The sequence below is a fragment of the Talpa occidentalis genome, unplaced genomic scaffold, assembly GCF_014898055.3.
Source record: "Talpa occidentalis isolate TD23 unplaced genomic scaffold, MPIMG_talOcc4v2.1 talOcc4.10, whole genome shotgun sequence".
Classification (NCBI taxonomy): domain Eukaryota; kingdom Metazoa; phylum Chordata; class Mammalia; order Eulipotyphla; family Talpidae; genus Talpa; species Talpa occidentalis.
The window spans coordinates 25,060,057-25,132,145 of NW_023600993.1; the positions used below are offsets into that span (position 1 = coordinate 25,060,057).

At 40.9% G+C, this 72,089-nt stretch overlaps 1 long non-coding RNA gene across 1 annotated transcript; it reads left to right on the top strand.

Moving 5' to 3' along the window:
- Window positions 1-14,714: 14,714 nt before the first annotated feature.
- Window positions 14,715-44,172, top strand: LOC119252630 (uncharacterized). The gene is made up of 4 exons (XR_005126871.2): window positions 14,715-14,800; window positions 25,829-25,928; window positions 29,274-29,425; window positions 44,147-44,172. It is a non-coding gene; the product is annotated as an uncharacterized LOC119252630 (long non-coding RNA).
- The last annotated feature ends 27,917 nt before the right edge of the window (window positions 44,173-72,089 follow it).

A 72,089-nucleotide genomic window follows, 5' to 3' on the forward strand; every position in this document is an offset into this window, starting at 1 on the left:
ATAGATTGCACCTAAAACCAAAATATATTGTAGGAAAGTTTGTCCTTCAGTGTCTGAGAGATTTGAATTCTGGTCCTTTTATTTGCCTTTCAGGGGTTTCTACATCTGATAGGGAAACATGGTATTTAGCTGTTAAGGCTGTTGTGAGATTTAAATGGATCTATTTGGTGCAGTGTCTGCCTGTAGCCTGTGCTCTAAGTTTTAGTTCACTTCTTTCTTTTCAGGGGAAGAAATGTCTTTGGTGGTGAGTCCCCATCTTGGACAACCTTGGACAACCCATCAAGGACAGAGCTTGCTTTCACTTACTTCCACCTGTCTCCAGTATTTAATGTACCTCTGGGAAATCACTTTCTTTGCCACCTCTTCCCATTTCATTAAGCATTGGTTCTCAAAGTGTGGTCACTGGACCACGATTATCAGTATGACAGGGGAAATTAGAGATGCAATTTCTTGGGCCTCGCTCAGACATATTGAGTCAGAATCTCTGGGGTTAGGGCCCAGCAATCTGTGTTTGAATAAGTCCTCCAGGTGATCCTGAGGCTGACTCAAATTTGAACACCAATGGTCTCAGGACTCTGGGCTTTCATTAATAGCACCTACTTTCACATATGGCCTGCTGTCTGGACATGACCCACCTGTCTTGAGATTGAGAAATAAGCTGACATCTCTACCCGAATCTCCAACAGATGCCCACCCAGTAGTGGAGCCTTTATCTTGTCCCAGTGATAGTGTTTTCTCCTCACCTGTGCTGGCCAGGGCACACCTGCCGTGCTCAGCACTTGGCAATGCCTCAGCCTGCAGAGGAGGAGAGCGCCCAGCTCTCCTGCAGTTCTGCATCTGGATTATGAGGCATAAACTTTATTGTAGTTTTCCCTTTCCTTTGTATTTTACATCCTGTCAGTACTTGAAACAATTGTGTTTTGCCAAATGGAGAGGAAAAAAAAAAAAGCTTCAAATGTTGCTGAACACTTTAATAGTCTTGAGTGTTTTCCCTGATCAGGGGTTCAGAGCATATGCCAGATTTTCTCTCATTTTCAAGCTCCAAAATTCTGTCACCTCTTTAGTAATTTGGGAGAAATTCTCACCATGTCAAGCAAGGCACCAAAATCTGTAGCTGTAATCTTTAAATTTGGGATCCTGAATATTAGCTCCCAATCCTTATTTCTACAGTCCCTCTGTGTCCAGCACAGGTTAAGTATGCTGAGGGCTACTCAATAAACATCGTTTTAACAGGCATGCTCAGTGCCTATCAGTCTCTACAGGTCTGGCTTGATCAGCTGCCAGCATATTTTGAATGCTATTGAATTAAGACTTCCTTGAGTAGGCTTGTGTTTATCTTGCAAGGAGGTTTGCCAAGATAAAATTAAATTTTATAAGGTCCTGGATGATTGGGGGAAAGCATAGCAGGGCTTTAATATTTCAGAGAAAAATTAGGTTGGACTTGAAATCAAGATCATGAAAATATACAACATATTTGTGCAATATTTTGTTGGAGATTATAAGGCACAATGGTGAGAGGCCTCAGAAATTATTCTGATTTTAAAAATTGTTTTGGGGCTGGCCAGAATTGGAAATGACTTGGTGGTCACAGCAGAAATTGCTGTAAGAAATTGCTGTAAGGAGGTCTGCTTTCCAAACTTAGAAATTTTGAGCTCAATTTACCCTCTGTCCTGGTGTGCTTGCTGAGAACCTCCCAGGGCCTGTTTTGTCATAGCATTTGTTAAGAGGCTGAATAGTGCAGTCGTTGAGAGCACAGGCTGTGGGGTCCCAATGGATTAGAACACAGCAGCCAAGACTTTGTCTACCTCAGCATGCAGCCAAGACTTTGTCTACCTCAGTTTCTTCATCAGTAAAATGGAGATAATAGTACAAAATACCCAGAGTTATTGAGAGGATTAAAATAATTCATATGTGTCAAGTGCTTTGGATATTTCTTGGCACAAATTAAACTCTCCATCATTGTTAATGATTTTATTATATTTCAGGTTCAAATCCAAAATTACCCATGCCAAGAGGCCTCTCCTGACCACTTACTCCAAAACAGTAGCCCCTAACACAATTTAATCTTCATCACTACCATTTACCAGTCTTCATGACATTTAGCATAATCTGGCATTATCTGATAGGAGCACTTGTTCATTTGTTTATTTTATGTGTCTTGCCAACCCCAGAACATAAGCTCCCTGATATCAGCAATTATGTCTTGGTGACTTCTGAATCCTCAGCTCCTGGATTACTGCCACCACCAATGAAAGTTTGATGAAGGGATCACACTTTTCAGAGCTGGTTTTCTTCTAACCAAACTTAGAGCTGTTGTTCTCCAACACTCTGGAGAAGCAGGGCATGATCTAGGGATCATGATCTGGGGATCTCCCAGATCCCACTGAGACTAGCTTTTCTCTTGTATTTCTTGAAAGCTTGCACTGCTGTTTTGGGGTTTTTGAATTCTGGTTCATTCCAACACCTTCTAAAGCTCAAGAGGAATGTGCAAGTGGTCTGCAGAAGCACAGTGAAGGTGGGTGTTTGGAGCCCTCCAAAGATTAAAACAATTTGGTCTTTCTAACCCTTTAGGAGTTTACATTTATATTGAGGCTTGGCTGTCTCATGCAGGCTCAAGGAGATGGATGCAAATTGGCCATATCACATACCCTTTCTATTCCAGCAGATGACTGATTGCTCCTGCTGTGAGGTATTGCTAGTTTATGTCCCAGCACATATCACATTGATCCCTCATCTGAGAAAAATCTCATTTTTTCTCTGCCAAGCTTGACCAAGTTTGCATTTTTGGATGCCAAGATTTGTATCTTTCAGTGCTAGGATTCTTATTTTACACACAGGTACATTTGCTAGGACACAAGCTGGTCTGGAAGCCTCTGATCCAGACCTGGTTGGAGTCAAACACCGTGGTACTCAAAGCAGTGCTTGTCCACACATGCTGTAGGTGGTCTCTGTTCCAGACCTGTAGTAGTTGGATGGGATAGACTATGCTGCTGGAACAAACACCACCCACATCTCAGTGACTAATGCAAGGAAAACTTATTATTGAAAAGTCTAGGTGGTTCTTCATGGTGGCTGTCCTTCTGGGGCTTACTCCATGAATCTGGCTGCCTTTAATATAAGGCCGCCTTCTGAATCACCAGAGAAGAGGCGGGAGACTTGCTAATTGTGTTCAAACTTCATCCATTTCAGCTCTGAAATAACCTCCTTCTCTTCTGTTCCCCTTTCATTAGACAGAACTATCCAGACAGCCAAACTACCTACAAGAGCCTGCAAAGCATGATCTTTACACACTCAAGAATGAAGGAAATGTGGGTATCAGTGAATACTGATGATGTTTGCGCACCCCACAGAGGAACATGACTCTGTTTCAAAGAGAAACTGAGACTATTCATTTTGTACATACTTTTCAAAGGGACATTTCTCTAATAATTAATATTTGCTTTAATTATTAGATACTTGCTTTCTGTGTCAATATTGTAGCATAACTTGATTCTTCTCTGTCCGAAGAATAAAAATAAATGTACATATTTAATATTTAGTGAGGGCTTTCTCCTGGTAGGAGTACTGCTAGACTATGACCCAGTAATGCACAGGATTTGGATAGAAGAAAAAAGTAATGTTTCAAAGCCTTGGGACATGTAAGCAATGGTTTAGAGACAGCAATGATTATGAATAGTACCATTAATATGAAATTAGAAAACCACTCAGATATGAGAATCTTTGAGAGAAATCCTAACCACCCAGAAGATGTATTCCCTAATTTCTCAGGATTGGTGATAAGACAGAGAGATGAAATATTCAGACCCTTGGATGGAGTTGCATAAGCATTTCATTTGCTCATTTCTTCAAGGAAGGTCAGTCAGTGCCTACTATATATTAGGCATTAAACTTGAAGGGGATTTGGGGGTGAGAACTTTGCAAGTGCTGGGGACACTAAAGGCACAGAGCTTTTATAATACTGAGGAATGTGTGCAGTGGAGAATAAATATATAAATAAGTATGATTGGAGGCCACAGTGGGGTGGGTGGGGTAATGAGACGTTGCTGGAGTGGTAGCAGCGTGTGGTCTTGTTTGCCATGTTTAGGAGTTTGCATGCTTTACTGAGGTCACTTAGAATCCCTTTGAAGAGCTTTGAGCAGTGGCCAGCACTAATTACTTAGCTTTCTTTGGTAGTTGGGTTAGGGATCACAAGACTGGAAGCTGGGAGACTGGTGATATAACTGATGAATCATCTTAGGTGAGCAGTGATGGGTTCTATGCTAGGGAAGCCTGGGGAAATTAAGGCAAGACCTGCTGAGTCTGGCTTAGGTGTCATAGAGACATAGGAATGGTTGCTGATTCTGCTTGAGATCGGGGTACAGGAGAGGACATTGGGAAGGTAGGATCCATCAAAAGCCATATGAACTCTCAACCTCCAGGTTTGCCGAATGCAGCCGATTCTGTTTGTGCCTTGTCCACTTTACATTTACCAGCAGGGATGCCCACCTCCAGCTGCTGGGAGTGTAGCTGCTGAAGGGTCACAACTGGCTGCTTCTCTGAGTGAATTCTATTCATTTGAGGAGCTGTCCGGCCCTGGTAGTTACACATGCCCCATCGTGGGAAAACCCTAAGTCAGTGGTACTGGGGCACTAAAGGTTGACCCCTAAGGTGGGCCCAAGTCTGCGTGATAGTTGATCTCCAGAGTCCCCTGTGGTCAAGGACAGACTTGCCTGAGACCCCACCCTTGCTTGGCTCTTCCTTCCACCTTATCTGTTTCCTTCCATCTGTTTCTCCTGAAAGCTCTCTCTTCATATTGCATGTGCACCAGAATGCTTGTCCCAGGCTCTGTGTCAAGGAAAGCTAGCTTGAGATACCAGGAAATAGTGGGGATAGAATTAAGTGAGAGATTGGGGAAGGGCCGGATATCCAAATAGTTACCCGTATGAGAAATGGGAATCAGGAAACATAGTCTGAGAGTATGATATTTGGAGACAGATGATGCATTGGAGCTGCGGGGCGATAGCCTCATCCTTCTGCTAAACTTAAAAAGAATCTGGTTCTTTAAAGTGCACATGTACAGGCTGCCTCCGGGGAGAGGGGACACAGCTGTCTCCAGAGGCCCCCACGGATGGCGGGACTGAGCTCCAGTCCTTTGATGAAATTCCAAGGGGCCAGAGGCACTGCTCCTGTGTCTGCAGAGCAGATGTGGGCGGCGTCAGGAAGCAGAAGGAGGGTCTGAGGTGTGCCATTCTCGTGTTTCAGGAGGGACAAAAGAGGAAATCAACCTGCAGTTGCTGGACCTCAGTTCCTTCATCTGAAAAGAGAAGGGTGAGACAAACACTCTCTTCTCCAGACCTTGATTCAGTTCTATCTTGTGCAATGGAATTGCAAATGTTAATACCATCCCTCTCTTGTTTTTGCCTGGGTGATTCCTAAAGCTGTGGGCTGCAGAAATAGATAAAATTTGTCCCTGGTGCTCTCCTCCCCCTTCAATAAGCTACCTTTAGAAAGCCTTTGGCTCCCTCTAACACTGCTCATGTGGGTAGAAGTCATTTTTAGCCTCTGCGTCTGGGTCGGAGGCTCCAGGCCCAGTTTCGCCATTGTTGTGCTGTCTCCTGCTCTAAGCGCCCTCACCCTGCCCAGGGGGGTGTTGGCCAGGAGGAAGCCTGGGCCAGCGCCCAGGGTGGCACTGGCAGTTACTCTCCTCCCACATGAAAGAGCATCAAGTTGCTGGCATACAGAACAATGCGAAGAGGGGCTGGCTAGGAGTTTTATTTTCTACTTCCCTTTCCCAAAAGCTTTGCTTCATTTTGGCACAGAGACAAATTGCAACTACCCCCTTCAGCAAACACTATAAAACCCTCTCCAGACAAAACCTCCCTGGTGCTTTCATCAGGCAGCTGTAAGGTACCAGGTCCAGGTTGCTGCTGGGGGATTATGGGCAAGGATGAGGTGCTCCAGGTCGGCTTAGTCCCTGTGGGTTGTTGTGAGTTGTCATCCTAGCTCTTGGTCTGGTGGATGAACTGGGGAGGGAGTAGGGGAGCAGTGGTGGGGGGAGTGTGGTCAAAGAGAGAGAAGGGGAAAAACAGGAAGGGAGACACAGTTGGGAGATAAGATAGAAATGGGGGGGACTGAGAGAGAGAGAGAGAGAGAGAGAGAGAGAGAGAGAGAGGAGAAAAAGAAGGAAAAGCTAGGAGGCAAAGGGAAAAGAAGTGGAGAATTAGAGAGGTGGGGGTGGGAGGGGGAACTGGAGATATTGATGGATTCAGAAACCGTGGCGGGGAAATGTGGCTCATAGCAGAGTTTTGGAAAAGGGGAACCGGGGCTTGAGCACATCTGTTTTGAGTAAGGGCGGTTATGGGTAAATCAAACTAGTAAAATGCCTTTGCTGTTTTGGCAGGGTTGGAAGAAATGAGGGCTGTCAATGGCTCAGCTGGGTTTTAGATCAGGGCTCACTGCTTCCCTAGCCCACGGCCTTCTCCGCTTGACTCCCCCTGCTCACGTGCTGACTGTTACTCTAGGAGGAGCACGGCTTAGGATCTTCACCTTCTTCCTGATGTTCTGCTGAGTGTAACAGGAAAGGGGGTTCTTTAGGGGGTATCTGTAGACACTTAGGACACAGAGTTCTGTTCCTTCCAGCTCTGCAGCTTTGGCAATTGCCCAGGCTCTCAGAGCCTCAGTCCCCTCATGCATGAAAATGGGGAAAGTAGGTTGGGCCTCCCTGGTGGTGCAGGGGGTTAAGATACAACCTATGGAGCAATCTGCAGCCTCTGCAGTATGAGTTCGATCCCCAGCCAGGGAGCTACCCAAGTGGCACAGCAGACCTCTCATGTCTTGCTTGCTGCTCCCTTCAGCAGTGTATTTCAGTCAGTCTGCCTGTTCTGTTCCCCACTCTGTCTCTGGTGAATCTTCTCACCCCCCACACCTCTGGACTGTACCCCAGTTCTTATATGCATAAATAAATAAATCTTTAAAAAATGGGGGAGGTATGGCTGCTGACTGGGCAGTGTTGATACTTAGTGTAGTAGGATTCCTAGAGCATTACTTTCTCCTTAATTCCATAAAATTTCCCAATGAGTTCTTTGAGTGATTGTGGGTCTTTGGTTTCTTCCCTGCACAGCCTGATCCCCTAGACTCCCGAGAGTAAGGTCTCCCTGCAGCACTGGTCCGACTCTCCCCCCGGTCCCTGAGGTACCACCTCCTTGGTGAGTGTGAAGTCTTAGTCAATCTTGGTTTAGCTACTGTGAGGGGACTGAGAATTATGATGGGGTATTGTGCCCTGAAAATAATGCCATGGACGAGGGTGTGGAGAAAAAGGAACTCTTCTGCACTGTTGGTGGGAGTGCATACTGGTCCAACCACTGTGGAGAGCTGTGTGGAGATTTCTGGACCTACTAAACATAGAGCTTCCATATGATCCAGCAATTCCACTCCTAGGTATTTACCCAAAGGACACAGAAACATCAATTCCAAAGAGCACCTGCACCCCTATGTTTACAGCAGCACTGTTTACAATAGCTAAGCTTTGGAAACAACCCAAATGCCCAAAAGTAGATAACTGGATCAAGAAGATGTGGTACATATACACCATGGAATATTACTCAGCATTCAAAAAAGATAAACACATGCAATTTGCAGCAACATGGATGGTGCTGGAAGGGATCATGCTCAGCGAAATAAGCCAGAAAGAAAAAGAAAAATACCGGATGGTCTCACTCATAGCAGGAATCTAGAAAACTTAAATAAGGGACCAGGAAAATGAATAACTATAAGAAAGTGAAAATCAAAATCAACAAAAAACTATGAACCAGAGACATTTTTAGGGGGGCGGGGGCGGGAGAGGAGAGATTGGGGTCAGAATGGGGGGGGGCTGCAATTGTATGGGGAATATAAAAATAAAATTTATTATTTAAAAAAAAAAAAGAAAAAAAAAAAGAAAATAATGCCATGGAGAGGCAAAGGACCCTGTGCATATGTGGTAGCACCCCAAAGGGGTGGGGTCAGTCCTCCTGACTCTGGGGCCTGCAGATAAAAAAGTAGGGCTCCTTCATAATTGTCGTTATTACCATGGTAGTGTTGATGGATACTTAATTGAGACATATGCCAAAAAGGAGGGTTAGATTGAGATAACTTCAGTCATAGGACCCTAGAAATTTAGTTTTAGTTATTGCTCTTAGAAATTTAAGAAAGAAATAGACCAGCTTTTCTTTCCTTTGTAGAGATGCCTCCCGTCACGCACACACACACATACACATACACGCAAGCACACACATGCTGGTATGCACAAGCACATGTACACATGTATCACCACCTGGCACTTCAGAGAGAGTCAGATTGCACTGAGGGGATAGCTGGAGAGAGGCCTCTCCCTAACCTCAGCAGGGGTCCAGGGGGTAGGCCCTGCCTGGGCATTGTAGCTCAGGTATCACAAGGAAGGAATAAGGGCACATTTCTATAAGAGGATGCTATATTTTCTTGCCTTTTCCCTGTTGGGGCTGCTAGATCTCTGCCAGGGCTGGAGAGATTAAGGGAAAATTATGTCCTTGTGTTCCCTAGGGCTACATTATGTGCCCAGGCGTTTGGCTCCAGGCTCTCTACAACACTAATCAGTTTGCATTACAAGGATTTGTTTCCAAGGCTGTCTTCACTACTGCACTGTCAACTCCCACCCAGCCACAAGCCAAAGCTGATCATTGTTCTCTGAGCACAGAACCTGCTGGTGGAGAGGCTAGAAAGAAGGCTCTGTGGCCAGAGTTAAAAGATGGCATTACTCAGACACCCTCACCACAGGTCCAGCTCCAACCCTTTATCTGTGAGTTGCAGAAATCCAAGCCGACCCGGCAAGCAGAATTCCCAAGACACTAGGGAACTGGGTTAGAAAATAAAAAATTAGTTTTGCAACAGCAAACTGACTCTTTTATCTCCAGAGTTTTGGAATAGGTCAGATCAGGACATTATATTCTTGTGAATAATGTTCTGGATACTTAGGCATTGGTTTTCAAACTTGATAGCACATCAGAATCACCCAAGTGCTGGTTAAAACACAGCAGGCCAGGCCCCACTCCTGCGTTTCCCTTCCAGTTCACTAGGTCTCAGGCAGGGTCTGAGAATTTACATTTCCAATAGGTTCCCAGATGATGCTGATGCTGTGACTTCAGGGACAGGGACCCCCTGTTTGAAAGCCACTGCCCTAGGCCAACCTGAGGCTGACCCATGGAGAGAATCATAGCTTCAGTGGTCCCCAAATGCTGGGGATCTGCAGGTGTGCCGGGGCAGTTGACCAGGGTCACTTTAAACCACGCTGCTTCTACTCTCCTTTCATTTGTCTCCTTCTAAAAATAACCAAACCAAAAGAAAGCAAATTCACAAGAACAAAGATGATCTTAAATAATGATAACAACCAACATAAAGAAAGGAAAGACAAAAAATATGTTTCCTCGGTGGAAATGGTAAAAAGTTTTGTACAGTGTCCCTAGTTGGAAGCAGCCCCAGATGCAGAGCACTGAGGACCCTGGCATGGTCTAGGCAGACCGGAGTTTACCAGCAAGGTCCCCAGCCCAAGGCAGGAGGTGGATCATGTATGGGCGCTGCTGGCAGCAGAAGAGACAGAACGCTGGTGTGAGGAGCAACCGCAGTCCCCACCTGTTCTCTCCTCGGCACAGCTGTCTCCTAAGTCACGGACGCCTCACCATCTGTGTCTTTAGCGTGTGAAACGCATTTTAAAATATACTATTTAATTAAAAAATGCTATTTGTCAGCTCTCTGCTGTGCCAACTGCCTTCCCATAGCCAGAGTGCTGCTATAGCAGAACCAGGGAGGCAGGCCCAGGGGAGGGTCAGCTTTGCCGGGAGCAGAACTTGGGCAGCCACCGGGCATGTTCAAGGCAAAGCCTCGGAGCCTTTTCAGGCAGCAGCCACACCCCCTCATGTTGTCCCTGGAGATCTGAGATGCTCCAGAGGTCCAGGGCTGTGCAGGTATTTCTGAAAGGGATGGGCACCTTGCAAGCCCTCCATGAATCTTTCCCCACCCTGTAGCACAGACCCTTTGGGTAAATATTAATCAACCAGCACGTCTACAGAAACCCCCCTAGTAATCCACAAGCCACGCCTCCCTGCCTGGGAGCTGTCTGGGTACTCTCGGACTCAGAGCTGAAATGTACCTTCTTCTCTCAACGTCCAAATTATTCCTCTGTTCAGCTGATTTGCTTCTCTCCATCGTGGAAATTCAGAAGGCTTTTCACAGCCTGGGGATGACAGACTTGTCCCTGCTGTGCTAAGAATTCATGTCTGCTCAGCCGGCACCACCTTCCCATGAGGAGGTGTCTAGGGGTGTCATCTAGCCTTTTAGCTCTGTTGTCAGCTTTGAAACAAATTCTATCACAATTTGTGGCAAAAGGGAGAACGGGCGGAGGGAGAGAAAGAGAAAGTGTGTGGGATGGTGGAGAGAAGGACCCTCATCCTGATTCTAGACAGATAGTGTTCTAATCAGTTTCTAGAAAAATCTTCTCTGTTAATTGTGTGCCCCAAACCTAGGGCTATAAATGGATTTCCTGTAATTTTTCATAGCTCTCATTCTAGCTTGTGGTTTGAAAGCAGGACCACTAGGTGGGGCTGAAGAGAGGCTGGTTTTGGATGAGGCAATAGCTGCCTGGATTATTGAGAAAAAAAAAATCAGTCATGGAAAAGAGTTTACTTTTCATATCTTAAAATGAAAGTTAAGATCTAGCAAGTTTTTGCAGTTTCTGTTTCTTCTACAGAAATCGTCCATGCTTTTAGAAGCGCTAAGCTCTGTCCCTTCAACATCAAACTAACTCCCTGCAACTTCTTCCTTCTCTCTCTCTCCCTCCCTCTCTCTACCACTCTCCCTTTTTCCTTAATTCCTTTCCTTTCTTCTTCCTTCTTTCCTTCCTATCTCCCTCATTGCTTCCTTCCTACTTCTCTCTTCTGAGTTAATGATTCATTCATTTATCTGTTGGGACAATCTAATTTGCTTCCTCTCCATAAAATTCTATTTCAGGGAGCAGCTATGAATAACAGCTCTGCAGACAGATGCCAACAGAAAGGACAGAGTAGCTCAGTCCCTCATGTCACTGCACATCGCTCTAGACTGATTAGCATTATTAATTTGGAGAAATTCCTTCAGGAGTCTTCCAACTGAATATCTGAGTAGCATTTTCCAGGGAGACACTAACAGTTCTCAGAATAATCCCACAGAGAGTCATCTTGCTGACATACTTGTGATCTGTCCTTCTCTGCAAATTATTTGAACTTTTTTCCCACTTTAAAACATCACAGAATAATTTCAGCAGTCATACTTTTAAATGCCAATATTTTCAAGTTCAGGCTGCAGAGATAAAAAAATAATCTGTTTAATTTTTAGTTTAATTGGTAATTAATTTTTGCAAAGAGTTTTGGAGAGAAAAGTGTTGCATGCCATTATGTCAAATTAGCATTGATTACAGAGATTTTGAAGTTGAACACCGGGTAGAACGTTGGCTTTTTCAGACCTCTTATATTGTGTTTCAGAACAAAAGGGCACTTCCTTGGAATATTACATCAATCATTGGCTCTATGAGAGAGAGGATCAGTGCCCTCGATAAACGTAGCAACCAGTCTGAAAGCAGACACGCATGTACACACACAAACTCATGCAGGACCTATAGTAATTTTGCCTATCGGGAAAGGCATTTTGCATCACATCACAGGCAGACTGGAGTAGGGAAAAATATGATGAAAAGATGGCCCTTGTGCCAGCCAGCACGTGAGCCTGTTCTCAGTTTCGTATTAAATAAGATAATGAAATTGGGTGAAATTGTTGATTCCGTCCTCAAAGGTCAAGAAAGCCAAGCAAGATATCTAGGAGGGCAAAGAGACCTCAGGAATGTGCCTCGTGTAGTGGCAGTGGATGCTGCACACAGCCCAGGACACCTTGTGGGGATGGTGTAGGCTGTGGGCTCCCCTTAGTGTGGAATCATATTTACCCAGCTGGATACTGGTTTGACAACATTGTGATTCCAAGCCCATGCTATTCTGATGCACCCCAGAAGGTACCAACAAGCATTGCGGGGTGTAAAGGAAGGAGAGAGAAGCAGAGCATGAGTTCATGAGTAGAGAGATTATTCCTCAAATAAGGAGAGTGAGATCATCACCTCCCTTGTTCTGGGGGTTAAAGAGCTTACACATACACACACACACACCCCATCCCCCCCAACCCCCCCTTACCAATTGCCTTCCTATAATCCATTTAAAAAAGGAAGATGCTATTTCCAAAGGCTAATCTTTTTTTTTTGTGAAACAAAAGAGGAAAGTCTGATTTAGAGTCTGGTGGGATAAGGAAAGACTTGCTGTGTTTGTTCCAGACGTGTGAAAGTGGCATGCCAGTTTGGGTATTAAGGTACTGCAAATGTTATTCCCCCTCCCCGCCCCCTGCAGCTTTACACTAATGCCTTTTTACACATTCCTTCCTTCCTTCTCTGCTTATGAAATGATGTTGGTGAATGCAGAGGAGAGGACTTTTATTTTGTTAAAAGATATTTTATTTGAGACAAGTTTCCATAACGACAGACTTTTTATATATAGAAACAACATTACCTGCTTAAAGAAAAAATCTGGAATCAAAGTCTGACTTATTTTATAGCTGGTAAATTCCTAAGGTACTCTGAGGTTAGACAAAAGGGATCCACAAACAACTTTAAATCAGTGGGCTCCTGGGCATTTGTGCTCCAGATTGCTCCAGCAGTTCTCTTTGTGGATTCGGTCCCTGATGGAGGTCTGCGCAGCAGTCTATACGGGGACAGCCGACCCGAGAATGTTGCCAGATTCCTAGGTCAAATAACACTTTCTTCTCCCATCACCTCCTTATTCTCTCTTCTCTCTTTTTCTTTCCTCACTTTCGTTTTCTTTCTTCTCACTTAGCCAGTTAATAACACACTGGGATCTTCTCTATAAATAGATTTCAAACTTTGCCACATGATCTGGTCACTGGGGTGATCTGATTAAAACCATAGATTCTGGGATCTCATCCCAGGTATCCTGATTTAGGTCAGAGAACCTGCATTTCCAAAATTCTCTCCAGGTGCTTCTGAGCCACAGCCTGGCCTGAGTGCTGCTGAAGGTTTGAAGAACAAGATTAGATCATAGAGAGACTTGTTTGTGTTTGAACACTCTTGATCCTTGCAATCACCAGGTGCAGAAGTTGAGGCTCAGGCAGTTTAAGTAATCTTTTCAAGGTCAAGTATTTATTCACTCATTCATTCATTGAATCATTGAGTGATTTCATGATGTTTTAGGGCCTAGACCTAAGATAAGAAGGGAAATCCATAGAAGGCTGAAGCACCTCAGCTCCCTCAGTAGATACAGTGAATGGCACGGGTCACTGTAACTGGAACCAGGACTTAAATTTCGTATTCAGATTCCAGATTGTGTGATTTAGAGTTTAAAAAAATTACAGATTCACAAGAAGCTGTAAAAATAGTACAGAGAGTTCCTGTATATCTGTCACCAAGCTTTTTCTAATATCTTAGAAAAACTTTGGTGCATTAACAAAACCAAGAAAGTGATGTTGGCATAATTGAAGTAAGTAGACCACAGAACCATACTCACATTTTGTCAGTCTTAGTCTCAGACTCTTTTTGCTATAGCATGAAGATACCAGTGGACTTCCTTGCTTGGCCTTGATGTTAGTTCATGGCCAAAGTGGTTTCTGACTTTTGGGATAATAGTTGCTGATCAAAAATTCTAGGCATAAGCTATATCCTGATTTTCACAAATTGAAAGCATTTGCAATATCTAGTGACAACTCTAGGTGCTGTAATTAGATCCCCCATATTCAATCAGCATCCACCTCCCGACTTCTGTTAGTATTGGCTATTACTAACCTGCATTTCCTCTTCTCTGGACAGTTGGCCCTCAGTCAAGCAAGAGCTGCTTCCTGCCTCACCTTCTGCAAACCACAGCAGCTAGTGACAGACTGATGTGGAGGCAGACCTGACTGATGTGGTCCTCAGGCCTCAAAGGAGGGGCAACTTGATGACACAAGTCCTGGTCCAAAGCTCCCAGTACAGTCAGACTGAAGCTACTTGAGAGCACTTTTTCAGTCAGACTGAAACTCCCATTTAAGAGCACTTTCTTGCTTAGCTTCTTCCCTGTCCCATTATGACCCCCTTATTCTCTTTCTCCCAAGAGCATCCCCTTCATAAATCACATGCATATGAACTCCATGCCAGGCTCTGCTTCTAGGGAACTTGAGCCAAATGTTTATTTCATTTTTTACTTTTTCATTTTAGAGAAGAACAATTCCAGGCTCAAAAGAGATGGTCTTGTAAAAGATTGAATCACCCCATATAGCCCACTGCCATTCATAACCACCCAGCTACACACCTACTTACTTATGCACCCTCATTACCACCAACTCTATCTCATACACAGATAAACCAAAGCAGAACGGGATGGGACAATCCCGAGAGTCCATTTTTGATCCTCTGCTGTATACATAAACAAATCACGAATGGAAATCCTGATCAATGGTTATGAATTTCATGTCAGATTGGGTCTCATTAGTTGTGGATATTACTTTGAGATAATCAATACAGTGTGATTAGAATGCAATTTTAAATGTAGCATAACATCTTAGATAGAAATCCAAATTACTGTCTCCTGCCTCCCCATTTACACAACGTCAACTTTAAATTAGACTGATTGAACCAAACTGATGATTTGTTTTTCCTTCAGCAGAGAATAGGATCAATAAGACTGCGTCTTAGTCTGCCTGAATGATTGTGGCCAGTATAAAATCCTGAGGAATGTCTACAGTTTTTCAAAAGGTACATCTGGGTACATAAATGGGATTTGGGAATTTAGAATGCTTCCCCAGCCTGCTGTGAAATCCTGGGAGTCTTCCTTCAAAAATCTTTGCCTTATTTCCCCATGAATAGTGTTAGTATGCCCTTCCCTGTCTGCCCGAGGAAACAAAGACAGAATACTTAAATGAAGATTTATAAGTTCATGAAATAATGAAGAGAAGTAGATATCACTTTCAAGGCCTTGAATATTCCTTTCTGCTCTTCTTAAACTTCCTCTTTCTTACTACCTTTCTCCCCAAAACAAGTGCTCAGTATCCTTTTATTTCCCCAGCAAAGCCTCAAAATTTTTTCCTATGACTTCTTTGAGGGACTCTAAGTCAGAATTCTTTTTCCTTATGACTCAAAGAAGATGTGAATGTAATTTAATAATGTTCTGATGGGGTTGGAATTTTATGAATACTTTAATCACTTCAGATGCCTGAAATCTATATTAAAAAACAGAAAACAAAATAAGTCCAGTTTTTTGACTTTGGCTAGTTCTGCAATAGGATTGTGTGTTATTGCAACCAAGATATTGAACAAGACCTGCTTTTCTGCAAACTGCCCCCCAAATGCTTAACATTTCTTTTATGGCATGTTTGGAACTGAAGAATGACTCTTCTTCAAATTGTCCTTCAGTTTGCTGAAGTCACACAGCAGCTGAAGAATTGGCAAGGAAGGGGCTAAGGAGCATGTGTGATGGGGTCAGAACATCTGGGTTTGGAGATTATTTCCTCTGAGTTCAGTTTTCACTTTTCTTCCTTCTGGAAATATACTCAATTCCTCCTTCTCACTTGAAATCAGATATTAACATCCTCTCCAAAGACTGCCTCCATATGGGGTGCAAACAGCATCAAAATATAACAGTCCAGATTTTGTACGCTATAAAAATATAACATTTATTGACATGAAGTTAATTATTTTGGAGTATACCAGAGGAAATAAAAAGATTAAACTTCTATCTAAGAGACTTCATTTCTCAAAATTCATGCAAGTTATCATAAAACTTGTTCAGGAGACATCATCTAAATAGTTTAGTTAGCCCAAGCAGCAATTCTAAGTCTGAACCTTTCAGAAGTTATTGATGCCTGTTTCCTGTGCCCATATGGGGAAGTCTATAGAGAGTCCTGGTCATTCATCAGCAAGACTGACCTTGGAAATGTGCAGACTATTTCCCTGGGTTCAAACTGAACTTTTCAGCTTTTGGAATGTTTTAGCTATGACTGGGAATGTTTTGATGCATCAAAATGTCATCTCTTTATGACAACAAAGCAACATCAATAATGGCAGCTAACATATTGTTGGTTAGGTACCGACTCAGCCATGGCATGGCCGTTTGGATCCTTGAAGTCTTGTCTTCTTGCAGTTCTCCACGCCTTTCTCCAGTCCATTCTTCTCACCTCCACTGAGCGACCTGTGAAAATGCATATGTGGTTTTGGGTTTCAGATGGCAGACTGATAGGTCTCATCTTTCCTTCTCCCAAAAGTTCACTGAAAGGATAAAGAGATATATTTTTTTAAAGAACAGTAATTGGTGCTGGAAGATAAGGACAGAAACCAATGAGAAAAAAGAAGGTTTAAGGAAATCCTGGATGATAGAAGACAGATATAATGAGTTTGAGAAAGAACAGAATTGGAGAAACTGCAGTCTGAAACACCTGAAATGGGAGGATTCTTCTCCAAGGGGGAACAGAAAAGGCTTGCAATCAAGCCCAACAAAGAAAAAGTGCAGGTCATAGGGTGAGCTATAATCAGCTAGCAATCAGAAAACCAAAACACAAACAACTGAGTCTCCTAGTGGTGTTTATTTTTCTCCCAATTCCCTTCATATATAAAGCATGTGATAATGGCATGAAATCCAAGAAATGTTTCTGAAGAAATGTGTGACCCTCCAGGGAAGGTATCCTCCCATCGTTTTGGTCATCTGGAGAAAAGCTGAGCTGATTAGAAATGAAACACAGTAGAAATTACATTAGAAAGAGAGAAATCAGAGTGATAAGAACAAGGCAGCTCCATCCAAGAACACATCCCACTGTGAATCCGGAGTCCTGTTTACATGGCAGTTGTGGGGGACCGTACCTGCAGACTGCTTCCTATCCTGCAACCCATAGGAAAGTTTGCAGTTGACCAGTCCCTAACTCCTGCATGGAACCCACCTTCAGCCATCCCATTTGTGGAGAATCCTGTTAGAGAAACAGACCTACTCAGTTGTAGAGGAAATTTCACTTTTTGCTCATAAATGGGGAGTTGATAAATGTGAATTCACTCAACAGGAGTCACCAGATATTGCAGAAAAACTGGTAGCAGAAAGGGAATGATCAAGATGAAAAAAATTAGCCAAAAAAACAAAATAGAGCAAAGTTCTGTGGAAGAGAAAAAATAATTAATTGGGAAATGAAAATGAAATTGAAAATTCCAATTAATATACTTAAAAAGAGAGGAGGTGGATGTTGTCTAGTTTATCTATTTTAAAGAACAAAGCCACCCCCCCCCCCACACAAGCAGTTAACAAAAAATAAGAAATAGAACAGTCAGGATTAAAGACCAAAGCTGGAAGATAAATCAAGGAAACATATGAAAAACAAAAATCTGAGAGGCCATCCTCTCAACAGTGAAATGGACATAAATAGGATATACTTATGTGAAAAAGTCTTCAGAGAATGCTTTTCAGAAGCAACATGAATGAGCACAGAGCATTGCCCCATGCCAGGGTGATGCCTCTCATGAGGCATCGCAAGGAGTACATGCTGTCTTGCATGTTGCATCATCCTGTATGCATGGAGAGTTCAGAACAGGAAATGCTGCTTTATAAAAGTGGTGTGACAAGAGGAGGCTTGAGGGGACTTTGGATATTGGTAACATTCTTCCTCTTGATCCAGGTTTTGGCTACACAGGTTGTTCAGTCTGTGAAAATTCATCACTTTGTGCACTTGTGTGCACTTTTCTCAGTTTATATTATACTTTCATAAATTTTATAAGATTGAAAAAAGAACAAAACAAATATAGAACTTTATGCATTCAAATTTATCAATTTATCCTAAGGCCTCTGGATTTTGTATCATTTTCTGAAAACCCTTCCCTGGTCTGAGATGACAAGTTTTTTTTCCTGATGCTTTCTTCCATTATACTTGTGATTTAACTTTTTGTTGTTGATCGCATGCCCATGAGGATTTCATTTTACAAATCATCGTTTTAAAAACTACTTCATGCCTCACCAATAAATTTGCAATGTTATATTTAATTATTCCCTAATATTAGAAATAGAGGTTGCACACAGTTCTCATTAATTAGAAAATAATAAAATGCAGACACGTGAACAATAAGGAGTTAAATATGCATCCACTACATTCCAGAAAGAGGGCAGAGATAATGGAGTGGAAGAAACAAATGGAAACTAATAGAGGTAAGGGCCTTGGAGGTGAAGGAAGAAAAGTTTGCAGAGTGGAAGGTCTAACCTGCATTGAATACGCTGTTGAGAAAAAATATTTGTAATTAGAGGCAGTAAAGTTATAGTAAAAGATCACAGGGATTGAATAAACAAGAAAAGCTACCTGAGATGAGAAATTACCTTGACCTAAAACTTCTTGTGAGCAAGACTGAAGAAATACTTTTGGGGAAGAAAATGGCAATCTTATAATTCTGAACCTGACCCCACTAAACTTTCAGTTTTTGGAGAAGTACTCAAATATGTCCCACCCATGTAGCCATTTTGAACATAATTACTCAAAGAGATTTCTCAAGACATAAAAAGTAGTATGAGAAAATAGCTTGAATATATTAAATAGTAATGACTGAGCATGTTAGAGTGAATGAAGAAGTGAAAGGAATGAAATGGGCCCATGATATGCTGGAAACCTTGAAACATCTGCAGGTGTTTGGTGACACTGGTAGTGGTTTGCACACACACATGCAAACAGTGCACACACACACTCAATCATACACACTGTTTTACCAGATACATGACTGCAAGGTACCTTCTTTACTTCACTGTAAGTGACCTAATGTGAATAATAAGCATCCTGTCCTCCCTTCCCATCCATCACTAAAGCTACAAATAGTTGTCATATGTCCCTTCCAACCTGTTTTAAAACAATATATTGGAGGGAATTGTCAAGTAAACGATTATCTTTGATCAAGACAGAGCACTTCAGTCAGGGTTACTTCATTTAGGGTTACTCTGTTGCATTGTTGTAGTCGCGGAAACTTCAACTCAAAATCGTGATTGACTGATTAGTAGTGAACGCTTTGAGTACTGTTTTGGGAAGGATTTTCGGGCTGTATCCAGGATGAGGGGGAATAATTCTGTCTGTACTTAGAACTGGAGATCTAAGCAATAACAGTGATGCACCATATTTTGTATTCATGACTTCAAAATAAGGTATGCCTTATGTGGAACTATTAAAGATCTCAAATAGCCATGGTAATCTCGAAAAAGAATGAAGTAGGAGGTATTATACTTCTTTAAAAAAAAAACATTTATTTGTTTATTCAAGCACTGGGTACAGTCAGAAGCGCAGGAGGGTGAGAGAATTCACCAGAGCCAGAGCGGGGAACAGAACAGTCAGGCCGATGAAATACACTGCTGAGGGGAGCAGCAGGAGTGGTAGGGGAGGTCTGTGCACCATGTGGGACCCTTGCCAGTGGCCGGGGATAGAACCAGGGATCGAACATCGCAGCCTAGCACTCAACTGCCGCCAGGGGAGGCCTGGTATTATACTTCTTGATTTCAAACCATATTACAAACCTGTAATAATCAACGGCATGGTAGTACCATAACCAGGAACATAGACCAATGAAATAGAATAGAGAAAACCCCAGGTATGTATGGTCAGCTAAGCTTTAATTAAGACTCTAAGACCACATCTTCTTGATCCAGTCATCTATTTTTGGGCATTTGGGTTGTTTCCAAAGCTTAGCTATTGATAAACACATGCAATTTGCAGCAACATGGATGGCGCTGGAAGGGATCATGCTCAGCGAAATAAACCAGAAAGAAAAAGGAAAATACCGGATGGTCTCACTCATAGCAGGAATCTAGAAAACTTAAATAAGGGACCAGGAAAAAGAATAACTATAAGAAAGAAAATATCAAAATCAACAAACAACTATGAACAAGAGACACTCTATGGGGGGTGGAGGGTGGGGAGGGGAGGGATTGGGGTCAAAATAAGGGGGTCACAATTGTGTGGGGAATATAAAAATAAAATTTATAATAAAAAAGACTCTAAGACCATAAAAGAAAGAATACTTTTTCTTTGCCTCCCACCTGCTCCCCTTCTCTGTATTGCTCTGTAGGGATGGTCTTCATCGACTGTCTCAGAGGGTGGAAATGGGTCAAATCCTCTAATCCTCTAATACTTGGTGCTTCATGCTCAGGACCAGATAATATTGCTTAAATCTACCTTACTAATTCGGGATCTCTGGTGATCCAGAGGGTGGATGAATCATGGTGCGTAAGGACGAGATTATAGAATGATCTTGGGAACTTCCCCTCTCCATCTTCTTCCTCCTTCCAAGGCTGTCTGAACAATGCTCTGCAGGCATACCAGTCCCCTTTTAAGACCCTCTATCTTTGTTATATTCCTTGCTTTCCTTTTAAATCACATTAAGCATTATTTTCTCTTTTTCCCCTTAGTTTTTGAGATATGTATTTTCGGCATTTTTACCTGGGAAGCAGGAGACATTGTCTTAGTTGTTGCTGTGTTATTGTGGGGACATTTATTCTCCTTTAGGCCTCTGGTTCACCTCAATTCAAAATGACTGAGTAGGATGAGATGATTTCCTGCCCCTCTGTCATGGATGCCATGCAAGGACACTCTGCTTTGAAGCTGAGGCAGGACTGACATGCAGGAGTGTCTGCCTGTGATTGGTGGCTATCAGCATCCAACTTGGGGTGCTTTAATGGGATATGTGGACTCACACTGGGAGCAAAACTGTCTGGAAGGAGCACAGACAAATGCACAGGCGGGAGTCACCCTCCACATCACGCTGCTTAGTAGCCTTCAGTTGTTGATTAATGAAAGGAAGAGAGCTCAGAAAATTGAAGCCCACAGATGATTTTCAAACTTCATCTTCAGCAATAATTTTGACCTCATCTCTGATTCCATTGAACTTTTATTTTTTTCCTCCTTTGAGACCAGGGTTGCTAACAAGGAAACAATAGAGTGATTTAAATTTTATCTTTTTTAATTTTCTCAGTGCAGGCTGAGATAGAGCTGCTAATGAGCAGTGGAAAGACAACAAGGGTTCACTAGAGGGAACCCTCGGGAAGAGGGGCTAGAGAGGTCAAAGCATCTGCCTAAGTACTGAAATTACATATGAAGGTCTGCATTAGGATATGCCAGGTGCTGTAACGCATGACCCCCAGATGTCCTTGTCTTAACACGCTATAGTTTTATCCTCATCCAGCCATAGACCAATGTATACAGTGGAGGGTAATGCTCCACTTCATGGAGTCATTTAGGAACTAGGAATGCTTCCATTCTTTGGGTGATCAGAAACCTCCACCGATTTTCTGCATCTGACATGGAGAATGTTGAGAAGTCCTGAGAGCAGGTCTGAAGATTGCATATATAATGTCTGTCCACATGGCCCCATTTTGCTAGAGAGGAAGCTGGGAATTGTAGTCTAGCTGCTTCTTTAGAAGAAAAGAAACAGGGTGGTGAACTTCGTTTCTGCCACCAGCTCCTCTGCTATGGTGGTTAAGTTCTCTCAGGAAGCTCAGGACTCAAATGGGGAAAGAACTTTTTTTTTATAATATATTTTTTTTAAGATTTATTTATCTATTTGATACAAGCACTGGGTACAGTCAGAAGCGCGGGAGGGTGAGAGAATTCACCAGAGTCAGAGCGGAGAGTAGAGCAGGCAGACTGATGAAGTACACTGCTGAGGGGAGCAGCGGGCAGCAGGAGAGGTCTGCGCGCCATGAGGGACCCTCCTCTGGTGGCCGGGGAGCAGCCGGGGATCGAACCGGTGCCACAGAGGCCGCGGGCAGCTTCGCAACCCAGTGCTCAACTGCTGCACCACCGGGGAGGCCCCGGGGAAAGAACTTTTTTCAGCGGTACCTGATGTGCCCATCCATAGTCTCACTCAAGGTTCTGGCTTCATTTCTTTCTTGTATTAATGCAGACAATTCTTAGCACCCTTATCACAGATTTTCCAGGTCAGAAAAACTCTTTCTGTTGGAGGGAAGAGGACAAAAAGAACTTCCATTTTCTTATAGTCTAGTTAAGGGCTCAACTTTTAGCCTTAAGATCTGATGCGAATTCTTTTTTGTGTCATTCACCTTTCTAAGCTGGAGTTGTCCCAATTGTGAAAGTAAGAAAAAAAGTGCTTCATCTAAAAGTAGACTTTAAAAAAACCCACCTTATTTCATAAGGCAATTACAGTGTTGAGGGTAGTGTGTATGTTAACATAAAGATCTACTGCATTTACTTGTAACTTTCAGTAGACCTATAAAGGAAAGAGAAATTTCAGACTTTGCTTCCAGCCCCAGAAATTCTTGGAGAGTTGTTCCTTTACAAAAGAGTGTGATGCCTCCCTCTCTCCCTTTCCTGCCAATTGATAAACAGACATTGAATCCAATTTTATAGTCAAGAACACAGGGATAATATTAAAGACTATTCCTTTCTCCCTTCTCTGGAACCAGAATGAAGTTTGGAAGGGGCTGCCCAAATATTTGATTCTAGGTTCTTAGACTATCAAAGGACCAAGTGTTGGACTGTGGATCTGTGCTGGGAAAAAGTAACTTGATGTAAGCAATTAGGGTTGATTTTGAAATTTTGGAGCTTAGACGTCCTTGTGGAAATCTTTTCCTGAACCCCATGTACATTAAAGAAAAACAATTCTCAATTCTCTCATCTTAAGGTGTCCTAGTTTGTGTTACTCTAGGACTGTGGGGACCATCATTATAGTCCAGATTACTGTATAGTAAGGGCAGCTGAACAAATATCCCTACTTAGCAGTTACTATATGCCAGGCACTTTGTTAATTGCTTTCATCTTGGTAGACTTAGGATTTGAATTCAGGGCTGGTTGACTCAGAGTCTAGTCTTTTCCCCAAATAATTTTGTCTCTCAGGATTGTAGAGAGGTTGGTGCTAAATCCCATGATGTTCATTTGATGATCCTACCTGTGGCACATTTGTGCATTTGTTGCTCTGCGTGGAAATGACATAGTCCTTAATACGCTGCTTAGTAATCAGGCAGTGATGTTGGGTTGTACCCCCAACAGTTTTCATTAGAAATGTGCAATATTTTAGTTCTAGCCTAATACATAAACTAGACTTCTGTGGGCCCAGCTCTCAACGAGAGTCAGAGGCCCTAGTTTCGTGGGTCACAGTGGAACTTGATGTCCAAAGACGTATGTTCAGGGAAACAGTTTCCAAGGGAACTCACAGAGAAATGTTAAAGTTCTAGCAAGGTCTGCATTGGTATAGGGAGGCTAACTGAGGGGAGAAAAAGAGTAGAATGAGGTCTGGACCTGACCTGACCTGGGACCCTGACCCAAGCATCTTCTTGAAGTTTTTTTGATATCCAGGGCACTTAGAGTGGTCTCAGGAAGACCATGGGTTCATTACCCCAAGGGAAAGATCTCTGCCTTCAGCCAGTGTCGCTGGTAGTGGTAACCCTGTTGGGCAAGGTGTGACCATCCAAGGCATTAGTGTCACTGGCAGCCATGGTCTTTAAGGTAGAGGTAGGTTGAAGGAGCGATGAAAGGTAGATGAGGATCCTTACACACTTCCTACAGATCCTTCCAAGGGGGGGAAGGACAAAGGCTAGCACTTGTTTGACATTTCTGCTACTCTCTCCTCTCCCTCCACCCTACTCAGGAATTCAGAAGTACAGGAAATTACTTTGTTAACCAAATGGGGAATTTAATGAACCCACTGATATCAAAAGAAAGACCTGCAATATCTTTATCTGTGTAATTAATTAGCCTATGTCTGTGAAATGTTCTGAACATATGAAGTGCCACAGATATCTTGTGTTATTAATTATTATTATGCATGGGAAACATAACTAGATTTCTTGACCTTAACAGCTCCTGTTTAATGGTGCGTTAATTGTAGCTTTATTTTTTGATCAACTATAGGTGGTGATATATTGAGGCACTTGTTCATGCCATTCAAGATTTTTCTTTGGAAAATCAGCTTTTGAAAATGTGTGTGCAAATGTGTGTGGCAGTGAGGAGTGACTGAAGGTGTCAGAGGGGGAGGAGTATGTGACTGCATGGGGAGTATACATCTGCCAGCCTCAGATGACATCAGAAGGGGAAGAGACTGGAAGCAGGGAGGAATCATGCTTATGTTAAGTAAGAAATTTGAATTACATGGCAACTGGTAATCAGAGATTGTATGGTGGAGAGAAAAAAATGTATTATGTTAGGAACTGTTGAAGACAAAGTCCTAGTGTGCTCTTTGTGTGCTTGGGAAATATGCTAACAGCTTAATACTTGTTAATACCTCCTTTAACAGGTACTCACCTTTAACAGGTACTTACCTTTAACAGGTACTCACCTGTTAAAAAAAAGGAGGGGAACTGAGGACCCAGAAATAGCCTTGTAGATGGATAAATGTGAAATGAATTTGCAAGGCGAGCATCATGAGGGTCCAGTGGGCTTGAGGAGGAATGCCACTGTGGTCAAGACACACCATTGGTATTGCTGAAATGCAGTCATGTTTGTCTGATGCAATCTTACTATTTGCAGAGTTTTCGCTCTGAAGAAGGGTTGAAAGTACATACCATACAGTGTTGTGGGAACAGTACTTTGGAGAAGTCAAGGTGTTCTGCTCTAGGTCAGCAGCAGGCAGAGGGAAGTGGACGTTGAGAGTATGACATGAGTGTGTTGAAGAGCTGTCAGCCAACATGGATTCATGTGACTCTGAGAACCCAAAGCTGCATGGAAATTCAGTAAAATCTTAGTCAGGTCCTGGATTTCCCACAGCATGTGAAATGGGATCAAATCAATTTTATTTGATTTTTGAAACCAAAGTGACCTCAGTAAATATTGAGATATCAAAAGAAAATTGGATTAGAGATACTTTGCAAATTGGAATTACTTTGCAGAACTTTATGCAACAAGACAGAACCTTGTTGCCTCCCTCTCTCCAACTTTGCCTGTTAAATATCCCATAATTATTTTTCTACTTTTCTAGAATACTCATCCATATTAAGAATGTTCTAAAAATCCTTTCCTTCCAGAGCACTCTGTTCTGGAACATTTAATGAGATAAAATGGAGATAATTCCTCTGGATTTTTAATCAGATGAGATCTAGAGATACCTGTCTCAGACTTCTTTTGACACTTAATGAGGAAAGGTTACCAGGACAGACACTGTTCATTTTCCTCAAAATCTTCAGAGACCAAATACAGCTCTACCATTCCAAATGGTACAGACCAGAAATACAAACAAGTAGATGAAGTCTTTCAAAATGCTACCTTCTTTCCCGGACTCCTATATTTTCTAATCTTAATGTTTCTTTTTTACTTAGAGTGTATGTATTGGCAGGCATTTTCTGTGGAGAAGTGGAGCTTGGAAGCTGGGGGAGTAGCTATTTTGAAATGTAGTCCTGGATCACCTCAGTTACTAAACGGCTTTGTGACCCAGGGCACATCACTCCATCTTTCCTCTCTCCACCATTTGGTTATTCATTAGATTGCCTTGTTTAACTACATCTATTGACAAAACGCTCAGCCTTACTGGTCATTTTATCTGCCAGAACAAAAAGAAGTGTCCTCCCCTGTGAATGAAACATACTCAAGATTCTAGTCACTGCTAATTTCAATAACCCTAGGGGGTAAGAGTGCCTTACATGCCTGGCTTCTGGTACTCACCTGTGTAATGGCTGGAGTGTTGGAATCACCTCTCTTGTGGGAGAGAAATTCATTCCCTGTGGAAGTTTCCATGCCCATCCAAGCATGCAAATCATGTCAAGGATCCTTGGCAAAGATGACAACATGTCTCTAAGATAGATTTCATTTCCAGTGTTTCTTTCTCTTGTCATTCTAGGGTGCAAACAGGTTGAAGACAGGAGCTATCTTTAATGGAATCTGAACAGTGCCTAACCCCTGTGGATATCAGCTGAATGTTAAATAACAACAGTGATCAGGTAATAATGATGCCCATCTCACTTGGGAGAGAATATCAAATAGCCTGGAATTTTCCCTTCACTGGCAGTATGGCCCAAAGTGCATCCTGAGGTGAATTAAAAAACCTCATTGATTCAAATCACATTTCCCATAAGAAATACATCTTGTAGCTTGGAGTAGTTCAGATTATTTCTGGTTTACTGTGTGATTGGTTAGTCTTCCTTTGAATCTTCCACATCTGGAAGTGAGATATTGTGCCGTTGTGATAAATAGTATCAAAAAAAAAAAAAAAAAAAGGGAAAACAGCTAGCTCCCCCAGCGAGTACCTTTCTCCTCTCATTCCTCATCCAGTATTTTTTCTAACTGCTCTAGCTGTTCTGAAGTAAATTATTACCATATGAGCTCAATTTAAAGAGCTGCTGTAGAAAGCAAGTTGCCATAAGCCATTAAGAAAATAACCCTATTTCAGTTTTGAGTGAAAAGGACAAAATTAACTCCATTCAAGATACATATATATATTTTTCATTGAACCAGACTATTTCTCTATAGTGTCAATGAAAAGGAACTGCAGCCTTCTTATCCTCCCTGCTTGTCTCATTTCAGTCCCCAGTCTAATTCCATAGTATCCTGGAGGAAGCTGTCAGAAGTCTTGGTTAAAAGCTTTCTGATGGGGACATTAATGATTGGTTTGGAAAGAGGCAGGGTTAGTGGGCGAACATTGCCTCCCTCTTGAGATCTGCAGTGCCACACATGCGTCTTCCTCTTGACAAGCGCCTAAACACCACCAGGCACTACTTGGCTTGAACATTGATTTGCTTATTTTACGTATTGATGTTTTGCTAGGTGATGAGGCCATAATGCATAAAGCAATGCTACCCTACATTTACCTCACTGTAGAGATGAACAAATGTTTATGGACTCCCCCTGGATGCATGTGACGACAGTGTCAGACGGGACTGCATGTGGATGGTGGAGCTCAGGATGACCTCCTGTTTCTTACTGGCGGCATTCCTAGAAGAGATGACCCCTGAGTCACTTTCAAGGAAAAAAAATAGGAATTTACCAGTTGTAGAAGGGGTTAGGAGAGAGCCTTTCATCATACCTTATTTTCTCTCAGTCCCTTGGCTTAGGTTTAGTTTGCGTTATTTCACCCCCCACCTCTAATTCTTCTCTAAGTCCAAAGGGGCCATTGGACTTGTGCCACAGCCATTTCTGTTTCTCCATGTCCACCACTAATTTCACCAGCTGTCAGTTCTACAATGGGACTGATGCCAGTTGGGCACTTTGTAACATCATATTTGTCTAAAGTTTATTCCTATATCTACAGATGGGTAGGCTGAAGTCACACAGCCAATAATTGAGGAGAGCTTAGTCTGTTTGCCAGAACCTAAGCTCCTCTCACTATACCATGTTGCAAATTAAAAAAGGAAAAAAATCTATGGGGTCTAAGTGGGAAAAATATTTCAGCCTCTCCACCTTATATCATGAAATACTTACAGCAGGTTTTTCTATTTTCCCCAATGGATAAGTCTACTACTACTACTGTTATGATTATATTTGAACCATGCCATTTGCTGTTCTTGCTCTTTATTTTTCAGTATTGTTAGGCTTCAAAATGTGCATTTTTGTAACACATTTCCATTTCTTATGAAAAACACCTCAACATTTCTCTATTATTTGTCTGTGGACCCAAGAGAAAACTTGAATTTCTGAGCCCGTTGCTAATAGACTTTAAGAGACAATCAGCTGAGTGATGCCAAGGTAGATTGAAAGCTCCATAGGTCCTGCTCCTATGGAGACATAATGTTATATGACAATAGATTCTGAGGTGTTGGTCTAGGACTTTCTTTCCTTTTAAGGATGTACCAAAAATTCAAAGAAGAATGTTAGGAAGTTTTGAGCTGCTCATTGTGCCAAAGGCCTTGACTGTATGAAAATAATTTTTCTCCTTCCTACACACAGAACTAGACTACCTTTCCCAGCCTTCCCTGCAGTTCAACGTGGTCATGTGACTATATTCTAGACAAGGGACTGGGGGGTCAGTGAAGGTCACCACTTCCAGGGATGGCTCATAAAACCTCCCATCCAGGTTCCTCCACGCTCTTCACCTGTGCCACCTGTGTGGTGTCAAGATGGTCTTTGTGGTGATGGGAAGTTGTGTGTTGAAGATCCATCATCACTGTCTCCCCAAACATCCATGTGGGATAATTGGTAGTCTGGCAAGAACTGTTGTGAACACAGAATAAACTTTCGTGGTGCTTCTATTATTTATTTTTAGTCTGATTGTTATAGTAGCTGGTGTTACTCTAATGATGCAGGTCATCGTCCCTGGAGACTTTATTGTCACAAGCTTAATATCCGTGTCCTAAATCTTACAATTTCCACTGTAGAGAGCTCAGCAGGAATAAAGTCAGAGGGCTTTGTGAGGCTATAAAGGGAAGTAGGGCCCACAGGTTACATTCATCACGCCTGATCTCTGCCTGTGTCTGTTTTGCCTGACATCCCCTGGGGACTTCTCAAGCATGGGGCAAAGAGGGATATTTTGACTGTGGTCCAGCAGTGGCCTTTCCCTTGATTGACTTATCAATAAAGTTTGCTGCAGGGAAACTTCTGCATGGAATTAGGCAGGAGAAATTCTAATGAGATTTCTGACCACCGAGCCTGCCATCTCTCTGTCCTAATTTCACCCAACTTCTCTTAAATAATTGTCCACTATGATAGCTTCATTAGGCTTGACAGCTTTTTAAATTATGCTCAGGTAAGAAGAGTGAGAAGCTTACAACTTTCGGAAGTCAGAACTACTGAGTGAGCTGTTTGGGGGAGAGCAAAATGGTTCTTAACTTGTTCACGTATGTCAGCAGGAGGAATTGACAGCATCTCTTGTTATGAAATACTTTTATTAGAAATGCCAATTTAGGGGAGAGGGGAGTAGGATAAAAACAAGGGTGGTGGGAATTTTACAGGGACAATAACCAAGATGAAAATGCATGCATTGTACAAAAATGAAAAATGATGTAAAAGAAAGAAAATAAAATAGAAGAAATACCAATTTAGTGTTGAAAAAGATGCATATAGTTGGTCTATGTTTCTAGAGGTCTTCATAAATCTGTTAGGGACAATTTTCTAGACAGATTTGGGGAAACTGGGCTTTTACTGCTGCTACTTCAGAAACTGGCCCAGATGCAGACAGTAAGCCAGGGGGCAATCCAATTCTCACTCTGTGAAAATGTCACAGAGGAGGACATTTCAACGAGTGGGTAGTGTGGTCCATGGCCCTGTGACTATAAACTTCAGGAGCTGATAATGAGGTTAAATGCTTGCCTTCTCTGTGCCTCCACATTGCTATTTCCTTCTTATTCCAACAGATAAGAAAGGCTGGAGCAGAAACAAGGCCTGTGCATTTTATGGCACTTCACAAGTGGTATCTTTGAGATATGCCCTGCTGCCTAATCTGGACACTGGCAATAAGGTGGAAGCTAGTAGGAATAACACACATTGGCAGCCAGGGATTTTGAAGGTATGTTTGATATTATATATTATTACATTCACACCCTATTTCTAAACTAAAATGTCACCACCCAGAGTGAACTGAATGGAATTTTATTTATTTCTCTAGACAGAGGTATCTCTTTCTACTCTTGGGGGATTTCTGCTGTGGGTATTTAAAATAGAACATTCCATGATTATTCAAATACTTATCATTCACCTATTATTTTTATTATTTGCAAAGCCATGCAAGTATTTGCATCTACTAGTTTGTCAGGATGCTCCTGACACCATCCCAGAGGTACTAACAGTGACTAGATTACTTAGAAGATATGAAAGCTATGTTGTCTTCTTAAAAATACATAGCATGTGTTTTTTGGAATTGATGTTTCTGTGTCCTTTGGGTAAATACCTAGGAGTGGAATTGCTGGATCATATGGAAGCTCTATGTTTATAGCAGCACTGTTTACAATAGCTAAGCTTTGGAAACAGCCCAAATGCCAAAAAATAGATGACTGGATCAAGAAGATGTGGTACATCTACACCATGGAATATTATTCAGCATTCAAAAAAGATAAACACTTGCAATTTGCAGCAGCATGGATGGCGCTGGAAGGGATCATGCTCAGCGAAATAAGCCAGAAAGAAAAAGAAAAATACCGGATGGTCTCACTCATAGCAGGAATCTAGAAAACTTAAATAAGGGACCAGGAAAATGAATAACTATAAGAAAGTGAAAATCAAAAACAACAAAAAACTATGAACCAGAGACACTTTTTGGGGGGTGGGGGCCGGGAGGGGAGGGATTGGGGTCAGAATGGGGGGGTTGCAATTGTATGGGGAATATAAAAATAAAATTTATTATTAAAAAAAAATACATAGCATGTAGGGCCTCCCCTGGTGGCGCAGCAGTTCGATGCCCGGCCACCGGCGAGGGTCCCACACAAAAAAAATACATAGCATGTAAATAATTTCAAATTTCTAATTCCCATTGAAGTTCTCACACATTGATTATCCCCTTTCACAAGCTCTTTTTCCCAGGGGATATTGAAATAGTTCCCTTAACAATGACCCTTTCACTTATTCTCTTGAATTGTGTCAACTCCAGTGGTGACTTCTAGTTTGTATTGGTACCAATAAATCTCTGAAGTCGTTCAATTCAAATGGTACTTTTAACTGGACCAAGAAACAATACATCTGTTGTATGTGTCATTAAAAGGTAACTCGTGCCCCCCCCACCCGCCCCAGAACATCTGGTTTTAGGGTCTGTTCTTTCTATTTCTCTTGAAAACTGGTGAGAGCAAAGATTTCTCATTACAGCAATAACTCCAGGAAAAATGATGCTAGATTTAGAACTTGATAATAGGACAAAACTAAATGTCTTTAATTTTGTTTTCATGATTTTTATTATTTATTTATTTTCAAAGATTTATTTATTTATTTATACAAGCACTGGGTACAGTCAGAAGCGCGGGAGGGTGAGAGAATTCACCAGAGCCAGAGCGGGGAGCAGAGCAGGCAGAAGGACCGAAGTACACTGCTGAGGGGAGCAGCGGGCGGCAGGAGAGGTCTGCGCGCCATGTGGGACCCTCCTCTGGTGGCCGGGGAGCAGCCGGGGATCGAACTGGCGCAGCAGAGGCTGTGGGCAGCTTTGCAACCCAGCACTCAACCACTGCGCCAGCGGGGAGGCCCTATTTTCATGATTTTTAAAAAGGATTTGTTTATGTGTACAAGAGCTGGGGGTGTAGGCCAGAGTTGCGGTGGGTGAGAGGATTCACCAGCGACAGAGTGGGGAGCAGAACCAGGCAGATTGACTGAAAAACACTGCTGAGGAGAGCAGTGTGTGAGGCAGGAGAGGTCTGCTGCACCATGTGGGTCTCCTCCCTGGCTGTGGATCAAACTCGTGCTGCAGAGGCTGCGGACAGCTTCATAGATTGCGTCTTAATCCCTTGCGCCACCAGGGAGGCCCTCTCCTTTTGTTCCCTTCTACCTTCTCTGCAGTCAGCTTGTGTGCAGGTTCCATGCAGGCTATGCCCCTGGGGCAGGGGTCTGAAGGGCCAGGCACAGAGAAAAGGTAGAAGGCAAGGTGGCAAATTGGCTCTTTCTGGTTGCAGGATCCAGGACCTCAGCCCTTGGTGTGCCTGTCTCATGGAGGCATCTCCATGACAGAACAAAGGCACAGGGGAGGGACAAGAAGAAGGGACATGGACAAAAGGGAAAGACCAACTTTGATTATTGACAAGCTGCTTGGGTGCGCTCAGTCTGCCCTCTGTGAGGAAGCCTGGGTGTGGAAATTTTACTGTTCACTAGACAATGTGGGGGTATTTAAATGTTGGTATTTAAATGCATGTAATGGTGCACACCCACTGAATATTAACTGTGGCTCCATTTCTCCCCATCTCCACAAGGTGACTTGGAGGGGATCTCTGAATTACGTTGTTGGACCTGAGAATAAACCTCATTGATGGTGGGAGGTGCCTCTGCTCAGAGGTCATTTGAGGAGCCCCATGGGCTCATAAGTCACTTGCTGGGATCACTGGGCAGAGTTCCCTTCAAGCCTTGTGTGTGAAGTTGGGGATGACTGCTCCCCACTGGGGATGGGCTCTCAAATAGAGCAGAGCTCTTGAGCTCACCTGAGGTTGCTGCTCTGACATCTGTCTAGTTCAAGGGCTCTGACCATTCTTAGTCACGACCTGAGCCCAGTGTGGTTGTGTGTTTCTTCTGGTGGATATAAATAGATTCTCCCCAGCTGGGCTGCGTGGCCTCTCTCTCCCCCACCCAAAGGTTTCTGAGCAGGAAGGAAAATTCTCAGTTTATTAATAAGTAATGGTAGACTACAGTAGGTGTGGTATCCAAAATAGAAAAACTCTTGACATTGCAGCAATGTGTGGGTTTCTGAGATAAACCACACGTGCTAGAATTTGCATTTTTAAATAATCCTACCATTTATGGCAGTTTTACTGTTGACTAGATGAAATGGAAAATATTGAGGTATTTAAATGTTTGAATTGCTTGTAATGGTGTGTACCCACTGAATATTAGTCATGGTTCCATTTCTCCCCTTTACAAGGTGACTTCTGGAGGGGGGATCTGAATTATATTGTTTGAACCTGAATGTAAACCTTATTGATTATTTTTGAGATTATACAGATTCTTGTGGTTGAGGGTGGGGTTAGGCCAGTGCCTCACCCTTTATTGGAGTAGCCTTGGCCTTGTTATTCATGTTGGAGGTACAGTGCTTACCTTCACCTCTGACCAGTAAAACTAATATCTTCAGAGGAATCCTTTCCCATCCCCTCCATGCTGAGAGCAACTCAACATTCATCACTCTGGTGTTATACTTTCAACATTTTTTTTTTTAAATGGTAACATACTCTCCTTTGCTAGGAAACTCAAAAGTTGACATTATATAGAAATGTGAACTGTGAAAGTATATCCTATAATTTATGGTCAATGTGCTTTGAAGGTGAAAAACACCCTCTAGTCATACAACATTACTGTAGCTTCTGTCTGTCCTTTTATCCACATTTCCCCCTAGTTTGCTAGGTGACTTGAGTAACCTGCAAAAGATCTGAAGAGAGAAGGAGCAATGAAGAAGCACCCTGGAAAAATTCTTCATTTATTATTAACTTAAAACTCCAATTGACTTTCTTCCCCCAGGGCTGGCGACTACAATGGGAACAAGGAATTGGTCCAGTTAGCCTTGAAAATTCAGAGAAAGAAATGGGTGTTGTTGAAAGATCAGTGAACTGGGAGAGAGTAGAATGGAATGCTAACCATGGTTTTTTGAGTCCCTTACTTCTCAGGGACTCACTTCATACTTTGGGCACCTTTTTCTCTCTCTTTACTACTTTCTGCTTCTTGCCATTTTGTGGTTTTCTTTTCTATTTTTTCCTATGACTTAGGACTATGTGTTGGAAAATTTTTATTGTGTAAGAAAATCATCCCATAACTTTGTGGCTAAAAACAAAGCCCATTTCATTTAGTATATAATTCTGTGATTCCTCCAAATTCTTCTGGCCTGGGCTGGCTCAGATGACCAGGACTGACCACTTTCTGTATCCAATGACAGCTGGTAGGTCCCAGGGATGGCCTGGAATGGGGTCCCTCTCATGAGAGGGGTTGGCAGGTTGGCAGCCAGGGTCTGGATGCCTGTTGGTTGAGTGCTTTGATTTTCTTCCACATGACCTTTAACCTTCCAACAGTCTGGCTTGGACAGAATTATACCATGGTCTCTGGGTTCCAACTTTTGTAGGTGGCAACTTGCAATACTAATACTTTTCAAGCCTCAGATTGCATCACATTTGTTAATGTCCAGTTGGGCAAAGAAAATCCCATGGTTAATCTAGAGTCAAAGGGAGATGAAATTAATTTCATTTCTTGATGGAAGGAATGGAATTTTTGGCTATTTTTGCAATCTCTCACTGTCTGCATTTTGAGACATCTGAAAAAAAATGATGATAGTTGATAACAGTCTGGAGTGTTTACTGTGTCCTGGACATTAGACTAATCACTGAATTTACAACATCTCAAGACACTCATCAGTCCTGCAATTTCAGTGCTTCCATTAAAAACAGAAAACGAATATGTTAGAATGCTGCTCTGCTTTACCACAGTAGAGGTGGTGCAGAAATGTTTTTTGTAAATAGAAATTTTGTAGCTGGAATTATTTTTTCAGCACAATAGGGGAGTTGGCTATTTCAAGGAACCCTGTTGCGAATCCTCTTTGAAAGTAAAGAATCCTTTTGTCAAACCCCAATCGCCTCCTGTTTTAGCTACTTGGCAGGTCAAAGCAAAGGGATTTCAAGATACAGATGATGTAGAAAGGGCACAGACTCTGGAGGTGAACTACCCCAGGTTCAAATATGACTGTCTGATCTTGGGTAAGTTGCTTATTTTCCCTAAACCCTGGTTTTCTTTTTCTTAAGATAAGGCTAATAGATACCTCCCTCTCTTGGGTTTTTGGGAGAACTACATGAAAAGTGAAAAGTATGTAAAGGGCCGGCTATTTTTCAGCAGTTTGATAAATTAGAACAATGTATTCTTCCACATTATCTGATATTAGATTTTGTGTCGCTATTGTTCTGTCACTTCCCACCAAGAACAAGAGCCTTTGGAAATATATTTTCCAGTTTTAGAATTAACTTGGCTTGGTTCCCTTTGTCTGTTCTTCCAGGGTTTTGCTGTAAAGGTTTATAGCCATTTTCATTCCTTGATCAAATTGAAGAGGGTAGATGAGGAAATGAATCCATAACTCTGTAGATAACACCAGGTAAAAAGTCTGTACTAAACCAATTTAAAATAAATTAGCCGAGAATAAGGCAAGTGCTGCCTAACACAATCTGCAGTTATCTCTTAACCCAATCAGCAGAGAACAGGAAAACAATGAAGGAATGGAGAATGCATCCCAGGGTGTTGAGGTCACCCACTACTACAGACTTCGGGTCACTGGGTGGACCTGTAATGTCAGCACAAAAGAGTGACTTGGGATGGCCAGTCTCCCTGTGCCATGAGAGTATAAGAAGGAATTTATAGCTAGTGAATTATAAAAACAGCTCTAATTAGCCCCAAGAGGCAATTGCATAAGAACTGCTGAGAACATTGCAGACTCATATTTGCTTCCTTCTCAGGATTTTATATGAGAGCCTGGTAATGAATGTTCTTTAACAATAAGAGCTGAGAGACCTTAGCTCTAATAGCACTCCTGAGGACACAGCCTCCTTTATTTGCAATCCTGCAAAGATCAGTAGGATACTATTGTTAACCCTTGAAATTGTGCGGAAGACTTTCCTTAACTACCATGCAGTAATGAGCAGTAAATAATCTAGCATATATCTGGTTTTAGAATTCTTTTTCAAGAGCCAATGCATTTTTAAAAAGGAGTTTCAGGCACAAAGGATTTTATTTGTTTGTATTAACAGAGAGTAATAGAGCCTCTCTGACACTCATTGGTTAAAACACTATTTTTGAAGTCATGGGCTGCTTTGGCCAGATGTGAGTTGGTCCCCTCGGTCTGCTTTTTCTAGGTGTCATTGAATAGGCACTCAGTAGATTATATCTGTAGTTGAATTTTGGTGACTCAGAAAATTCCTTCTGCCTTCTCTCCCTACACTCAACAAATACATAGAGAGTCTAATATGGAACAGTCAGTGTTTGAGGTGCTGGAATGAGGTGGGAGCCCCGCAAAGTAATATATTTGGTGTGAGAGCTCTCTTATGTCTCCCCCCAAACCAGCGCAATCCACTGGTGCTGCTTATAGCTGGAATTACAGATGGCTGCGCTTTACACTCCGCAGCAGAGACTCGGTCACCCTCCCATGCTTGTAGTTCCCATACTGGGCGATATTCCAGGATGAGGCAAGTACAGGGAGGACATGAGTTCTGTCTTCTTCAAGGGTCATAAAATGGCTATAATGGGTTTAGATATAGAAAACTCAGAAAAGATAGAAAAATTCATCTTTTCAAGCCAATTTGGTTTCGAACCAAATATTTCAGTCCTGGTGGTGACGGACATGGAAAGGTACAAATGGCACATATGAGGCACAAATGGCTCACCCAGGCCTGGTCCAGCTTCAATGACCTTCTATTGGTAGAACAACTGAGGAACTGATTGGCTCCTGGGTAAGATCATTATAGTCAGAGAAGTGGGTGATTTGATGACTTTTTTTTTAAAGATTTATTTATTTATTTATACAAGCACTGGGTACAGTCAGGAGTGCGGGAGGGTAAGAGAATTCACCAGAGCCAGAGCGGGGAACAGAACAGGCAGACTGATGAAGTACACTGCTGAGGGGAGCAGCGGGTAGCAGGAGAGGTCTGAGCGCCATGCGGGACCCTCCTCTGGTGGCCGGGGATTGAACCGGCACTGCAGAGGCTTCAGGCAGCTTTGCAAGCCAGCGCTCAACCGCTGCACCACTGGGGAGGCCCAGATTTGATGACTTTTAAATAAGAACTCTTTCGATACAATTCCTGGCTAACAGTGTCAGGTAGGTCCACGTGGTGCAGGTGCCTCATATTGGGTCCTGAGTGTGTCCATCTTTAACTTTAACTGCTCCAGCAAGAGCATCTCACTTCCATTACAGAACCACTCTTCTTATCCTGCAGGATAAAAGGTACAACTGTTGGTCTTAGGCCCTTAGCTCATGCAGTTTAATGATATTTTTCCTAGAGTGAGGTAAGCATGGGAAAAATCTACTGGTTGATTCTGCAGTGGTACTCGAACCACCTGGTAATGACTTCTGCTACCAAAATCCTCAGAACTCATCCAGTTCCAACTTTTGTCCATGTTCAGGCCTGCAACCATTTCTGAACCATCACAGACTTCAATTAGATTTCTTTTCCCTAAGAAAACCAGAATTGTTCTCTTGTTATAACTAAAGAAGCAAAGAAGGACATGAAATCTTGACATGTGGTTGGTGTTTGGCATTGGCTGGATGTCGTGTTTAGGAAGGAAATGAGGATTTTTCTTCTGCTTACTCCATGCAGGGATGTCTATCCTGCCCTCTGCCTCACCTCAGCAGGAGTAGTATGTTTTATCTCTTGAGTTCATACTATTTTTTTTTTTTGTGTGTGTGTGCATCTATTTCTTCTTCTAGGCCCTGAGAACAAAATTGTGTCTTACTCCTGTCTGTGGTTCTGGGGGCCAGGGAGGGTCTTGGAATACCCAAGAGTGTACATGTGACCGTGAGGTTGGAATGTACACTGAACCTGAGCAGTGATGCAATTAAATACAGATATTTAATTTTGAAATTGATGTATTCTTTTTAATTTAGATAATATTAGGATCCTTCCCATCAGGTAGCACCACCATAAGGTACTTGCTACCAGATCACGTAGCATCAACTGTGCTGCCGTCCCTCTTTGTTCCACCTTCCCCCTTCCCTTCTGGATGCTTTGGCTCTATAGTCAGCTTTCAAAGGTTGTATTTGGCTTTTGAAATCCAGAGGTCTCTCATTTGCTTAGGAATTTGTATATTTTTCAGATTAATTTCTCATATTTGGAGTCACATTTTACTTTCTGACCTTCCTGAGTCTATTCTTTGCTAATAGCATGATAAACAAAAGAAAAATATCCATCTCTAAACTTCCCAGGACCTCCTGCAATAAAAGTTTCCAATTAGCATTCTTTCCTTGGCAGTCCAACTTCGTGATTAAAGAGCTTCATTGGCTTTGGAAAGTTTTAGAATTAAAACCGAGTGCTAGCAGAGACCCAGGGGCAAGACCTTATGAATAGAGGCCAGGAAGGGAAGCAGGAAAAGCAGATGGAGCCAATGAAAGGGGCGAGGGGAGGCCACTGTTTTTGGAGAGGCAAGGGAAGACAAAAATAACCTACTGAGATAATTTGCTCTCCCACAAACAGAGTCAGCAGTGAGTTCCAAAGATGCAATGTGGTCTGAGAATCAGGGCATTCCAGGGGGCTCATCTTTGCTCCTGCTTTGTGAAATGCCACCGAATAAATCAAGGAATCTTGCTTTGTAACTCCTTCCTCTATAAACTCCTTTTGTGACCCAGATGTGTCCTGAAATATCGTATCTAAGAATCATGTAGGGTAGCAGAGGTCAGTGTAATAGTGTGGAGAAGTGGATTAATGTCAACAGATAAGCATATATCCTCTGTCTACTTAACCAGTTTTTATCATGATTTTTTTTAATCCAATTTTTATCATGAACTACAGTTCACCCCTCTACTCCAACTTCCTGCTTTTCTATATTGCAATGTGCTTGTTCACACCCATGTCTTTGCGCGCCTTGTTCTCTACCTTGCCTTAGGAAGGGTTTCCTAAAAGCAGAGAGGAAGACAGAGATCTGTATGATTTTTGAAGCGAGTGGTCTCAGGAGATGGGAAGGGAAGAAGCAAGGGGGATGGAGCCGAGCAAGAATGTGATTACAACTAATCCTACAGGGAGCACTGAGTGTGAATTGCACAATGGAGATGTCCCACTTTGAGGTCAGTTAGTGCATAGAGGTGGAATATCCTTGTAGATGGGGAGTGTAAACTCCCAGGTGAGGTGCCCCCACTGGCCGGGAGCAATTTCCTGAGAAAGAGCAGGTGAAGCACAACATTAAATACTCACAGCAACGGTACAGTGGGCACACTCTCCTGGTATAGGGGATCTTGGTGAAATATTATCAGACATGACACCCTTCTGCATCCACATTCTTCACCTTGTTAAGTTCTTGTCACTAATTTTTCTGAACCTGACTCTGACCACATGTTCTTTGTCTACTTCTTTCTAGCTGGGTAGGGGTCCATTCTCTATGCCTAATACTTCTTGGACTTACCAATCTCCATCTCATCTCCTTGTTTATTAATGTCATGGCATTGCCTATCTGATTTCTATCTACCATGATCACTAAAGTATGTTCAACACACCAGTGCTCTATAAAATTATGTTGAAATGGGCCTCCCTGGTGGTGCAAGAGGTTAAACACTGTACTATGAAGCAATCCGCAGCCTCTGCAGCACGAGTTTGATCCCTGGCCAACCAGGAAGCTACCCACTTGGCGCAGCAGACCTCTCCTGACTCGCCCGCTGCTCCCCTCAGCAGTGTATTTTAATTGATCTGCCTGTTCTGTTCCCCACTCTGTCTCTGGTGAATCCTCTCACCCCCCACACCTCTAGCCTGTACCCCAGCTCTTGCATACATAAATAAATAAATCTTAAAAAAATTATGTTGAAAGGATGAATGTAATATTGGATCGTCCATATAGCCTATGTGTTATCAAATTCCTGTGCCTAACTTTGTGAATGTAAATTTCCACTTGCATACATAGGGAATAATAACTGTGAGTTGTTCTCCTAGAATTGTTGAGAAGCCAAATCACGTAGCACTAGCTTAGTTAGGAGACATGGTATGAAATCCAAATCTTGCTTTGCCTTGACTATCCCTAATACAAGAGCCTCCTTGACAATATCCGTAAGAAAGTGGTCTGAACCTAGATGGAAATGTCCCTTCTGTCCAGTCCCTCTGCTAGCACCACGGACAGTTCTGACATCTTTTTCATATTGGGCTGAAATCTGTCTATCAGTAATGTCTCTACGTCTTAATTTTGCCTCCTGGAGCCACTCAGAACAAATCTGCTCTGCATTTCACATGACAGTCCTTACGGATAGATTATTTCAGGGAGTGTTGCTGTCTCATCTGCTGTTCTCACCTCTTACTGATAGTTGCAGCCAAACCTTTGAAGTTCAAGTCTTGCTTGTCTTCTTCCTTCCTCAGTTGTCATCAGCTCCCTCTGTTATTCAGAGGAGATGGAGAGTTGGAGACTCTGTTTTATTAAGCTCCCAAGAATATGGTCCTCAGGAAGGTCTTTTGAGGACACACACAGAATCTTGTCTTGGTTTTTATGATTCTGCCAACTCCAACGGGGACATTTCTGCTTAGAGAGAGACTACATTCCTTTATTCTTCCTCAAAGATACTTTGATAACAAATGACATCATACCCATAATTAATCTTTGGCTTTGTTGGAGAGTCTATGATTATATTGGGGTGATGAGGACTTAGGGACTAGACTACCTGAACCTTACTGATAGTCTCCATTTATTAGCAGTATGACCTTAGTAAATTTCTGTTTGCTTTGAAGGTGACTTCTGCAGCTTTTAACAGGTGACAGAAGTGAAGCCAAACAGAAGTGGACAGGATAGACAAACACTAAATGACCCAGATTAATGAGATTTAGTGTTTTATTTTGGGGGGGGGCAGGGGAGAGAGAGTGAGCAAGGATGATTCAAAATCTACTGGAACACTAGTATGTTAGATAGGGAGGTGGAACCTGCAATGAAAATAGAGGAACAGCAATGAAGGTAGGAGGAAAACCAGGGGATCTTGGCATCCTGAGAGTTCAAAAGGATTTCAGGCTAGGGGTGTGGTCTTCACCACTGTTGAGGTTTCAAGTAATATGAAGACCAAACAGTGTTCTTGGACTTCAGCCATACGGAGGTCACCTGGTGATCATAGAGGTTTTTTAAAGCCCTAGATGGGGGTGGAAGCTACAGCGGAATGAGTTGAGGAATAAGTGGGAGGGGAGCATATGGAGACTGCATGGATAGATAACTTTCTGGAGGACTTTGGGTGTGAGGAGGAGGGAGGGAGCTATAACTGCAGGAAATGTAGAGTGGAAGGAAGATATTTTTAAGGTGGGGAAGGCTTAAACCTTTTAAAGCATTTTTAGGGAGATGTGATTGAGAGAAGTGGGTTGACTCCATAAAAGAGAGATGGACTAACTGAAACACTGAAAAGACCAAGGGAGAGATCTGGAATGTGGGAGGAAGCGCTGATCTTGGCAGAGAAGGACACTGCCTTGAATGTCACATCAGGGATATTTGTGTTGCTGTGGAAACCACACTCTAATTCACCTGGCCAACTGCTATTTCTCCTTCCCTCACCCCAGCCCACAAAATCTAGACACCTTTTATCTAGATCTTAATTCTCAGTAGCCTGAAGTCCATAGTGTGTGTGTGTGTGTGTGTGTGTGTGTGCATGCATGTGTGTGTGTGTGAGGGAGAGAGAGAAAGAGAGAGATAGAGAGATAGAGAGAGAGAGAGAGAGGGGGAGGGGGAGCAAGAGGGAGGAAAGAGAATTTCCCAGGACCTTCTAGGCACCTCCTAAGTGATTGGAATAACTCTAACTGCCACTGTCCTCACAGTGTGTGGGCAGGTGAGGTGCTCATGCCCAAGGCTCCTTGCATGCTCACTCCTTTTCAGTGTCCATTCTTACCTGACTTCCCAAACTTGCATCTTGCTGACCCACAGTTAATTCTTCCTCTCCTGAGATCAACTGGATCATCCACAAGTGGAGGGTATGTTAGTTTGCATTTCCCTCAGTCTGGTTCAGACTTCTCTGTGTCTGGGTCTAGAATGAACCAGCATTCTCTAGTGGTCTTGGCCAAATGTATTTTTCTTATAAATGAAGTTACTGTCCCTATTTGCCTGGTTTACAGAGCAGCCAAAGGAGTCCATCTGCTTTACCCATTCTAAGTGTCTTGCATGTTAAGATGTGTGACTAAATTCTGTATGTGCTAGTAAAATGCCGACCATGTGAAAAAAGATTCAAGTGTCACATTTCAAAAAAATTCCAAGAAACAATGATTAGAAGTACCCATTAACTAACAACTTTAATATGCTCATATATGTTTATGGATAAGTATCTTTCTAAAGGCCTTAAGACAGAACGATAGACATTTTTCAAAGCACTGAGAAAAAGCAAGTTAATAAGATTCTCTTCCCATGGTACACTACACTCATCCAACTCAGTGATGATGAAATGCACACTGACAAGAGCAATAAGAAAAATAATAACATTATCACTGGATCAATGTCTATTGCTGGCTTCATAAATAAAGGACTTGGCTTCCCATTGATGTTTAATTTTTGTAAATGCCTCTGGAAATTTAAGTAGCAGTAGGAAAACATTATCCTGAGATAATGTTCAATTTCTCCTAACATAAGCTCTTAAACCTTGGACGTGTACAGTTTTTCAGTCTGGGACAAATTCAGGAGAGCAAATCTCTTTGGAGCAGACTGTGATAGATTTGTTTTAAATAGACAGGCTTTAGTGCTAAAGGGTTAGGGGACAGGAGGAGTAGAAGGTGATTAGAACAACAGAGACCAGAGAAATCCTGGGAGTCTTCTTTTTTTGTGGCTTGTTTGAGTGTCCATCAGCCAATTAGACACTCTTTCTCCTCTCTCCATGTTACCCTGCCAGTGCTGCAGCATGTGGTGAATTTGCAAGCAGTTGGGGACATGTATGGAAGCTCCAAAGAGATGACCTATGCTGCAGGATGCTGGGATAGCCTAGCATTTTGTTACTCCTTGCAGTACCTCAACTACTCTGGCATGACTCAGATCCCTGGGGTTGTATAATCAGCACCAGGTTTGAATAATGAACTCCTGCTAGCTCGACCCTAGGAAAAGCATTAGAGTACTTTGGAGCCAAAGAACCATAGATAGTAAAGCCAAAAGGAAGCTTCCTCAAAAGATCCTTTTAAACTAAGATTCTTCAGCCTTCAGGCAGGTAAGGCCCCCATTCTTCAGAAGAAATTCTGAAGATCCAGCTAATTAGAATAGAGGGTAGGAAAGTGATGTCTAAGTCTTTTGCTCTTAGGTCATCCCCCGGCCTCCACCAAGACTTATTGCTATGACATCATGGTGAGGATTCTGAGAATGGTCACAACTCCGTGTGCTGGTGACCATAACTCCAGTGCTTCTCAGGCTTCAATTTTCATGGAACCCAATGGAGTTTGTTAGAACAGATCGCACACTCGCTGAATCTGCAAGTCTGGGGCTGGGGCCCAGGAATTTGCATTATAACAAATTCCTAGGTCTCTCTGGGAGACGATACTTTGAGAGTCATTGCATTAGACTTCTTCTTGGTTTTATGACCCAGAAGCTGGACTGTCTTAAGCAAACAAGTCAATCAGCAACCAGTGGACTCAAAGGGGGGCCGAACCACCCAAAGAAAACTCACTTCTCTAGAGGAGACTTTTCCCAGCTGCACAGGTACTTCACTGAGTAAGAGTAAGCTGTACCCTCTCCATGACCTCAGGGCCCAGTTCTAACTACTGAAAAGCCTCGTGGGCTTGGAAAGTCACAGGGATTCCTCACATATCCTGGCCTCTGACCTCCAATCTTTGAAAACTTGAGAGAAGAACTGTCACCTTCCTGGGAATCTGAAATAGAAAGGCAAATCTGTGAAGGCCTTTTTGACGTCTGAACAGTGGGATTTTAACTAACTGTGGTGATCACTCAGCGTCATGTGGACCTGACAGTGAAGAATGATGCAGGATTCCACTAAAATTCCATCAAAGCCTGCGGGGTGGGGACCTCAGTCACTGAGCCCAGTGCCCTCTGGCCCCTTCTGTCAAGGCATCAGTGGTACAGGGAGACATTTGAAAAGCTGACAGACAGCAGGAAGGGAGGTGGAGGGAGAGGAGTATCCAGGTGGGCGGGAAAGCTCTGGTGTTTGCCAGACTGAGGCAGTGATGAAGGCAAGGGAGTTGGGGGAGGGGGTGGAGAATGGGGGCAGTTTTTTTAGTCTGAAGAGTTCTGAACTCCATGCACCCTCCCTTCTTTTTTTATTTTTTATTTTATTTTTTTACATCATTGTTCATTTTTAAACAATATGTGCTTCCTCCCACCCACTCACGTGTAGTCCCCATAGAGTTTCCTTCATCAATGCACCTGTGCACCATCACCTCAGTCCCCTGAGCTCCTCCCCTCTTACCCGACACAGATGTCTGGTGAGAAAGTCCACTTGCCTCGGAATGCAGTTTAAACCCTACCTGAGTCACAGCAGTGCCAACATCTAGGACCTTCACAGGGCTAAATGTTCTAAATATTCTTGCTTGCAGTATGTCTTATTTATAAGTAGGGAAACTCCAGACATTCTCAAGTCATTGCATTTTCCTGTCCATTTCTAGACTGTAGCCTTTCTAAACATGTTTTTCTTTCCCTTTATCTTAATTGCTTCCACCTTTCCCTATTTTTCCCCCATTTTTTTTCACCCTGGTTCTCTCTTCTTTGTCCCTCTGAGGAATTCAGCTTTCTGCTCCTCCTCTCACATTTCATTCCCATCTTGGGCTATTAAGAGCAAACTATGCAGGTGATTTTGAAGCATGAGGCCTCATTCTGAGTCTCTCCTCCCCATGCAACTGGTTCCAAGGAACGTGAGACCCTTTTATTCCTAGTTTACTATATGTAGATGCTACTGAAATATGACATTCACACAGAAAACTCACAAATCATACCTTTTCAGGTAGCTGGATTTTCAGAGTGGATACATGGAGTGAGTGACCAGTACCCAGATTTAGAAACCTAACATGATCGGTGCCTCAAAATCCCCCGGCCTCCACTAAGACTTATTGCCATGACGTCATGGTGAGGATTCTGAGAATGGTCACAACTCCGGGCGCTGGTGAGATGTTTCTCTGGATGACTGGACTAGCCAGTGGTAGCCCACAGGAGTTCCATCAACGGGTCCTACCCTCTGGGGCTGCTCCCGGTACCAGAGCAAGAGGCCACTGCATTGTTCCATAAACTCTGCATGGGGTTGTGAGCTGTGCAGACCCAGCCATTTTTCCAGGTTCTCCTCTTTGCTCTGCTTGAGGATATGGAAGAAGAGTGTTGAGGTGCAGTCATGAGTGCCGAATCAGCAAAGAGCCACACATGCCAGCCCACAGCGCTCTCTTCCTGCGTTCTGGGAAGGTGAGTGTAAGGAAGCAGTCCTGTTGATTGACCTTTTAATATGAGATTATGGTTAACCATTTTATATCATCTTAGCACTTTGTGGACACTGTATTTAATCCTCTCAGTATCTTAGAGGGAACCATTTCCATTTTAAAGGTGAGAGGATTGAGGTGAAGAGGTTGACTTTAAAGTATCACGGGATATAAGTAGCAGACTGTGGGGTGATACATGAATCATGGGCAGGTGAAGGGGAAGCAGGAGAAATGAGACCTGGTAAATCCCAAAGTGAAGCCAGATGTGTTTCTGGAAAGACAGGCGTTTCCTCTCAGGCAGGTGTGTGGACGTGATCTTAGACTTCTGAATAGTAGCACAGCTGCCTTTTTAGGACTTTCTGATTGTCATACCATTTCAGGGTCAGGCTGGCAAAATTCTGAGACATTTCTTCATGTAGAAACCATCTGTGCTGTACCAAGGTCAATGTTGTCGGTCAATGGGAAAATCGTGCCCCATGCCCGTACTCTGATGGTCAGGGGTGTGGACATGGCTCCCCTTAACGTCTCCTGAGACAAGGAGAAACCTAAGATTCCCTACCTTCCTGCTCCACTGAACACACAGAACTCAATTGAAAGGCCATAACACATTTAAGTGTCTGAAATTAAATCTGGAGTCGAAGCAGCAGCATCTTATTACTTTTAATCAGTGCAGTGCATGAAAGTCCCTTTGGAGAAATCATTATTTTACCTCTCCACGTGGAAGGCAGAACTGCCTCCCTACTTCCTCTAGTGCCTGAAAAATGACCAGGAGTCTTTTCCCTGCCTGTCTATCAGACTTGGGGCTGCCTTCAACTTCTGCCATGGGCAGGGGTCAGACTTAATTCAAAGGTCTGCTTCTTTCAGGTCCCACTTTCCACTGGCTCTCAGCTGTACTTTTCTTAATAAAGGGACAAGAGGCTGAGGGATTAGTAGCTATAGTTACCATTTATTAAGCACTTTCTTTATCAGTTAAGGTTTTTAATAGCAAACAATCAAAACTGGTTTGAGCAGACTTTTAATTTATTAAAGGATATCAGGTTGTGCACCAAATCTCCAGCAAGGCTAAAGAATAGTTTGGAAGCTGTGCATCTAGGAAACATGCCCAAAATGTCACTGCTGATTTGGAGGTACCAGGACATGACAGCTGCCACATCTTGGGCACAGCACCGCAGCTTGCACTGCTAATGCTGAACACTGGAAGGATATTTAATTTTCACTGCAACAACAATGAAAGGTAAATATTATTATCTTCATTTTACAGATGTGGTAACACATCTTCATTTTACAGATGTGATAAAGTCCAGAGATGTCAGGTACTTGCTCCCAAAGTTAGTCAAAAACTTTCAAGTTTAACAAGGGTGGGGACTGTATTGATTTTGCTTATCATTGTAAACTTAGTGCCTAGTCCAGGATCCAGTTCATAGTAGACTATGTACTTATGGAATGAATACATAGAGAAAGTGGTGGACATGGGTGTGACTGTTGTGTTTATGTTTGTGCCACTTTAACACTATGTATCCTCTTCCCACTTCCTTTGATACCATAGCCTGTGCTTCTGAAAAGAGGGTTGAGCAAATGACTCAGACATAATAGTGTATCCTTCTGGCCATGGTGATTCGGTCCTTAGTTAGAAGGATTTGAGTCCAGCCAGATAGTCCAATATATGGAGCGAGACTAACTGCAATATGAAAGAATAAAGTTAATATGCCAAAGAAGCCAAGACAGGATTTAGGATTCAATTTTCCTGCATATTATTAATATTGACTCATTTGTAAACTAGCACTAGTGCTGCAGTCTCGAAAGACAGGTTGAGAGGGGTGACTTGTCTCAGGAAAGGGATCCTATTTTGGATGTCAGCTCCAAAGCAAATAGGTATATGTGGTTCAAGAAATATTCTGCGAGTGGGTCAAAATATGTCTTCTCAAGCCTTTTCCTCTCTCCTTGGCAAGTCTCCATGCATCTGAACTTATCTATATTTGGACTATTTTATTTTTTTTAACCTGTAATTTCTCTACCTCCAAAGCCTGACTCAATGAATATCTCTGGGATCTGTTTGTTGGGCCTAAGGATGTGATAGTAATGGTGACTATTGGAAAGCAGACTTCAGAGTGGATAGTGCGTGTTCTGGTGGCCACACCGGGCTTCCGGGCTGGTTATCACCCACAGCCCTTCTGCTGAAAGCATCTATTATGTAAGGTTCTTATGTGAATAGGAACAGCACTCCTTCAGGCTGGCTTTAGTAATGGCAGCTCCTACCAGAACACAGTCACAGCATGGGGCTTTGTGGATACTGGATTGTAATTTGGGGCTTAGAGTCTGCTCTAGCCAAGTGACTCTTGCTTCACTCATCTTGGTACATTCTTGTGGGAACAGGGCATCCTCATTATAGCACTCAGTTACCCTCCCTATGTTCTACAACAGCCAACACTGACAGCATGGCCTCTGCCTCTTACTTCCATGGACCATTGGCTGGCCCAGAGATTAGCTTCTTAAGAACTGGTATCATTCCTGATTCAATCAGTTCTTATAATGGGGCCAAAGTCATGTGGTCTCTGAGTATGATGACTTATTTGCTGAGTAGAACTTCAGGTTAAAGGAAAACAGTCTAAATTGGAATGGTGCCTCGTGAATGACTTATTTATTCTACTCCAAAAATCAAATTGGGTTACTGTGTAGAAAGCTCTGAGATTCATGAGTGCAGCAGGTACTTGTCATGCACCCAGTCATGTCCTCTCAATGCTTCTCACCTCCTCCATTCTTGCAGATCTTATTATTTCTCACAAGCTGCTCAGTATTTCTAACATGGCTGCTGTGTGGCTTCAGGGATCTCTCTAAAACCAAGAGAAACTTGCAGGTACAACCAGAGTAGGGGAAACACTAACAGCCCACTTCCCCAGAACAACCTTTAGCCAATTGGGGAAAACAAGCAGTGGATGAGTCCGTTGGCCTCCCTGTCCTTGGAGATGTCAGATATATTCTACCTGGTCCTTAAAACGATGCAACAACACACTGAACCCTACCTGCCCACGTAGATAACCAGCAATTACTGTACGCTTTATTGGCTTTTCTCCCTTCCTGATTCACTCCCTTACTTTTGACTCTTGGGACTCCCTCTTACATTAATCGCTTGTGCTCAAATTTTTACCTCAAGCTTTCGTATTATGAAACCAATTCTCTGGTACCGACTTGTTGTCCTACAATTTAACTACCTGGGATTAGGGCAGACCCAACAGGTTCCAGGAACAATCCTTCACAATATTCTCTCTCGTCAGCTCCACCTGGAAACCTTGAAGATCATCTATACTCTTTATAAATGACCAAACAGGATCTTTCACTCACGTCCAGAAAGCCAAACTCTGAATCATGAGAATTGTCTTTCCTCAAAGGAGTTTTATTGGAGAGGCCATCAAGAGAGTGAGCAGGATGGGTAACCCAAAACAACCAGCAGGCGTGCTGGAATTTTATAAGGGGAGAAGGAATTGGGGGAAGTTAGGGATTCACATTTCCAGGTATGAGAGGTTCCGGGCAGCCTAGGCGACAGGCATCCAGGTGTGTGACTCCCCCAGAAGGGTGTCTTCTCAGAAGTTTGTTACTGATGCCACCATCAACTCAGAGAGACAGAGAATTTTATTAGGCATTTGATGCAATGAATTTTCCCAGTTTCCAGGAATGCAGGTGAATCCAGTTAACAGTTAATCATAAGGTTGGAAGAGGGGGTGCAATTCAATAAGTTACCGGTTAATCCTAGAGAGGGAATGTTATTAGTGAGTTAATAGTTTTGAAGAAGGAATGCACAAGGGTGGTTAGAGTTTAATTCTGTTTTTTTCCTAATTTTTGTCTAGGGCTGGTATTCTCTGTTATAAAATGGCAGGGATCCAGCTACATTTTGACTCAATGACTATCATCAATTCAGAGACTTCTTGACTCCCTCAGTTTTGATAATTTGCTAGAACAAATCATAGAATTAACCAATAGTGCTACATTTGCTATTACAGTTTTCTTATGAAAGCTACAAATTAGGAGCAGACAAATGGAAGAGATGGAAAGGTATGGTACAGAACTTCCCTGCCAGCTTCTTATGGGATCTGTATATTACTTATCCTGCACATCAATGTATTCAACCAGGAAACCTTATTGAATCTTGATATCCAAAGTTTTTTTGGGGGTTTCTTTACATAGGCATAATTGATTAATTCATTTTCCATATTGTTAAACTTCCTCGCTTTCCTTAGAAGTATGGCTGGCCCAGAGCTGCAACCTTTGAATTACATGATTAGTCTTTCTGTCTTTCTTCCAGCTCTAATCCTAAAGTTATGGTGGAGCCTCAGACTTGAGTCACCACATTACCATAACAAAAACACTCCTATCCCTCAGGAAGTTCCAAGGGTTTTGAACCTTTGTGTCAGAAACTGGAGACAAAGACCAGACACATTCATTATATCATAGCTGTGTTTGGGGGTAATTAAGAGTAAAACAAAAGTTTTTATACAGTCACCTATGGAAAAGCACTTTGTTGCCAGGTTTCAAACTTCTCTCTTGGGGTGAGGGAGAGGAAGTCATAGTTCGGTGGAAGGAGGTCATCCTAGAAGGCCTCATATTCTATGCACATAGTGAAAATAAATGACAATCATTTTGATTTTCTGAGTGCAGAATAATTGAATGAATACTTTGACCTTGAATGCCTACTAGAATCACATTCAGAGTTAGGAAACCTGAATGAGAATTCCTGGGGTGTCCTGTGGGTGTCAGCAGTTTTGACAGCGGTCTGGACTGAGACCCAGGGCCTGGAGGCTTGGAGAGTTCTATTTCATTTCTATTTGTAGGGAAACTATTACTGGTTCTAAGTCTTGCATAGACTGCCCATGCCAGTGCAGCAGTCTGTGTACCCTTCTGGTCCCATGCCTCTGTGCACCCATGGGATAGCTGAGTTCTGCTTATCTCTCTTCTTGGTCCATACTTGAGCCCTTGACTCAACTGTCCTTCCCTATCTCCTACTGGATGCAACTCCCTATCCAGCCCTTTCATCTCCCGACTTTTGATGAGTCTGTTTTCAGTTCTTAGGCCCCAGGATGCTTTGACATTTTACTGAAGAATTTTTTGAGCATTTCTTTACTTTCTCAGAACTCCCAATCTCTATGCCTTTATTGACCCCCTTGGACTGCTGGCTCTGCATCACACGGGAAGCAGCTTGCCAGTGCTCTGCCCCATTGCTGCTTGCCTTAGTCACTTTGCTTTTCATAATGAGGCTTAATTGTAAGTTTTATTGACAGACTTATGTTATACCACAGGAACCCATCTTGAATCCATTAAAATCAATTAATCACACTGTGATTAACTTTAATTGGGAGATGTTTCCTACACCCAGCAAATAACCATTCACATATGTTTCAATTAATATTTTTACCCCCCTTTGTTGACAAATGATCTATTGTACTTAAAATTAATTAAATGTTAGCATGGTCCCAATTAACATTACATTAACAATAAAAAAATGCCTTGTCAATACTGAGCAAAACATGTTATAATCTACCACTTATGTTGTACAGCAAATGTTATTTAAATAATGGGGTCCTAACCTGATTCTAAATAGAGTAAAAAACCTGCTTGATATGGGAGGCCACACTTAAAACCATTGAAAATCTTGAGACTTTTGCCTCTAACTTGAGATGAACAGGAAAAACTAAACCTTGACCACCCAGAAATAATTGCCTGTCGTTCAGTGTTTTTGTTTTGCTAAACTAAAATTTAATGTCTCTAGGTTAGCATCATACCATATGTAGTCTTTTTATTTCATTTAATCTTTTAGATTATTTTAATCTCTTTCTGCCCTAATAGCATCCCTAATTTTCTATCTTGAGTCTTTCTTTACCAAGATGCTAATGTGCAATACATTTCAAAGTGCATTTTTCATTTTTCTCTCAACCTTTTGTTTTTGAAACTCATAAGTAGGTTATGTGGATCCATTTTCAAATGCAAATGTTATTTATTCATGCCCACATTGATAAACATTCAAATTATTTCCAACTCTTTGCTTTTATTAGCAGTGCTGTGGTAAATATCACTGTGCATCTGAATTTGGGTACCTGTCTGAGATATCTTCCCGGAAAGGCAATCATTGGGTCATAGGGCAAGTGTAAATTGCATTCCAGAACTGATCATATTTTCCTTAGGAGCAAACAGCGTTCTGGAGATGTTTAACAATTTTTTTGAGGTCAAGTTTGTGACTAGGTTGGATCTGTAGGAGACATTTATTTTATAGCATATTACCTTCTCAACTTTCCTGAGTTCCCTGGAATTTTCTAAGTAAGAATTCTCTAGTATGATAGTTTCATAGTTTGGTTCTCATTTTAGTCAGCCTAAGTGAAGAGTCAGCATTCAGTGCATAAGTGGCAGCTGACACAGAGACAGGCAATTATTATTTGTCAGCGGCACTGAGAATGTAAGCCCAAACTATTCTTTTCCAAGTGATCTGCCTTTGTTATTGGGCAAAAGTCTATAAAGCCAGAGAAATATTTTATATTAGGTGACAGAGTTAGGACAATTATCAGCCTGAGATATCAAAGTTCCTCTCACAAAAGAGGGCAAAACATGACTTCAGTTATCAAAAAGCATCACTCCCACATTTGTCTTTACCAGTAAAGTTGCCTTGAAGGGTGTTTTTTGTGCATATATGTCTTCAAGAGATATAAAATAATATAAATCTTTTAAATTTTTAAGTAGTCTTTGAAGCTTTATATTTCTTTTGAGCATTTATAGAAGATTTGATTGCTATAATGCCAGCCCAAGCTGCATTACTTGTCTTTCCTCTCTCCCCTGTCTTGACTCACATTACTTTAAGGGATAATTGAGCAACTACTAAATCCAAGCACTAAACGACAAGAACAATACACATGCCTTATCCTTATAATACGAACAGATGTGAGTGAGTGGTAAATTTGAGTGCTAAGTCAAGTTCTGTGTGTGACCAGAGGAGAGAACCATTAAATCAGTGAGTGGTGAGCAAGGGCATGATATTTGAGCTGGACTTTAACAGATGTGGAGGAGGTGGTCAGGCAGAAAAAGGAAGGGAGATGTCATAAGCACAGGAGTCAGCAGAGTCCCTCTTTCATGTCATGCACTTACAACCACCTCTTTTCCTCCTGCCCCTAAGTAGCCATGTTCAGAAATAATCTTGTATTCCCAAGGGAAGAAGAACAAATGTTCTACATTGCACCATGCTAAGCATACCCCTCCAATACTTGTGCCTGTGAAATGCATTTCACGCCTCATCTGTTCCCTAAATGAGATGTGAAAGCAGTTTACACCTCGTTTACATTTGTGCTGTTTTACCAAACAGCATAGATACGGTTCTATCCAAAGTAATGAAATGAGGTCAGTCACCCCATTCTCTCCTTGGATTAAATCTACCCAGCATTTCAGATCCTTCTCAGCCTGTGGCGGCTCCCAGGAAGCCAGGAATCTACCAAGTGTTGGTAGAGAAGGTAGGAGGCTTGGAGATAGGTGTTGGCAGCAAGTGGAGTTCAGGACTTTCTAGGTGGCAGAAATGACTTCTTTCAAGCCAGTAGTACTTTGCTGAGTATAATTTACTTAAGTAAAATGCAGAAACTGTAAGCATATAGTTAGAAGAATTTTACCTTTTGCACATACCTGAGTGACTTAAATCCAGATCAAGATATGTACATTTCTTTCACCCCTGAAAATTTTCTCCCCAAAGATAGCCACCATCCTGACATTTAACACCACTATAGATAGGTTGTAGCTATTCTAGAACTTCATCTTTTTGAAAGTGTACAGTGTATATTCTTCTGTGTCTGGCTTCTTTGCTCAAATAAATAATGTCTATGAGATTCATGCATGTTGCATGTATCAGTATTTCACTCCTTTGAATTGCTGAGTAGTATTCCCTTACATGAAAGACACAGAAGTAATTTTCCTGTAGATCAGCATTGTGGTTGTGTTTTGTTTTTAAGATAAGTGGCTACGAAAACTCTTGCACAAGATTTTGTGGACATATACACACATTTCTATTGGGTACACAGAATTTCTGGGGTTATATGCAGATGTATTTTAATGTAATCAGAAACTACCAGGCAGATCTCTAAAGTGATTGTATCATTTTACATTCCCACAAGTATATTAAAGTATATGAAAATACAGGTTACTTTTGTTGATTTAAGGTAATGAACTTGTGTTGGAAATCATTGTAAAGCAGTATAAATTCGTTTAAGGAACATGAAATAACAGATAAAGTTGAATGTTTTGGAAAAAAATGTAGAACATGAAAAGAGTTCCTAGGGATCTTTATGTCCTAGTGATACCTTTTGAATGTACTGGTTTTGCCTAAAATTCACTGTATTTGAAATGCATAACATATTTCATTTCCTTTAAAGAATATACCTGTAGGGTGTAAGAATAGTACACTAGGTGTCAAACACCAAAAGCAAACAGGAAGTCCATTTGACACCTTCCCAAAATGTAGACAGAGAGTAGTAGTAGATCTAATTTTTGCCAAATTGATAAATATTTATCTTACTTTTGTCTTTAATTTTCATATTTTGATAATGACTTGAATAGAGCATTTTGTTTATTGACATCTGTATCTTTTTTTTAAATTTTAATATTCCCCATACAATTGCAACCCCCTTATTTTGACCCCAATCCCTTCTTTCCCTGCCCCCCACCCCACATAGAGTGTCTTTGGTTCATAGTTGTTTGTTGATTTTGATTTTCACTTTCTTATTGTTATTCTTTTTCCTGGTCTCTTATTAATGAATTGACTCTTCCCGTTCTTTATCCTAGTCACTGGCCTTTGTCTTCTTCCTGTTGATGATCAGGTTACTTTATATTGACTATTGCCATATATGTTTTGAATATTTCTTTCATTTTTTATTTATCTTTTTATCTTTCACTTATAAAATGATTGTTACTTAAAAAAATGTGACTTGCTCATCATAAAACACTGAAGCATTAGAGAAAAGATCATGGAAACATAAAAAACTCTAAATTCCACTTCCCAAAGAGCAAACAAAAAACAAAGCCAAAAACAATAAAGTTTTGATGAAAAAAAAAAAACCATATTTCTCTAGAGACAGATAAAACAAAGTATATTGGTGGAAGTTTATAAGACTTGCTAAAAAATACTTTATACATATTTGTATATATTAAAATGGCTGTACTTAAACATTTTTTATAAAATATAATAGGCCTAAAAGATTTTATTATGAAAAACTTTATGAGTTTGGAATACTATTTGAATCACCTAATTTGACTTGAGACTGTTGTTTTGGAAATCTTTGCTATAAAAGGTGAAAAAATTAGCAAATATGTATTTTTTTTCTATTTTCTCGACACTTCTAATTTTATTAGTTATCTCAGCATTTTAGTGTTGTCAGGTTTTTATAGCATTTACAGCCTTTCTTCTAACTTTAATTCCCATACTTGTCAAATTTTCCTCTATTTTTAAACAGCCCGTCAGCATTTCTTTTACCTTGGCATTGCATTCATATATTTTATTTTGGTTTATTGCTTTTCATATAAATTTTATTCTAATAATTTTCTTCAGGGTGGGCTTACTGCTATTAGATTTCCTGAATTCTTGCATATTTCAGAATATTTCTCTGTTGCTTCTGTACTTGAAGAATGAGTTAGCTAAGTGTACAATTAGTGAGTCACGCCTTCCTTTACTCAGAAATTCATGCGTATTGCACGGTGTCCACTGATATTAAATCTTGCTTTGGATAATGCTGAGGTCAACAAGAACCTCAACAAATTCCTTTCCAGCACATGCACATTCTGTGAGTCTGCATATCACTTTTTCTTTTTAGCTAGAGTCACATCTGATTTTTCTCTTTTTAAATATATGTCTATGTATGTGCGTATACGTATGTATATGTATATACATATATGCACATGTATAGTTATTGCTCTATATTTACTTGTTGTTCTAGAGATTCCAACATTATCTTTGACTTATCGAAGTCTGATATTACTTGAGAGTGTTCTCTTCCTGGGTAATGTTAAAAAATTTAACACCTTTTATCCTCCTATCGACTTACATGTAGTTGCTGTATATTTTTATAGTGTATATTTAAAACCATATAAAACACAACTACAAATAAAGTAATTAGAATTGTTATTTTTATACAGAAAATATCCACTTTACATAGAGTTAATGTTTTGTTGTTCTTCATCCCTTTCTCCATCTCCAACTTATGTGTCATTTTTTTTTTCCTACTGCTGAAGCTTTTCATTTTTATTTGTCTCTATTTCACCTTGATTCTCCAAGAACATTTTTGTTGAGTATTGAAGCTGAGATGGATACTTGTGCTTTCAGCACTTTGAAGGTGTGAGTCCACTGGCTTCTTATGATTTCATTGTTTCTATTTTTTTTAAAGATTTATTTATTTATGCATACAAGAGCTGGAGTACAGGCCAGAGATGTGGGGAGTGAGAGGATTCACCAGACACAGCAGGGAACAGAACAAGCAGATTGACTGAAATACACTGCTGAGGGGAGCAGTGGGCCAGAGAGGAGAGGTCTGCTTCGCCATGTGGGTTGCTCCCTGGCCAGCCAGGGATTGAACTTGTGCTGCAGAGGCTGTAGGTTGCTTCATAGTCTAGTGCTTAACCCCTTACACCACCAAGGAGGCCCTGATTTCATTGTTTCTAAATGAGAAGTTGTTATTAGCAGTCTGATCACTGTTCTTAGTCATAAATCTGGCTTTGGGTTTTGATGTTTGATTGCCCACAACTTTTAAGCCTCCTCAATTCCTCTTCCTTTTCTGTTGTACAAGCTGATAAGAATTCTCAGTGCTGGTGGGACATTCAAACCTCATAGTGTCTGCCTAAAGGAGGGAGCCCTCACCCTGGCTGTACTTCCTGACCATGGTAAAGCCCTCTCCTTGCTCTTGGAAGTTATTTCAGGCTTGTTAGTTCTCCCCAAACCTCAGTCATGTAAATGACACCCCTTTCCAGCCTTGGGTTTGGATGGCATCTACAGTCCTGACATTTGAACCAGTTTGGGTGGAACTCTACCTGCCTCTGCAGGGGACCATGACATATTTTTAAAAGCTCTTTTTTCAGCTTTCATTAATTTTGCCATGAGTTATTTAATTTTTCTCAAATTTTGTTTCTTTCTGTTACTCTACTTAGGCTTTCTTGAATATAGTTTGATTTTTTTTTAAAATCAGTTTTGAAAATTCTCAACCCTAATCTTTTCAGCTGTTGGTTTCTGCCTAATGCTCTGTAGCTTTCTTCTGGGACTACCTTGTGTGTGTGTTAGTCTTTCGCACCTTTTTGTGACCCTTTTTCTGCATATTTCATCCTTTTCTCTATCCATGTTTTATTTTAGATATCATCTTCTGACCTTGCTTCCTGCTCATTCTTTTTTGACCAGTGCTATATCTGTGCATTAAGTCTTGAATAACTAATTACATTTCTCTGTTCAAAAATTTTTAGTTATGTCTTATAATTCCTAGTTTCTCTTCCAAAGAACTCAGTCTTGTATTTCATCTTCTTGAGTATATTAAGGATGGTTATTTTGAAGTTTGTGCTTGGGGATTCTTATTATCTTAAATCCCTGTCGGCTATTTCGATTGCTTCTTTTTTTCTCTTCATTTTTGTTTAGGTTTTCTTGTCTCTTCATTGCTGTTTGCTTTTAATTCTTACATGCCCAGTGGGAGAATTAACCTGAATTACCTAGTCTGCTATTATCAGAAATGGAAGCCTGAGTCTCTGATTTATTTTATTTTTATCTCTGATGTTGAATAACTGTCAGGATGGAATTTGCTAATTAATATTGTACCATCAATACCACCCCCCCAAAGAAAACTATTTCTCAGGTTTAATATTTCTTTATTACAGTGAAGTTTATATCTACTATGTTAATATATATAAATGTATATATATTTGTTCTTTATTTTTCTCAGGATACATTATGGATGTATAGATTCTTCTTTTTTTTATGTTATTATCTCTTTAATAACCCTTTAAATATCTTTTCTATTTTTACTGTTTGAGTTATTACCCTAGCTTTGTCCATGAGGGACATGACTAGTTTTAGTTCTATATACTCAGTACTTTTCTACTTCTTTTTTTTAAAGATTTATTTACTTATTTATACAAGAACTGGGGTATAGGCCAGATGTGCAGGTGTGGGTGAGAGGATTCACCAGAGACAGAGCGGGGAACAGAACAGGCAGACTGACAAAATACACTGCTGAGGGGAGCAGCGGGCCAAACAGGAGAGGTCTGCTGTGCCATGTGGGACTCTCGCCAGCTGGCCGGCCAGGATTGAACCCACACTGTGGAGGCTGTGGACAGCTTCACAGTGCTGTGCTCAAACCTCTGCGCCACCAGGGAGGCCCCGCCTCGTGACTTTTGAAGATCACTGTTCAGTGTGTCCCAGAGCAAATCTCTTTAGTTCAGTGACTGTCTTGGTTATCATCTGGCATTTTGCTTTCTCCTTGTTTTGCTCTTGGAAGTTTCAAGTGGGTAGTAGTCTCAAGAAGCACAGTGGTGTGCTGTTCCTGCAAATCTGTAATTATAATTTACAGATTTACAGACTAAATTATAATTTAGTCCTGGCTTAGGAGGAGCACAGTTCAAATAAAATAAAAAAATGTTTATTTTTTGGACTGGTGCGAACTGTTCATGTTCCACCAGAAAGAAGCCACAGTCAGTGTCTGAGGTTTGGGTTTTCTCTCCTTCTGTCACAGAAGCTGCTGCTGAGTGCAGAGGACCCATGCTTTTCATGGAAAAAGGGCCCTGGCAGGAAAAGAGTCACAGCAGGGCCCATTGCTGAGGGGAAGTCTTCCTCCCTGAAGAGCCTTCAGGACTCTTAAGAGCCATGAGTTGTTAAAAACAGGAAGACTCTTCCTTCACTAGGTCCTTTGTCCATGAAGTTCCTTCCCTATCAGGACATGTCTCATGGGGAGATTTCCCCTCTATGGACCCTTCCTTTATTAGGATTCTATACCCATGAGAACATTTTATCCATGAAAACCCTACCCAAAAAGGACCCTTTTCCCACGAGAATCCTTTCCCTGTGAGTACTTATCCACCTATAAGAACATTCTCCCCATTAAATCTTGCTTTCTTGATGACCCTTGTCCACAATGCTTCTCTCTTGAAAGCACTACTCCTCTACCAGCACTCTTGCTTGCTAAAGACTCTTACTCCCATAAATAGCCTCTGGAGATCCTCTAGGAAAAGTTATATCTAGCATTTCTTTTCCTGAGACTCTCCAGTCAGGTTATTAAGCCTCCATTGTTGGCCTAGCACGGCCTCTCTTGGCATTGTGCATCATTGGCCAAGGTTCTTCTTTTCAATTTGGTCATGTTTGGATCTACATATGACTTTTAGAGAAGGATGCATGGGTGGCAGATGAGTGTGGCCAAATGCTCATTGTATCAATGACCATGATTATTTTTGTCAAATTGCAGTGACAAAAAAATGGGGTGTACAGGTTTCAAGTCCACTAGTTCAGGATTTCCTGACAGATGGCTTACTTGTGGGATGTCATAGCAGAGGCCTAGCAGGAGGGATAAACTACATAAACATTCTTCTCCAGAAGTGCACATGACACCAGGGTTTCTTATGACCTCTGCTCTCAAGGAACTAATAATCTAGAGGATTTGGAAGAGTAAGTTACAAAATACATATAAAGTGAAATTAGAGACACGTATTGAATGCAACTGTTTTTGCTCATTTATATTCAACTGTGTTGCTTCAAATTGTGATAATTGGAAAGGAAAGCACAGATAAAGTAATCATTATTATCTAGACCTGGAACTTTGAAAGGAGGCCAACATGCATGGTGTTTTTTTCTCTGGAAAAATCTGTCCCAGTGTCAAGAATATAGAGTTAGTAAAGAGAAATCATGGGAGATGAAGGCAGACCACTATCTTAGATTTGAATCCTGGAAGGCTGTGCTAAAGATTTTTGACTGAATTCTATAATCAATGAGAATCCAGAACAGGTTTTTCAGGAAGAAAGGGATCCAAATCACTTGGGAGGAAGATAAACATATTGGCAGGCTGTAGATGTGAAAAAAGGAAATGTGTTCGAAATTCAGGTCCCAAATGCTAATGGACTGATGTGGAAGCGCATCTGTGGTGATAGGCAAGGAGGAGACAGCTATGAAAACTCAGCGAATCCATTTTCAGTGATCAGAAGACTGTGTGAGAGATGAAACTCTAAGGTGGCTCAAAGATGCTAGCACAAGTGATTTAGAATTTAAGTTTCAGACTTGCCAGATGAAGACTCACATGCTTACCAAAACCATCCTGGGCAACAGCTTTCATCTTAGAATAATATATAGAAATATATATAGTGTGGTGATGAGAAAAGTGGCCTCACATGTCCTACACCTACTCCTTTCACTAACTGGTCACACAATTGGGACTACAGCTATTAAACTCTATAGGCTTTAATGCCTTCATTATTAATATTCATGCCTTGCTAATCTTTTAAAATGGGAGTAGTCTGTTTTGAAGGTCTACACATTTCTTCTTCCAACTGAAAAAGCAAATTAGCATTTTGTTTTCCTTCTGATTGTATGTTCAAAATAGAAAAAAGATACCTGGATGAAGCATTTTCATAGATTTTTCAATTCCCTCAGGTTATCCCAGGGCCCTTAAACTTCTCTTAGGTTCCTTTGAGGTCTCTCAGCCTAAGATTGTCATCACATGTCTTCCATCTTGTTCACACTTTCAGCAGGTGTGTGTAGGTGGGACACAAAGTTAAAAATAACTCAAGTATACTCACACATCTTTTTTTTTTTTTTTGGCAACTTGCTGTTCAGTTGAAATTCTTAAATTGTCAGCATTTTACTTAGTAGTTAAACAGAACTGGAAACAAAGACAGTGGCCACTAATAACCACACTGTGCTTCCAACTCTTTCCCCTAAAACTATCCCCCCAACAGACATAGCAGCAATGTGATAAGAATTTCCTCTATGCATTAGACACCAAGATTATGATGATCATAATTGTAATCCTTGATAACAATGACTCCAAAGTTAAATAATGTATTCAAAAGGTGGGGTGACACTAGTGAGCCCCTTAGAGTACAATTTCTGAGAAATAGGTTATGACGTTTCAATACCTTAAATAAAAGAGTACTTTGACTCCAGAGGCAGGGCAAGATACAGAGAGAGAGAGAGAGGACTCTTGGCCAAACACAATTCTTGTTTGTTTCCTGTTCACTGACTCCATGATGTTTTTGGTGATCTTGGAGACACCACATAGAGCTCTAGATGGAAGGAATGCCTGCCAAAGGGCTTATATAAATGACCATTTTGCCATCCCACATGACAGATCTATATATCTAAAGATCAGTAATAAAAAATGACACCAGTATTGAAATAGTTCCATTTACACAAGCTCATTTACTTCTTTTGATAGGATAAATAATAAAAATAATAAAATCAGAGAGGACATTAATCAATTACACGTAAGTAGAGAATAATGAAGGATTATCTTTCATGGAAATAGGAGTTATTAAATACAAAAAAAGTTATGGATATATTAAAATAATCCTTTTTTTGTATTTTGAAATGGCAGGATTATTAGTAAAAAAAGTGAAAGGAGAAGAAAGCACTTGCATAGATATAGGTGGACAGAGAGCTGCTGCATTTGAAAGGGGCAGTTTTGTTAAGAGCAAGGTCTGCATAGACAGAATTTAAGTGGAAAAAAAGCTCTTAATATAATCCTTAATGAAGGCTACTGAAGATGACTTCTGGATTAATCCAAATAATTTAGTGATTACACACTTCACTTCTTGCAAGCTTTCCTAGAAGTTTGTCCAGATAGGACTCAGATAAAACATAAATTTACCCAAAGAAAAAGCATTTCAATTATTTGATGTTGTGAACATAAAAGGAGAATGTGCCCCGATCCCATTTTGGGACAATCCCACAGAAAGCAAACTTTCCCTCATGAAGGGGAGGACATGGTTTGACCATGGGTCTGCTCTGTGGGAACTCTGCTTTTTCTCACCTGCAGAGACCAGGGAAGTATGTATTAATACAATGCAGCAATCCCATTCTTTGTCTATAGATTAGCCTTTTTGTAATGTTTCCATTCCCTGGTCTTGTTCATCAGAACAGATACAAATATACACTGATTCATTTTTTTTCCTGGGATGTAACATCAGAAACCAGAAATTGTTTTTCAATGGCTTGGATTCTCCTAAGAATAATCAGAGATGAGGGATCTAATTATTCATAGCTTCTTTGTTTTTATTAGCAGACAAAAGTTGACTAATGATAAAGGTGACCACATAATTTATATTAAAAACTAGAGCCCTTCCGTGAGTGAAAATAGGAGCTATTAATAATCGTGCTGGTATAATGGGCAAAATGGTATTAAAGGGCCCCCTACTTATAATCAAAATCCTAACATATCTAGCTAGGTTTTAGTGATTTATTACACACTTCAAACTAAATCACAATTAATATATAACACAAACATGGCCATATGACTTTTATTTTAATTCCTCCTTGAGGAGGAAAAAGTACAATAATCTACTGAAAATTCCCTATACATTGTGGTATCTACTTTCTTTATTCCAGATCTTTCCAAGGTAAGATAATCACAAATAGAATTGAAATAAATCTATTATCTAAAACAATGAACAACGAGGAGACTCACATCACAGAAAGTAGAGTTGGAACCTGGTAGCTGCTGGAGAAATATTCCTGGAGCTCAGGAATAAGGATATTAAACAGATATTAAAATTTTGTAAGAAAAGGTAAGCTATGTGGGGAATGGATGCAGAATATGAACTCTACTTGCAGCAAGACTTTGAGAAAAACAACAAAGCAGACTGTAAAAGTAAAAATGGGGGAGGGGGAAAGGATAGATGTACATTTCCCTAAGATTGTAAATAAAATAACAAAACAAAAGCCCACCAAAAACATAACCTAAGAGATAAGAAAAGATTCAGTAAGGGCCAAACAAGATGAACTGAGACCCATTCCTAAATATAGTCTAATGCAATGTTGGAATTTTAGGAACAAAGTCAATATATTAAGTGTGCATATAGAAATAAGTAAAATAAAAAGTATACAGTCATGTATTATTTTGTGAGTTATGTGGTATATTGTTTTCCTATTCCCAATTTGCTACCCTTCCTGTTAGAGGAATAATTAATCCTTGCAATGTGACTCACAGTGCTTTCCTATAAGGAATGCCCCCCACTCCCCATTGATAGCAGGCTTAGCTGTGGGACAGGGTTCTATGGAATATGAGCAGAGGTGTTGTGTGCCACATTTAAGCAGAAGACTTTAGAATGAGATTTATATGTGGTTCTGCCATTGTCTTCCTTTCTCCTGGGAGAAAAAGCCATTTTGGATGGGATCTGCTCTATCAGCCTGGATTCTGGAGTAAAAATTGTAAAGAGACCTATAGTTGTGGAGTAGAGTCTCAAACTTACTGCAGAAAATACATAATATGATCAAAAAATAAGCTCTTATTGAGTACTGAGTGTTGTTTATCTTTTAAAGTAGCTTAACCAAGCAAAGGCTGACTAATAAAAGTGCTCTCAATATTATAGGATTGCCTAGTAATAGCCCATGGTTTTATTTGGCATTTATTCTTTGTCTTCAATATCACTTTGGTTATTTTCAGTGTTTTGTGATACCCTAGCCCAAAAATCAGAGGTCTTGATATAAATATGTTATATATATATGTTTTGTGGTTTTCAAGAATGGCAAGCTGGAGATTATAGTTTTACTGACTTAATATTGCAGTTGAGTTCAAATCCCCCTTCTCTGAATGTGGAGGTTGAGTTAGAAGACGTATAACTGAGCATTTGCATTTATCATTATCTTTTACAATTGGATGCATTTCCCAGCTTCCCTTTTCTATAGAGTTACCCAAATGATTAGATTCTGGACAATGGGATATTAGGGTTGTATGCAATTTCTGAGATATGTCTTTGACTTGAATAATATGTTGGTTTTTATTTTTGTTCCGCTGCTTGAAGTGTAGATCTAATGATGTGTTTTTGTTTGTTTTCAATTATGTGGGCAAAAACATCCCAGGGATGACAGAACAATAAGAGCAAGAGTATGGGTCACAGATGAATATGTAAAAACAGAAATAGAGAAATTTATTGCCAGCTCAGTCTTTTGTATAAAAGAGAAATCCATTTTAAATTAGTCTGTCTTATTTTTGTTTTCATGTGTAGGAAAATTCGTATCTACACACAACATCTCTTTCATGTGCATCATTTAAACTTAGCTTATTCACCCCCAGCACTGAATCTTCAAGGTAATATTCTTTTTCTTCTAGATCACTGCCTTGGAAGTCAATGTATGACTTACTTGATACTTTTTGATTGGGAGAGCTAGCCCCTCAGTTTCCATCTGCCCAACCTACCTACACTGAATGTCCACATTTCCAAGTAAGCATGTAGAGCAGATACTTCCTTATGTATTCGGTTTTGTGCTTTGGAAATGCTGCTACACTCATACACTCGTCCTGTGATCACCACCCTGCTTGACTGTAGTGGACAATTCTGTAATGTGTGTAGCTAAATGAAAACACGAGAGGACATGTAAAAAAACTTATTAATCTTACTCCTTTTTATTTCTTCATGTCACGTTGGTTCACAGAGAATGACATTTGTGCTTAAATCTCTCTAGTCAGGGTAAGTGTCATTGCCACTTCCTGCGTGGCTTGGAGAGCTCCCAGTGTTATAGCTAATAAAGGAGGTTGGGTCAGAATTCACATTTGGACTAGGAGAAAAGCAGCAACAATCATTTTCTAGCCAGTTGCAATCAGGACTAGAGAAATGGTACTTTTATTTCGACTTCATTAACATGGAGTCTGGTTTTGTAAGCAGGAGGGATTTCTGATAATCCCATGCTATGCTGCACCCTAAAAAGTATCCCCACGAGTAGCAATAATAAAGTTCTGAATGTTGAGCTTTCAGAACAAATGGCTTATTAATGAAGCAACATAACCAAAGTTTAATTATTTAAAGTAGGTATCTGTATTTCATAAAAATTTAGCCAGTTTTATGTATACCTAATTCAGTGATTCTGTACTGGGTGAAACTCCAAATCTTTAGACGCACTTAAGCTACCCTACAACGTCTACCAAATAGCCTAGTTAAATGGAGAAGTTTGAGTCTTGGTCACTTTTGGGGCACACCTTAGGTGACTAAAAAATGTCTATATGCAAATTCTTGTGACAGGATCTGTAGCTTTCATAGGCTCTTAGAAGTCATTGACTTAAAATGGATGAGCAATCCCTGTGCTGGTTACTGAGTCACAGATGATACATTTGGGGAAAGATTATTGGGCTGTGATGGTCACTGAATTGTGTTAGGCCCAGAGATTGCAGGTGCCTTCTCCCTCTGACATATATCGTACTATGGCTGGTGGGGCTCCATGCCAGCTTCCTTTCCTCCTTCCCCCTTTCTCTTCTTGAACTGTCAGATTTAATAAACAGTTACACATTTCCCCAAACTTCCCATGCTTTCTGACTGGAATACCCCTTTCTGCATTTCGTTTTCATATTTTTTTTCTGCATTTATTTTCCATGATTCAGATTTGTTGCATATATCATCTCTTGGGGGAGACTTTCCTGACTTGACTTCCTCCACCTGGTCTATGACCTGCTCCTAGAACCAGTTGCTTCCCTCTGTCACTGTAGCATATAAACTGATTGCCTACCTCCTTGTGGTACCTGAACCCCATGGATGGCAGGTGTCTTTCATTCACATAGCCTAGCTCAGTGGTTGTTCTCATGATCAAATTAGGAATGAATGAATGAATGAATGTAATGAGAGTAGAGTTTCAAAAAACTAAATAGATAGCCAGTTTGGATGCTAGATAATCAGGACATAGCCCTGGACACAATGGGAGTGTATGTACTGGAGGATATATTGATTTTTTAGAGGTAGAGTTATGAGAGTAATCCCTGGCTGAATGTCATGAGCAACAGAAAAAAGAGTTTCAAAAATGATAGAAACTTTTGGCCAGGTTGAGAAGACTACATGTGCCAGAAGTGGACATATGAGGGGAAGAAACAAATTTAGGGTAAGAAAGGGTGGTTTTATAGTGGAATTTAATAAAGTTCAGAATATGTTAACCAACTGAGAGAGCTTTGGGTTTTTTCTACTATATCAGAGGTTTCTTCTGTTGAACATAGATTTCAATATGTAATTTAAGCTCAGTTTGATACAAATTTTTCTTCCTTTCTTATTCTAGACCCCTGAATGAATATATTTGCTTTAAAGGGAGAAATAAGTATTTGAAATGAGTAAACAGTTGAAAAATTAAAATATGAATAATTTATTTGCTGACTGTCAGTTATTTTGTTGATTGCTAAATTATGTGTTCCTTGAGTGCTGTTGTTGAATATCTTTTTCAGTATTGCTGATAGAAATACATTTCTTACCTCACTTTTGACTACTGACTTTGTTTTTGTTTTTTTATTTTTGAAAGAATGATTATTTTTTCCCACATTTTCATTTTTTGAATAAAAATACAGCAAATGAGGCATGCAAAGAAGGCAAGTTACCTGAAACCTCACTACCCAGAAACAACTGTTTTTAATATGTGAAAAGTGCAATTTCAAATATCCCTTTATTTATACACATATAGAGAGAAGAGATAGAGATAAAGAAAAGGACATAGATAAAGAGAGATGAAAGACTGGATTCATAAAGCAGGTTATTTTTACTGAAAGTATTAAATATAATCCTTCTTTAATTTAGCAAGGGTAAATTTTGCAGTGAAATTAAAGAAACCAGTTATCTCATAATTCTCAGTTGTTTAGACTATGTTTTATATTCAAATAAATATCAAGTCAACTACCAGTTCTTGTTTTATGGTGCTCCTTCCTATCCTGTCTATTTTGATAGATATCTTTGCTAGCAGAATTGCATCCTCCAGTAGTTTGTGCAAGAAAGATGCTGGATTTTCTAAACTATTATGTACTAAAGAATGTTTCTTTTATACTTTTTACTTGAAGGAGTACATGGGCAGTATTTTCCCCTCTGAACCTTTGAACTAGTTGTCTTATGTTTTGAGACTTTGATAGTATTACTTTGGGTTAATCTGAGATCAAGTATTTTTTTTTTTCCTGCAGGAATGCTGGCGTGGTATTTCCTTTTTACACTGTGTTTTGAACTTCAACCCACATACAGAAAAATTAACAACACAAAATGAGCATTTATATAGTCCTCACCCAGGTGGAGAAATAGAGCATTATCAGCATTCTCCACTGTCTTCTCTGGATTTGCAAAATCCTCCCAATAAAAATGGCTTCCCATGGAGGGCTCAGCAACTTGTATCTTTCACTTTCCTACCTCTTTTGATAGTAATTCTTTTTTTTTTTTTTTAAAGATTTATTTATTTATTTATTTATACTGTACTGGGTACAGTCAGAAGTGCGAGAGAACTTACCAGAGCAGGGAGCAGAACAGACAGACCGAGGAAGTACACTTGTGAGGGGAGCAGGAGGTGGCAGGTGAGGTCTGCGCACCATGTGGGACCCTCACCAGTGGTCGGGGATCAAACCGGCGCTGCAGAGGCTGTGGGCAGCTTCGCAACCCAACACTCAACCACTGAGCCACCGGGGAGGTCCTTTTAATAGTAATTCTTAACAACCTTATGAGCTTTTAAGTGCCAGAATGAAGTTGAACCTGCAAGGTGGTTCTTAAATCTTGAATTTCAATGATAGGATTATGGTGTGCATTCTGTTTTTGGGGGGGATTTTCATCTGCACTTTTGAAAATTCAATTCTTTATGTCTAAAAAGTTTTTTTTCTTAGATCAGTAATTGAATCCTTGTAGTGCCACCTGTTTGTTCTATATAACATCTGTAATCAATTTTAGAAATCAACATCTTATTGAAGTGTTACATACATACAGAAAAGTTTTCAAATTTTAAATGTATACTTGATGAATTTTCACGAACAGAACAAATTCATGTAATAAATACTCAGTTTAAGAAATTCAACCTCTCTGTCTACTGTCTACTCTCTCCAAAACTATTCACTATTTTTTTAAAGAGATTTATTTATTTATGCATACAAGAACTGGGGTACAGGCCAGAGGTGTGGGGTGGGGGTGAGAGGATTCACCAGAAACAGAGTGGGGAACAGAACAGGGAGACTGATTGAAATACACTGCTGAGGGGAGCAGCAGGCGAGTCAGGAGAGGTCTGCTGTGCCACAAGAGTTTCTCCCTGGCTGGCTGGGGATCAAACTCATGCTGCAGAGGCTGCAGATTGCTTCATAGGTTACGTCTTAACCCCTTGTGCAACCAGGGAGGCCCCCATTCACTATTTTAACTTTTAACATTATAGATTTATTTTACTTGGTTGTCAATTTTATAAAAATGGCAGCCACCAGACTGAGGGTTGAGCAGGAAATGGGATCTACAGGATGGAGACAGTATATAATCTCCTGTTTCAAACTTCTTTTACTCAACAGTACTTAAGTGAGCTTTATATGTGTTGTTTGCAACTGCTTATTTGTTATTATTACTGCATAGTATTCCATTGTATGGTGAAATTACAATGTATTAACCTCTGTTTAATGGATTTTGAAGTGTTCCCAGTTTTTGACTTGCAAATGATGTTACGAAACTGGTAGATTTTTCTTTTTGGTGAACATGATTATATATTTCTTTTGTGTAGTTTCCTCAGAGTAGAATGCCTGGTCATGTGGGCAACTTTAGTAGTTTTCATGAAACTTTTCAAAGTAGTTGTACCAGTTTACACTCTCACCAGTGGCATATGCTATGAAATTCCAATTTTTCCACATTGTTACCTTCGCTTAGTAGTGATTCTCTTTTTCATTTTAGCCATTCTGGTGGATGACTTCATTCATTTAATCAACTTTATTCATTTCCTTCTAGTTTGTGTTATGTATTTCTCAGGGCTTTCATTCTGTATTCCCCAGCATAAGACCCTTTGCATTTTCAACAGTGGCCAACACATTTCTACATTGTATATATCTCATTTTTATTTATACATCTAAACTTTCTTTATGAAAATTTTCTTTCTCAAAGAGGTTTTTTTAAAATGTGGTTAAGATGATGCAAATTCCTTTCCTAGACTACTCAGCCCAGGTTTTCTGACTTTTCTTCCCAGATAAACTGGGGGAGATGAAAGTAACACTGTATGACAGAATGCTGGCATTTCAGCTGATCATTCTAGAAACACTGATCACTCAGTGTTATTAAATGAACTTTAAGTGCACTACTTTCTTTGATTCAAATTTGACCTGAAAAAAATTGCTGGTAAGAGCAGTGTCAATGTTGGACTTTGAATCCACATGCTTAAGAAAGCCTCTCATTTTCTTTCTATACCACTTATAACTTTATGCCCTTTGATTTCCTGAATACTGAGGTGCATAGAGCTGTGTGTAGTATCATTTTATGCCTTTTTGTTAACCTTCACCAAGGAGCTGTATAAACAAAATACGGCTATGCTACAGAGAGACCCCATTTGAGACTCCAAAGAGCGGTGTGATGGTGATTATCCTGTAACTCCTTCTCACACAGGAGGAATGCCCCCCAAAGGCAAGCAATCAATGTGCTTCACAGCACACCTGGAGCCCTGGGGTTGCACAGTGTCAGGAGATTGCTGCTTGATTGTCCCTTGGCTGAAAATGGCTTTGCCTATTTATCTTTTCCTGAATTCATGTTACTTTCAGAGCTCATGTATTGGTGATACTGCTGCCAATGACAGTAACAACAAAGAGAATCTACCAAGTTTTTTTGCTTTGACTTTTTAAATTTAAGTAACAAAATTTATATCATGATCTCATTCATACTTGAAGCAAGGGATATTAGTGACTGTCGTGATACAAGATTCCATTCATGGAAGTTTCTGTAGAGGTAATTTGAGTGATGGTTTTGAAAGATGGAATCCAGATCATAAATCCTCATTATCTTCTTTTCTCTATAAAAAAAATTCCCATCATTTAAGATCAGAGAGGAGGTAAAACCATTCTAGTTTCTTGAATACTAGTTACATTTTTACTTGACCCACCTATTTTTGCTTTATCATGACCCTTTAGTCAGGATGGAGAAATGGATTCCCCGAAGGAACTCATGCATTTATTATAGATGTGTGCATTAGTAGCATCTCTGTTGGAGGGGTATTGAAGCTGAAGTGTTTGAGTCCTCCATCTGATGTGGAAACTTTCCTTTGCAATCATGTGTGCTATCAATACCCATAGGAGACTACATTATAAATCTTAGAGAACATAACTAGCATTAACACTTAAAATCCCTTGCAAGTGAGAGACACTGGCCATATTAGCCTGGGACTCTAACCAGCTACAGCTGCACAATGGATAGGAGAACCCGCCCTGCACAATTCATATGCTGGCTGTGCTTTATCATGCAGTGCCTGTGTCATGAGGATACTGGAAACTGGCCCTGGTGTTTCAAGCTGGGATAAAACTACATATCAGGACTGTCCGGGGGCTGAGGTTTGCAGAAGAAAGGAGGGCTTTGTCTGGCTCTGAATGGTTTTTGTGTGACTTCAGAAGAGAAATGAGAACACAGACACAGACAGCAAATCAGGCTTTGTGTGAAACATTTGGCATTGTTACCATCTGCGCTTTTTGAAGTGTATGGTTGCTTCTTCTGACCTCACTGGGGAAAGAATAGAAGAGATTGTCTCTTTGGCTACTTCCTGGAAAAACACAATGCTGTCTTCCTCCAGAGCCTGTTCACTAGTCAGCCTTAGGGAATCACGCAAGACTTTCCAATTCTCCCTATTTTGTGAATGTAGGTAGAGGGGGGCCCATAAAATTTAGCTGAAGAAGAAAGAAATACATCTAACCCTCTTTAGTGGTTTGGTTTTATTATGCTTTGATGAGCCCTGCAAGGAACATCTGTGCCTCATTCATTCTTTGTTTATCATATTTCTTGGTTTTCATATTGACTACACTGCATGGGTAATAAAACAATTAAGAAGGAGAGACTGTATATAAAGTAGTTTTTGATAGAGTATTCAGGGGTCTTCTGGAACTAGGCCATAGCAGGATGTTAATGTCCTCAGGCTGCCAATAATATGGTGCAGGTGAAATGAATCAGAGTCAGTGTGGTCTTCTTGATTGTCAGGCCACCAGCCAACAAGGTCACAGTGGACTTGGTGGGAACTTGTTTCACGCAGGAACCCACAAGTGTCTGAGTATGACTCTCATAATATTTCCCTCCCAAGATGTCCATTTACATCTGATGCATTTTTTTTTGTGTGTGATACCTGTAGCTATAGGTGGACTGAGCAGGTGAGTTCAGCTTGCAGACTGTAAAAAAGTGGAGGAGAGGGTGCAAAAAAGATAAATAAATATTTCCTAATAAGAGCAGGGAATTAAATCCACTTTCAAAAACCTGTGTAAACATCCCAGGGCCATGTTAAATAGCTCTTTGTTTAAAAGAGACATATATTTATACCTTGCTGGAAAAAAAAAAAAATCCTATAGCTGTTTTAGATCTACGTTTGAAAAACTGAGTGTGGGGTCAGAGGTGTTTTGTCTGTCCCTCTCCATTCTCATGAACAACTCATTTGCTTCTGCAGGGAAGAGAGACTTACTCAGTGGAATTGTGGATTCCAAAACAGCGTGTTTCAGTTATGCATTTCAGAAAGCCCAGATTTGACTTATTTTCTTCAGCAGTGAATGCCCTTTGCTACTCTTGGTGAAGGCGGAAGTTGATCCAGCCCAGTCACTGGGACCTGGCAGTTGGCCAAGACCTTATGTTGGGGAAGGGCCTTTTGCTTCCCCACTTTAGACGCATTAGTAAGCAGCTTAGTTGGGTCAACAGCTGAGGGCATTCCTAGAGAGAAGGGTTTTGAGGGTTTGGGTGTTAGAGGAAGACAGCAAGAACTTTAAACATGAAAAAAAGTATCCTGAGATCCTGACAGCAGTTCATAAAAATAGCATAACATTGTTACAAATTTGATGATTCAAAGACTTGGGCAAACCATAGTTGTTTATTCAGATAATACCACCAGAAACCTATAGACACAAGGACACAAAGCATATTTTTGCGGCTCTGGAATTGTTACTCTGTCATTAAGATTTGACTTCATCCTTTTATTTAAATTAGCTTTTGCTGGTCCTTCCAAATCTCCCTCTGTTGCCCATATGCCTCTGCTTTTAGAAGAAATATGATAACTCATCATATTTTACCGGTTTTGGCTTTAGCTGCTATGGCTGGACTGCAATTCAACTGTAGATTTGAGAAGTTAATGCATATTCCCAGGAGATGCAATCATTTTTATGGTTTTGCAGCTCTATCGTGGTCATCTTTAACTTCAGACAGTACACATTCCATGTGCACACACACACACATATACGTTCACGCAAAGCTGTGTGCAAGCATGCATGCAAGGGCATTTGTGCACACAGAGTCTTAAGTGTGCATTCCCATTATGGGTCTTTTCTGAAAGGTTCAATAATGCAGGATTTTTGTTCTCTTGCTCTGACAGCTTATATTAAAATAATGTTAAACCAAGGAAAATACTGAAGATTTATCAGTTCTTTGTGTTTTAAAAAGATGTGGAAAAATGGTAGCCACTGATTTGCTTAGCTGCAGCAGGCTAGGTGGTCCTGTATTTTGAAAAGTTTTTAATAACAGTTTTTAAGGTTGGACAAAAGGGCAAACATCCACTACCCTTTTCCAGAATTCAAAAGATGACAGCAGTTCTCGTGTGACCAAGCTGAATGTGGAATGGCAATATTATAAACAAAACTAGGACTCTTGGCAAAACTAACACAATAGATCATATGTTTTGAAAGAAAATGCACAAAAACCAAACAGGAATTCTGGGACTTCTCATTTGCAGGTAAATATTAATGCTATTAAAATCACAATTGTGCCAATTGAAATACCCAATTCTATTGATCTAAAATACACATTCCAAACATATAAATACATATTCTCTCCACATGTCAGTGCCCATTCCTTATGTGGTTTGAAAATGGGGAGAATAGATTCCCCTTAAACTTGCAAGTTAGCTAGTGTTATTTTTAGTTAATTTTAGTGAAATCCATACAAAATGTCTCTCTGTCTATCTCTCTCTGTCTGTCTGTCTGTCTCTCTCTCTCCCTCCTTTTTAGACCCTTCTGCTACCATAGATACCAATCCTACCATCAGAGCCATAACTACCACTTTAGGGACTGCCCTAGCTTCTTTCAACAAAACTGCCCCCCTTCATAGGGGTGATGGGCCAGAGGTTTTCCCTTCCCATTCTAATTTTAATTGGTATGTTCCACATTTTTAAATTGTCTTCAGGATAATCACAGAATAAGATACTTAGGAGCATGAAACCTATCTGTCAAATGTAAATGTCAAAAACTAGAATTACATGAAAACCAGCTACATGAGTTTACCAGTATAGGAGGGATTGGGGTCAAAATAAGGGGGGTGCAATTGTATGGGGAATATAAAAATAAAATAAAAAAATAAAAACCCCTAAACAAATGAAAGAATGAAGCTTAA